Genomic DNA, 53,888 nt, shown 5'->3' on the forward strand with positions numbered 1-53,888 from the left:
TTTTAATAAGTGAGCGAAGGTAGGAGGAAAGGAAGAATTTAAACTTCGTTTATGAAAAGATATTTTACGATTTCTTCTAAGAATTATAATAAGTTTATACAGTGACAATAATTTATTAGCAAATGCATTTATTGTTTAAAAAAAAAAAAAAAGTGAATAGATTTTGACTTACAACCCAAATTTTGGGTGCAACTTGATAGATTTACAGTTTTATTTTGATTTAAGTGTAATTATTTGTTATATTGATTATAAATATTCTCTATTTTGTTCACTACTAATGTCAAAATGTGAAAATAAAAGACAAATTGTTCAAGTAATGAATGTTACGAAATGTGAAATAATCGGAGAACAAGAGATATTATATAGTTCCAGAAAGAAGACTCAAATTTCTCCATGTCAAGTTGTCAACCAAAGTTAACTACTATTTAATTGGGCAAAAATAATCAATTCGGGTAGGTGAAACCAAACAATATTTATTTCTAGGGACATCTATATATATATATATATATATAAAATCGAACTCATTTGTTAGGTTTTTTTGTAGTGTTTTTTTGACAAAATGACAAATATGACAATCCAGAATCCAAAATTTTGAATTTTAATTCTATTTTGATGATAAGATACCAAGTGGACAACAAACAATGCCAAAAAATAAGCACAAATACATGAATGCATATGGGATTGTTCTCATTCAAAGAATTTAGGTTTGGGTTTATTGTGGTAGTCACAATTTGTACACTGTTTTTAAACTTGAATGAGCCAAACATATGAAAATATTGTTTCTTTTTTACCAATTAAGACCACAGAAAATTTTAGGAAATTCTATTTAGTGAGAATCCTAGCCACAATTTTGTGGGCAACCCAAGTCTTTGTAATTGCCATCAAACAGAATGTCCGAAAGTTTACCTAATTTTTCTTTTTTCCTATTTTTATATAAAATGTTCCGGATTTATAAATATTCGAATGAAAAAATTATCAAAGATTACAGGGGTTCGTGAAGATTGTAGTTTTGAACTCAATTTTATAAAATGAGTAATAGTATATGTATTAACAAAATGCATATTAACAAGTATTATTAGATAATTTAATTGTTTATTTTATTTATAATTTAAAATTATTAAATTAAATAATGACATATGATTAGTACCCGATAGTATCAATTTTGTTAATACATAAAGTATTATTGTTATGAAATAAGTTTGAGAGAGGAAAAATAATAATGCAAATTTTGCATCTATCTTTATATATTGAGATCAAATATATGGACAAATCAATGTGAAGGGAAGGCAGATTAAAATTAGTAGGAAAATTGTAGAAATGCCAAATAAGTCATTTCATATTCACAAAATAAAAAATTACATTAAATTGTCATTAGGGACGCGTGGCAGCATCAACTGTTTTAGAAGAATTTAAACCGTCTCGGCAACCTTCTTCATCCGATGGCCAGGATACCATTACTCAGTCAGCGGTCGATTTCCGCCACGTAAGTCGAAAAGAAAGAATAGACAGTGCCGCCGTTGCTGCCGAAGGATTCACGACCAAACTAATCCACGTGGAGAGTTGTGACTGAATGAAATGAAAAGTAAAATACCGAACTTAAAAATCTTTCAAGTGGGCCCTGCTTCCTCTGTTCCGACACGATACCACCACAGGGAGAAACAACGTGACGAAAAACAATTGGCTGAAAACTAATACTAAATAATAATGTTTGAATTTGATTAGTATTAAAGAGTTACGCTACCCAATTATCAATTAATTGTTGGAATTTTGTAATTAATCCAATTTGATTGACTTGAAAATATTGCCTGATTAGAGGCAATTAAATGACTCTTAATCCTACTTTAGATGCACAATTAGCCAGGAATACTCCAATTTAACTCTCGCTATTAAGAACTAAAACATTCATGAGCTTATTCTCTAAATCATTGAAACAAAAATTAACAATAATTTTTAGTGCACATAGTTTTATTAAATAATGATATCAAGATTATAGGATTTTTTTCTTGTACTATAGTATTTTATGGTGATAATGCTTCAAATTGCCCTATCTTAACTCTTATCGTCCGGAGACAAAAATCTTTTTATCTGGATCGATATGTTATCGATTTTCTAATTTATAGAGTATTATATGAGAGAGATAAGCAAAGGGTATACTTGTAGTAGATGTATTAAAAAAAGGTTCTGATAAGCCTGAAAAAAATCTAAACTAAGAATATAAGAATATGAATCTTTGACGAATGGAATCAAAAACCATTATTATTTTGATTTCGACATCAGAAAGTGATGTGGAAAATTCCCTTTCTGGTATCAAGGGCTAGGACGACGAATAATAATAATACCGTTTAGAATCCCTTGTTACCCTCATTTCTCCTTCCTTTCTTTATCTTCTCCGCTTACTTTTTTACTTTTATCTTACTTTAGTGTCTTGTTCTAGTCGAATTTGATTCTATTAGAATAGAAAACTATTGAGACATTATAGGATATTTAAATCTGACATATCTATGTTTATCTTTCTTTTATTTTTTCAAATTAAAAAAGATTTTAGAAATAGAAATTAATCATATAGTCATTATAAAAAATTTTTAAAAAAAAATTATGACAAAATTATTCTATAAAACTATAATCTATTTCAACAAGGACTTGAATTAATAAAATAGAAAGTTCACAAAATTAGTCAATCTTAATCAATAATTCTTCAAAGATAATTAATTGGGTAATTAAGATTTCTTTTTAATTATTAAAAAGTTGGCCACCATTAAATAAGTGAACCTGAATCTAGAATTGGGGCCAAAGTTTGGATCAATAACTACTATTCAATTCATCTCTATCTACAAAAGCGTTGAGAATGAATTTGGCATATTGTGGATTTTAGGATTGAATTTGATTTAAGTTGTTTGAATTTGAGCTTTAGGGTTGAACTAAAAATTGAATGTTCATATTTTCATTGGTAATTACTAAAGTCTAAATTCTTTCAATAATAAGCACTTGTATCAAAATTTTTATAATCACATTGTGAATAACAAGAAATGGTAATTACAGCTATATATACAAACGGATAGGTATTACTGGATAATGTGTCATTATATTATTAGATAATTTACTTTTTAGTTTATTTCTAATTCAAAATCATCTAATTACATAATATTTGTATTTATTATTTGTGCAAAAAAAAGAATATATTAAACTTACAAATTATATAAGTGTTGAGTATAACGGTAATAATATCCATTTTAAGAATATTTTTGTTTGCAAGGGTAAAAAATTTAAGTCACAATATTCCATTTTAGAAGGAAAATGGAACTGAAGAAAAGAAAGAGTAGCAGAAAGAATGAATCCCCAGTGTTGGCCTCTTTGTTCTCATGTTTGGATTGCTTCTTCAAGAGGCTCTCATTTCCCCTTTTTGTAACATCATGATCCAATACCCCAATCCATTATCTATTGTGAATACAAAGTTGTTTGTTTTGAACACAAAATCCATCATTATTTTGAGCTTATTTTTAAATTGTACAACTCAAAATACATATTATTACTGTAAAAGTTGACATACTATTTAATCAATCATGTTATTATCCTTAAATGATGTAAAATATTCATACACACTCAACATCTTTTTTAGATTTTGTTAACGTAAGATTTGATTAAAAAAGAAACATTATTGATGAGTTTTGGCATTCTCTCTTTGTGGGTTTGGCTTGATTTTAATTTATGAAATTCACTTTATAATAATTTGAGTACAAATATGAGAACAAACCCAGATATATTATATGTAATTAAATTTTATTTTAGAGTAATATTATGTATATTTACTTTGGGTACATAATTTTATACACACTTATATGTCATCAACATTCAATCATATGATGACATATATAAATGTGTATATATTTATATACCTAAAATATGTATACATAGTTTTATTATTTACTTTATCTTAAATTTAAAATTACTTAATTATATAATGACATATCACTTCCTATACCCGTTTTTGTATTTATTGTTAGTATATGAAATATTATTTCAAACTCAAATCGGTTTTAAGCATAGTTTAGTTCGGATCAAATTTACCCCTAATGAAATCTTAACCTTATAGCCATGAAATCATTCAAAACTTTCTTCCTAAGAACAGGGCCTACGTATTTCATTTGATTTGAGGGAAATGAATAATATTATGTTCTAATTTTCCTGACCATTATGTTCTTGATTCTTCGGTGCTAGATGCATGAAACTGAGGTAGAACCAATCTTCAAAATTTCCAGAATCAAGTCTGCAAATAATTACCATAAACTGCAGGGAGCTTGCATATGCAGACCCTACAATGTAATTCTGTTAGAATTAACATGGCAACTCCGATTCAGTAGCTGAAAAATGAACCGCCATTAAATAGCTAGCAGCATAAACTAAGCCATGTTCATGTTTAAGCTAGTAAAAGAACAGAAATGCAAACCTGCAGAAAGTCTGTGGAGGATTCGGCAAAAAGAAACTGACCTGAAGACAGAAACCCTCATAGAAGTTAACAAATTTATCATCGTAAATCTAGCATGAAAGAATGAGACAGTCATATAGCCAACAATGACTCGCCGATGACACACATTATGTTTTAATTAGTGTCACAAATTTAAGCATGACATAATGTTATGCAAATCAAAACTCCTCTTTAATCAAACTTGCGGATACGATATCCACGGGTAACAATGAAAGTTTCATCGGCAAGTCATCCTTGGCTGCACCACATAGCCTCATTCCCACATGCAAGACCTTAGATGATGAAAAAAATCAGAAAAGTGGCAGATAATCAAGAAGTTGATTTCCCAATGGAGAACCCATCATTCTTCAGTTGCATGAACAAAGAAAGAACCTAACAAAAACTGCGGAAACAAGAAGAGAACAAGAAGGAGATTGGATGGAAAACCCACATGGCAGTGAAGCCCTAGCAGTAGTTGTTGCTTATAAATAATTTTTAAGTCTTTTTTTTTTTCAGTTTTTTCAGAGCTATTGAATTCAAGTATTAAATGGTGCAGGGTTTTGCTGAAAGAGGGCAGGTATAGAAGTGTCAATTTTGTGGGTGATTCAATGAGTGAAAGAAAGTTGAGTTGCTTGAGGGGTTCATTGGTGAAGGATGTGACTTTGCATGGGTACAGAAACCAAGATTTATATTAAGAAACAATATGGACAGACAAGTCTCCATCGTCTAAGTTGATGCGTTAACCCTAAAGATCTACTCGTCACCAAATTAAAGTTGGATGCCAAAAGCTTCTGCCTCATTTAAGTCTCTGTAACTGTTTTTTTGACTGGTTTCTGGCAGTACTACTTCTTGGGTCTTTGCTCCTGAGTGAGTTGAGTTAGGTGGGATCAAATTTACTCCATTTAATCATAAAACGACGTGAGGGTCTGTCTAGGGGTGTAAATTGAGTAGAGCTGCACATGACTAGTTTGCGGTTCGGCTCTTGAGTTGAATTTGACTTATTGGTGGTGGTAAGCCAAGTTAGCTCATGAGCTTATAACTCAATTTCTGAAAAATATCGATTAATAAAATTATATACACAAATAATAATATATTATTATATAATTAGATATTCTTTTATTTCTAATTTAAAACTATCCAACTGTATAATAATATATTATTATTATATACAAAATTATATATATTATTTTTACACATAACACTACTCAATATCAATATATGTTTAAAAGTTTCAAATATTAAATTATACCCATAAGATCTTACTTTATTAATGTACATAAACAATAACGTATCATTATATGATTTGATACTTTAAATAAAAGATAAAACAATACTTAGTTATATCGAAACATATTATTATTTATAAATAAAATTATACACGTTATTTATATAAATAATTTTATTATATTTTGAATAAGAGAAGATAATTTATAAATAATAAAATTATATACACAAATAAAATAATATCATGTAATTAAATTACATATATTTAAATACAAAAAATAAAATAACATCATAAAATTAAATAATTTAAAATAATATTCAATGACTTTAGGATCCGTCACCTTTTATGGTCAAATTTATTCACATAAGCACTGACTACGAAGTTGGAATGATTTTTCAAAATAGAGTACACCTGGATTATTGATTTTTCAAAATAATATCATGGTTACTGGAATTCACCAGCTACCATGCTCTTTGAATTTTTATGAAAACAATTATTGATTTGAAACCTGGATTAGACCCATCCATCAAGGTTTAAATGTACATCAACCTTTAGGATTGCAGAATCGTGCAGCTGTCCAAATCCCTCCAATTGCATGGATGGGCTTAGCCTCCATTTTCAACTTAGTCAAGTTGAGACTCAATCCGAGTCCATTGGCTAGAAAAATATACTACATATCATCAAATTATAATTTTGTTTTAATTAAATATTATTCTAATGTCACTTTAAACAGTTTATCGATGTGATCGTCAGTCAAACTGATAAGACCAACATAACCCAAATCAACCCTTGGACCAGTCAGGACCCGATAACCTTCATGCATAAGGTTGATGATGGTAAGTTGATGGTAATTTGATCTGCATCTATACATCATTCCAATCCACCCATATTATGCATAGTTCAGTACAATATGCCAATATGAAGTCAATCTTTTATACACTTTCTATTTTTGTACAATCATATAGAGATACAAGGTAGAAACAATATCAGGCAGGTGAACAATGGGAAACAATTGAATTTGCTTCCAATCACTAAATTACCTGCAAGATGATATGCCAAAACCCGAGAGAGATACATTGAAATAAATTAGCCAAAGTTGGAAACATTCTCAATCACAGAAAAATATTTATGATTGAAGAAGCCAACGTGCTGTTTAGTAGATAGTATTCCATGAAAAAATAACATGCAACGTACCATTCAGATGAGGGCTCTAGAACTGCAGACATTTCTTTCCTAAGACAAGCTTCAAACCTTTACCCATATGAAATTGCCCAGAAAGTATGACCTCCAAACCTTACCCAAATGAAATTGCCAAGAAACCATGACTATGCTTTTGAATTCTCTTTTTTTAGTATTAGTCTTGGAATTTGTACAATAACTAGGAAAAAGAGAGTTTGCTTTGTCTGTCAAAGTAACCGAAAGCAGAGACAAATAGGAGGATCATAATGAATTTTTTCTTCTTTGGGACATCAAGATGAGATGGTTATGGTTGAAGATGAAAGAAAGGGAAGACAATCTTGTGTACTCATATTACACACGAGGAAGATTTTTGGTAAAAAAGGAAAAAACTGAAAATAAAAGGTATTTATTCTCTGCTCTAATTATAAGCCACAAAACTAAGAGAAATTAATTGAATTTCAAGTTTGGTAAACCTTAAAACAAATGTTATCTTAATGAACCGGAAATTCTCTGGAAGCTGAAAGGATTATGACAATGTTTTTTTCTGGTTTGAGAGATCTACAACTTTAGATGAATATTGTTATAGGTTGAAGATGAGAAAGAAATGGAAAAGATTGAAGAGAAAAGGTAGTCAGTGACTGCTTTCTGTTATCATTTTCCTATTTTCTAAAAACTCAAATTGAAAACATAACAATGCATATATGATACAAATTCCACAGAAAACTGAATAACCAGAAATCGGAAGCATGACTGAACATACCCTAAATTTCAGATTCCAACAATGCATATGTAAGCTGCATAAACTAGCAATTATTACTTCAGAGAACATGAATTAGCTAAACAGATAAGAAGGCTAAAAAAATAAGCACAAAAGAATATGCAAAAAATTGAAATTGAAAGGGAATAACCTGATAGGCCAAATTAAAAAATACAAATGAGATTATCTGAAAAACCGTAAAGAAATACCACATCCAGACAATTTGGGCAGAAAAGACGGGATCATAACACACTTCTGTTAGTTTTCTAACCAAAGTCACTCTACTCCACTAATATTAAGAGTCATATAGCCAAGCTGTGCACAAATCAGTATAAAGGCTCCATTATTCACTCTGCTGTGTCATGCATGTTTTTTTCCTCTTTTTTCCAGCAGGCTAGAAATGAAAGGGCAATATTGTAGACAGCTGTACTTCACAACCAAGGAGCACTAGATTGTAAAGACAAAGTATCGATGCCTACCGTTGAATTGAAATAAAGAAAGCATAAAATATCAATGCAACCAAATTAACCATGTAAATTTCACAACTTGGCCATACTAGTTTAAGATTCCAGGGACTGATTTCATATAGATTAAAACAACCATAAAAATGGAACACTGGAGCTGACAAAAGCTAGGTAAACAAAAATTGACACACTTAATATAAACGGCAAAAGATGGAGGCAACATAGTTTTGTACTAAGAAAAAAACTTCAACTAGGGAAAGATAAAAGCAAATAACGCCACAATATAGGCATGCTAGATATACAGGTTCTTGGGAGCACAGTATGTAGAGCTTAGTGAATTTGGTGTCATGGACATGGCAAATCTCAATAGAGAACAAAAAAGTCTTCCACATTTTTTTAGTCTGTATTAAGTACATGCATGAGGGTGGGCCATGAGTATGTCAACCCTGGTTCATCTGGTCTTCCAATTTAGGCAGGCTTCATCAAAAGAGGCAGTGGGCTGGCTTCAGGCTTCATGGATCTCAGCTGTTCAATTGGGAAGGGAGAGGCAACAGTGGGAAAACAAGAACATCAGAATCCTACATATAGGGAGTTGGATAGGTATATATCAAACTGTCATATACTAGTAAGTGACTGGCCTAGACAAAAGGATTTTGTTAGTTATATCAATTAAGAGGGTAAAAGGTGAAACCACAAACTACCTGCATGGACATCACTGGATTCTAGTAATAGCTTTTGCGCCGAGAAACAGTGGTATGGCTGGATAACCTGGTAACAGAAGCTAATAATAAGGACTCTCAGGTTATAAAGCAGCAAAACGATAAAATAACCATACAAAACAAAACAAAAACTAGAAACTTAAAGCGCACAAATGAGGGAATCTAATTAGAGACACTAGGACAAAATCCAAGGCATGCAAAGAAAAACTCCTATAATTCATCCTCAACTCAAGGAGTTACACCATCTGTAACCAGAGAGCATAACTAGACTGTATTCCAGGATAAGAAAAAATTAACTGATAAAAAATACCCAAGACATAGGGCAGTAGTAAGAACGACCAAAAAAAAGTAATTCTTACCCAGAAACACCACTACGTTCCGAAGAATAACTTCCATAAGCTCCATAAGAACTGCCACTACCACCAATCTACATAAATTCATAAAATTATTACACAGCAAATAATTAATGGGTTTTGCAGAAAATGTTTTTTTTTTTTTTACATAGCAAGGAAAATGTAAAAAGCCCGTATAGCAGGGCAAATGTATGCAAAGATATAAATTTAATTCAGGAAGAGATTAATATAACATAGCAAAACTTTAAATACATACATACATACATGCATGCATGCATACACATACACACACATATATATTTGTGCTGAAGTAAATTTGAAATGAATGACAGAGCAAGTAAAATTCATAGTAGTCACTAAAATACCTGTGAACCACCATAACTTCCATATCTATCAGTAGCCCCCAAATCACTTGAGCTATAGCCACCAGAATAAGGATGCCCACGCACATGCCTCTTGCTTTCTCTACTTTCATAGTTAAAGCTGTCTGATCCATTTTCAGGCATAGGAAGATATGGCAGAACTGGCACAAATGCAGAAACTGCACCTTCCCTATCAAAAAGATTAGCTCTTAACCGCTTGGTTACTTGTATGAGAGCATCCTTGGCAAGATCAAGGTCTCCAGATATCTGATCAACAGTTAGCAATGAATGGTTACCATTAAATATTAGATACAGAGCAACTAAAAATAAAAAAGAAAAAAAAATAAGAATACATGTATAAGAAAAGGCCTTAATATCTACCTGCACCATCTCATCATCTTCAGATGCTATTTTTGGAAGGCTATCTTTAGGAAGAATGCGAATGTTAGCTTTAGTCAGTCTCCTCATCTCAGTTATAATAGCTCCTCCTTTACCAATAAGGCAGCCAATTCGTGAGGTTGGAACTAATAGGCGGGTAGTGAATGAGATTAGTCCAGAATCTCTCTCAATCTTCTCACTGCATCTGGGTTGCAGCCGCACAACTGCTTCTATGCTTGGAGAGTATGTGTCCTCAAAATACTGGAATGGTGTAAAATTACAATATGATCAGCAATACACAGAAAGATCCTTCCCATTTATTAATTCTAAATACAGTACAGAAAAATGTTAAAATTCAACCTCCTTAGATGAAATAGATATTAAGCAATCATCTCCTTCAGTTGCTGAACTATCAACTTTGATGGATGCCCCCGATTCCTGTCTAATCTGATTGATTATGGCTCCACCCTTGCCAATCACACCTCCAATATTAGCAGTAGGGCAAACCAACCTAAGGGAAAATTCTTTTGAAGACATCTCATCCCTTGGAGCAGAGTATAAGGAGCGTGACCAGTCACCAGAGGTGTCACCTTTATATCCTCCATAATGACCCATCAATGGAGCTATTCCCACAATTGGGCCAGCAGCAGTTGAACCCATAAGTGAAGTGCTAGAAGAATGCACATTGGAAATAGCAGAAGCAAGAAAGTGTTGAGTCCGTGATGGATTTTCATGCAAGCGAGAAGCAATTTGGTAAAGAGCTTTTTTCACAACTGCAGCTTCCCCAGATATCTGTGCACCAACAGAAAAGGCATTAAGTAAGATCAGTTGGAAGTCTAAGCCAAGAAGGTATGGAAAAAGTGATAGCTCCTTCATTTTTATTTGTTTTCGTGGATATGAGTAAATTTGCTACATAGATACAGGTAGTCAAAGACTTTAATTAGCAGAGGCCAAAATGTTAGAGTGTATAAAAACCACTTCATGAATACAGATCAAAATCCAAGACATGAAAGCTCGATAGATGGCAGAAACACAAGCAACTCTACCACGCCATGAAGTAATACTAACACAATATCAACAGGAAAATAATATTAAAACATGACCTATCTTTTCCCATTACTCTCTAGTGGTAGATAATAAGATAGCTTCTAGAAAGAAGCTACTCAGAAACCACATAATGCTTTTCATATTTTTTGAATAATAGAAGCAATATTATATTCTGCACGGTTGCATGAGATCATATAAAAAAGTCTCAAAAACCATGGACAAAAAGCACAGGCATCTGTTATACAGTTATGCTAGCAGAACAAGAAAAGCTATAATATTTTGTTAAGAATACCTGCACAAGCTCATCTGAGCTCAAGGCACAAGTAGGCAAATGATCATCCTTAAGAATGCGAATCTGAGCACCGGTTTCACTACGGATATTCTGAACTATCTGTCCACCTTTCCCAATAACACATCCAATCTGATCAGATGGAACAAGAAGCTTAGCAGTAACTTGGTGACCTCCTTCTGAGTCCTCATCACCATTCAATTCATCCGCAACAACTTTGTCATGCACTTTGAAGAGCGCATCTTGGGCGGGAGATACTAATTTGCCATCATCTTCAAGGGAATTAGTCTCCTCACTAGCACTATAAATAGTAACCACTCGTTCCTCAGACCCCGGAACTGTCTCCCCAATCCTGATCTTTGATTTAGTGTCTACTCTTAACTGCTTGACAATCTCCCCACCCCTTCCAATGATGCTCCCAATCTTTCTTACCGGGCACAAGTACCTGTACACAGTATCATCAGAACCGATCACGAATTGATCTCTATCATCGCCTGAATATCTCCTCTTATTAGAACCATTGTCTGGATGGTCAGAATGCGAATGTGACCGCTTCCCATAATTATTCCTCTGACCCGCCATTAGCTAAGCAAATATATATCTGATAAATCATAAAACAAATAAAAAACCAATACAATGAACCATCCAAATTAATGTGGACTGAACTAATTGAAGAAGAGATGATGAAGAAAGAAGGCAAAACCAGAAGGAAGAAATCCACAATCAAGAAAGAAGAGAGAAATTAGAGAGAACCAAGAATACGTTATTTTCTTTAACACTTCCCACCCGTATCACAAATACAATCAAATCATAACCTTACCCAAAAAATCATCGTCTAAATTCTTCATGAAACATATGAAAACAAAACCCCTCGACGAAATTTAACATAAAAATTAGAATTGAAAATAAAAATTCCAAAAATAAATAAAAACAAAGTCAATCCATAATTCACATTAACTAGATCCGAATCCCGAACGATAAAGGACAACTCAAACCCCAGTTCGAGAACAGATACGGTACCGTATTGATAGAGAACAACTTCGAGCTCGATGGAAGTCGATGTATGGAAGAGAGAGAGTGCAAGATTTGGGCAAAAAGTTGTTCTTGCTTCTGAGTTGTGTTTGTTTTTGTGCTTGCTTGATTTCTAGGGTTTTGATTTTGACCTAGACCTAGCCTTGTATTTGGTTTCCGCTCTTTTATTGGAACCTGTTACACGTGCAACACAGGCCGTTTGATTCTTGATAATTACATAATTCCCCAAAAGTTTTGAATATTAATGTTTTTATTGTTTTTGTCCTAACTTTACTTTTTCCCTCTTACAGGAGAGAAAACTTCTTTTACTGAAAATATAAAAAAGATGCTACATAAATATTTTCAAACTTGGATTAAGTATAACCCTAATCTGAAAAACGATCTGGATCTTGATCAGCATAATTGGTTATTAAATTTGTGACAGATTATAAACATTAGAACTATATTTAATCAAATAGAATGTGTTACATATTCTTTATACATTCGAATTCATTCGAGTTTTAATAAAAATGGATTTTGCACTTATGAATATAAAAAATAAAATAGACATTTAATACCAATAATGCCCTCATCAACTAGTGCCAGAGATTCTTTCATTAAAAGCCCAAAATAGGAATTTCGACAAATATATCTTCTAATTGCTACAAAATCCTCACAGCACACGCAACAGAAACTATCTCATCTTCCCGAAAACAAAAATTTTCCCCAGGAAATTTCTAGGCAACCAAACGTGGTTCAAACCCTAAAACTCGTTAAAATCTAGATGTCAACCTCCAGCCAGCCACAGTTCCGATACACTCAGACTCCGTCGAAGGTCCTCCATCTCCGTAACCTCCCCTGGGAGTGTATGGAAGAGGAGCTTGTCGAGCTAGGTAAACCCTTTGGTAAGATCGTTAACACCAAGATCAATGTTGGCCCTAATCGTAACCAGGCCTTCGTTGAATTCGTAAGTACTTAGATTACTTTGTTTCAAATTCGTTGAAGATTGATTTCTTTTTATTAGCTTTACTTGGGAAAAAAGAAAATTTAGATATTTACGATGTAATTTGAATGTGATGAATTGGTTTTTTCTGTTATAGTAAAATTAGTTTGAGTTAATTAATTTTGTATGGTTTGGTTTTTGATGCAATTTATTGATAATACTTGCATTATGGGGTGACAATTTTAAGATTGTAACTTCAAACCGAGGGCAGTCAAGAACGACCAGTTTCTAAAATGCACGTCATTGAAATGAGGAGATAAGTTGGAAGTATGAGGTGAATAGAATGACTAGATAAGAGTGAGAATGTAGAGGTGGGGGTGGTTGACTATGGGTAAATGGGAAATTGGCTGAGATGGTGGACTCATACCCGATTTAGACATTCAGTGCTCCATGAGGTTGACTGGGATGGTTGAGTCATATCCAATGTTGACATTTGGTGCTCCATTACAAATGTTTTGGTTGAAAAAGTAGTGATAAAGTGATCTGAATTTTAAACAACTTGTTGAAATTAGTGCCCAATATGAGACGCTATGGTATTTATGTAGTGGAACCAACGGTTTGGGATCAATGCTTAGTTGGGTTGAGTTCTACTTGCATGAGAGTGCAAATTAAACTGGACTAGTGCCAGTACATCTAGTTTTAGCAAAGCCTTAATCAAATGACTACTATTTCTTGAGTAGTCAATGTTGGCAAATTACAATTAATTTTATTTCTTTTCTATAAGTTGATTGAAGTATTGAATTTTTGCAGGCAGACTTAAATCAAGCCATTTCAATGGTGTCGTATTATGCTTCTTCTTCAGAACCTGCACAGATTCGAGGTAAAACTGTGTATATTCAGTATTCTAATAGACATGAAATTGTCAACAACAAGAGTCTAGGAGATGTTCCTGGAAATGTTCTACTGGTAACTATCGAAGGTGTAGAAGCTGGTGACGTGAGCATTGATGTCATTCACCTGGTAAGTGTTTTTTGTTTCAAAGTATCCCATTTGGGCTCAAAAATATCACATTCACATGTTCATTTATTGTTTCCATTATCTACGACTTATAGAGCATGAAAGTAGCTTGTTTCTTGTGTTTTGTCTGGAATGTAATGCAGTTTATGCTTTTTTCTATTGTAATTTTAACTTTTGGTTATCAAGATGTTTCATGAACCAACAACATAAGTTGGGGTCTTGGAAATAGCTTTCAAAGCTTGAATCTTGTGCAATCCTATGCAATGCTTATATTCTTAGTTTTTTCCCACTTAACAATATATTGTGCACTGCAGCAGGAAAGAAATCATACATACCGATTGTTCCACTTTCCCTTCTCTGTCTGTCAGTTCTTTTTATCTTTCTAATGCATCTTCGTATGGAACATTGGAAATGTTGGCATTGCTCTGATTGAATATACTGTGATTAAACTTGGCATGTCACATGTGGTGACTGATGGAGTGATGCCTGATGTGTAATATTATGTGACTCGTTTGAGAGCAGTGTTATGTTGCTTATATAAAAAATCTTATGTCCTTCATAGTTGGTATTCTTCATTCTTATTTTGCATTTTATTATTCCCAATTTTGATAGGAAATCTTTGTGTTAATAGCTTTCCCCCTTTAATCAGTAAATAATCTTTCTGCCTTCTCATAATTGTCACCTAAATTAAATTATATCAATTTTGATTAAGATCAATTGAATCACAGATGGTTATGTCTCTTATTTAGATTTTTTCGTTGGAGACAGTTTGGAAATTTTATCATGCCCTTCATACTCCTTTCTAAGGTCTATCTTGACGCATATATGTACAGGTGTCATTCTGCACCTATATCTTATCCATTTGGATTTTTCTCCTTCTCCTGAATCAATGTTTGGAGTGGTACCTTGTGGCCTATTCATTGTTATCTTTTCATATTTTTTACCATCTGATAATATCTATCTGAAACTTGTTTCAGGTTTTTTCTGCCTTTGGTTTTGTGCACAAGATAGCCACTTTTGAGAAGGCTGCTGGTTTCCAGGTGAGAAATCAGAATTGGATTTTGGTAGTTTTGAATTTTCATTTATTTTTTGTTTTCATTATCAAATTTGGATATCTTGGCAGGCATTGATTCAGTTCACTGATGCTGAAACTGCATCTGCAGCAAGGAATGCATTGGATGGAAGAAGTATTCCCAGGCATGCCCTGACTCTGCCTCTCCCCAAAGAATTTTTCCAAATTCACTTTTGAAATTTACTTAGTTGGAATAAGATATTTAAGTTGTGTCATGAATTTTCAATTCAGGTATCTGCTTCCACAACATGTTGGCTCCTGCCACTTGCGTATTTCATATTCTGCGCACACTGATTTGAATATAAAGTTTCAATCTCATCGGAGCAGGTAATGGAGGAACCAAGAGGTTGACAATCTGATGTTTTGTTATTCTTCAGTGTGATCATGTTCAGTCTTTTACACTACTCTTTATTGTCTGCTTTTCATATCTGTGGTCTTTCTGACTTATGTGTGTGTTTTTGTTCTCTCGTATCTTAGTGAAGCTTGATAAACGGATCACAGATCTGTTGTCATGTAAGAGTAGTAATTTCCTTAATCTTTTGAAAGTAGTTTAATGTTTTTTCAAACTTCTTTGTCAGTATGTTACTTGTATATTTGTTGTGAACCGTATTAAATGAGGCCTTTGTCATTAATCCGTTGAATCTTCTCTACCTTGCATAAATTTTCTGGATGCATAGTGACAACCTGGCTTTTCATGCGTGTATATATGTTGCATGGATGTATTTTACCAAATTTGTTTATACAGTGACTGGACATTTTATGTTTGTATTCATATTCATATTTTTGCATTTTATGATTTTGTTTGGTTGTATTTCTATTCCTATTACAGTTTCTGAAGCTCATGTATAAGCAGTGATGTATAATACGTGAATGATAGAGATTGATCTTGTTTGATAAATACTGCAGGGACTATACGAATCCCTACCTTCCTGTGAATCCTACAGCAATTGAGGGTCTTATGCAGGTACCTTTTTGATATATCTGTCATATTCTGTTGTAATGATTGTTCTGACAAGTGTCATCTCCAGCCTATTGTTGGTCCTGATGGAAAGAAGAAAGAACCTGAGAGTAATGTGCTTCTTGCTTCAATTGAGAATATGCAGTATGCTGTTACAGTAGATGTCCTCCATACAGTGAGTAATTGTATATATGTTTCATTCACATGTATTACTGATTTATTAGTTCGATTTTATCTTATACAATGTTGTTTATTTACCTGCTACAGGTATTTTCTGCATTTGGCACTGTCCAGAAAATTGCTATGTTTGAGAAAAATGGCGGAACACAGGCTCTTGTTCAATATCCTGGTTAGTTGCCTTCCTGAGTGTTATTTTCTTACTTATACCTATGTTAACTCCTTTTTTTAACACAAGCCTCATGTCTTGGAAGCATCTTCATTTTATAATTCTAGCATGTAAGTTGCTACTTCACTACAATTTCTTCATTTTTTTGTTGACTCTTCATTCAAGAATCTTTCTGGGATTTGGATCATATTTTTGGCATGTTAATATATAGTTTAAACCTAAAAGGTGAATGCGTCTTTGTGTTCTTTTCCTCTTTCCTCTTTTGACTTTTTTCTTCACTTCTCCTATATGCAAGAAATTGGAGAATGAAGATGTTTTTAACTGATGTATTTTTGTAGACTTTTTAGTTATGGTAACACGAAAGTCAATGCTCGGGCAAATATGATTTTAGTGGGGGACAAGATTTCAAGTGTCTTAAGCCTAGACTAAGTAATGTCTGACTGAAGTCTTAGTTTGAATCATTACTTTTAAGAGTCTTAAAGTAGTCTATGGTACATTTCATTGAACATAATTATTTTGTGGGATTGACTATTGGACCATGGTTTTAACTAAGAGGTCAAGTGTTCAAATGCTCGGGGGCACTAACGACCAAGTTTTAGGGTCAGGTTATACTTTGCAGTTTTAAGCTTGGTGGATTCATTAGAAAGATTAGGAATTTGAATAGCAAAGAAAAAAATTTGTCCAATGCAGTAAAAGGTAATTGCTGATCTGTTGCGATATTTCAATCTTAGTGTGACATTGTCAGCTGCTTACTCTAATAAGATAGGTATGGGAGTCTGTTATGGATTTTGGATATTGGAGCTTTTAAAACTCTCTTCATTTAAATCAAATCATCATATTTGTCTAAGAGAGCAATGTTATCATATCCTTTTCTTGAAGTTCAGGATTTATCAACCATTCCTTTTAGTTCAGCTTCCATCATCTCGCTTATGTTTTCTGTGTCCGTGCCTGTCCCCGAACATATTTGATAGTTGAACACTTTCTTTGTACAGACTGGAATTTATTTTGGGAACCGACAATCTTTTATCTTCATTTGGATGTTCTTCAATTTATGATACTTGGTTTTCTTATTTTAGTCTTTCAAGGCATTAATATGCTATATTATGTATTATTTTGTGTTCTTACCTTCTGTTTTGAGGCTTTTGTTAGGCTGTACTAATGTTAGATTTCTTATTTCCAGATGTCACGACAGCTGCACTTGCAAAAGAATCTTTAGAGGGACATTGCATATATGATGGTGGCTATTGTAAGCTTCATCTATCATACTCTCGTCATACTGATCTCAATGTTAAGGTATAAATATATGCTTTAAGTTAATGTTCATGAGAAAATAAAAGAGGAAAAAATATAGACATCCCTAGAAGAAAAAGTGGATTCATTCATGGTCGAAAAAACAATTGGCACCTAAAAAGTATGCTTCTTGACACTTGATTGCCCCTCTGCTTTGTTTCTTTTTTGTTCTGTCATTTCTAATTACATTATATAGTTCATGGGATTTGCCTAATAAACCATATTGACTTCTTCAAATTGCTACTTGTAGGCTTACAGTGATAAAAGTAGAGATTACACTGTCCAGGACCCCACTTTGCTTGCTGCACAGCAGATCCCTGCTGTCTCTGCTGCACAACCTGCATGGCAGAATCCTCAAGCCGTGTCCATGTATCCTGGCAGTGAGTATGCTGCCACAGCTGCCATGCAACCTCAGGTTCCTGGCGGACAAGTGCCATTATGGAATCCATCTGCGCAGGCGGGCGCACAATATGTATCGGTTGCTGGTGCTTATCCTGGTCAAACACACCCACCAACAGTTCCTGCCTTTGCCGGTGCACCAACACCTCCTGGTTCCTCACCCCTGTCACAACCTGGTATGGCGATGACACAGGCAGGTGTTCAGCCTAATGTACATCCTGGTGTTGTGTCAACACCGGGTCACCCTCATTATGTTCGATGATGTCGTATCTCTTCGTCCACCTAAAACTTGTGCCTTTATCAGCATTTCTTTATGTTGCTGTTGAGTCTGGAAAAAAAATTCTCATTTGATCTTATGTTGATGATTGGAAATCATTTTCTTCTTTCTTGTTATTTCCTTCGGGACACCATTAGAAGACTGCATCTAGATTCCAAACCATCTTACGATCATCTGATTGTATTGCAATTTTTAGCAAGAACTTTTTGTCGGCTTGCTTCAAAATTGATCCTACTGCCTATCCACCAAATTAATAGAAAGGGAGAAAGAAAAATAAATGAAGAATTTATGTGCGCTTTATGGCCATCAATGGCATTATAAGTGATTGTTCCTCAGCCAATGAAGCCACACTGCATGCTCCTCGATTGTTAAAGCATTTCAGCAATGGCAGATATATGAAATAATGAGTATTAATTTGTGTATCCTCCATAACATTTTATTATATGATTAAAAGATTTTGAGTTATAAATAACACTACGAAACATTGTTACTACTATACAAATTAATATTTATTGTTATTATATGTAGTTTTATTTATAAAAAGGTATTGGTGTATCCTATAATTTTTCAAAGATTTTCTCTTAATCGTTCTAATGTCTGAAAGTATATTGAAAACTCTAGATTTGATAAGTTTGACACGCATAGGGCCTTTTTTATGGTAACAATTTCTATGGTAGCTAATTTTCCTAGTAAGAGTAATATTCAATACACAAATACTAGATAGTGAATCGGTGATCTATTATCTTTAGTTTCAAAATTTAATCTCATTCACTGCTCTAGTATCGCCCTAGTAAAGTGCTTCCATCGGTGTTTATTTTCCTGTCTCTATGTATTTCACTGGTTCATCGGAAATTTCATTTACCTTTTGTTATACTCTAGCTTGGTTGTTTCTATTGTCCCAGGATTGACAGAGGACTTAAAAAGCCATATACAGATATTTATGCTTTATTTTTTTGATAACATGTGCATCATGTTTGTCTATATCCATTAGTATTCATTGTTTTAACATGAATTGGTTTCGGTCATGTTCCCCAACACCAGGACGTGAATTTGTTTTGGTCATGTAAAGACATTAAGAAAATTCCCAATTGGGTTTTATCTCTTGGACGCCTTGTTCCCCAACACCAGTATCCCTCAAACCTTTGAATTGATAACTCAGTTCCCCGGTAGGCCAAAGATGTTTGTCGAAGGGTCAATTTTCTCTGTAAGCCATGTGATTTCATGTGACTGTGGGTTCCTTTCAATCCTGAAATGTACTTGCCATTTTTACAGGAATTGTTATTCCCAGTAAAGTTTTGGCCTGTAAACATCAACCTGCTTCTTGCTGGTGAAAATATCCATTGACTACAATCTGATCGAGAGCAACTTATACTGGTTTTGGACAGAGACAGCTACTTCAATAATATACTCATTTGTTAATTGTTGATCAATTTTAATTATCGGGATTAAGAGATAATCATCAACCGTATTAGAGGTAAATTAAAATTTGATACAAGAAAGTAACAATGCTATAGATGAAATAGCACTGGTAACTTACCAACCCTTGTACATACTTTCAGATAGGGTGGATGTGATTTAATTTGAATTTAATAAAGTTTAGTTTGAGTTTAAGTTCACTCAAATTGGTGATGAGGCCATTGAAGAGCTGAAAAACTTTGGAGAAAAAAGGTTCTTAGAGGTGAAGAAAAAAAAATGTTCTAGCAGAAGCCGGAGAAAAAGAAAACTCACTAGAAAAAGGAAAAATCAACTAAGGCCAAAGGACTATTTTCCACCAAAGTTTTGATACATTCCCAAAATCATACTTGTAGGGTTTGAACAACCCAAAATCTCATCTATGGGTTAATTGCTATTAGAATTTTAAAATTCATTATAAAATTATTTATATTTTTCCCCCTAAGTTTTAAAATCTAATAACTTTACTCTTACTTAAATTTTATAACTTTAAGAAGTCACATTTTTCCTTTAAACCTTAGGTTTTTTACTTCATCCCTCCGACCACCATCTCCGATGCTGATAACCTTTCTTTTCTACCCTAAAAAGTTGACCGATACACAAGAAGAGATCTGGAGACTAGCAATTGGAGATCTTGTTAAAGGTGAAGAGATCGACAAAGAGATCTCTTCCAATCGCCAATGTCTTTAGATATCTTCTTGTGCACCGGTTAACTGTTTATGGTGGAGAGAGGAGGTCATCAACGCCAAACATGATGGTCGAAGAAAAAAACCCTAGGTTTGAGGAAAAAATGTGACTTTTCAAAGTTTGAAAACTTCAGACAAGGGTGAAGTTGTTAGTTTTTAAAATTTAGGAAAAAAATAATGAATTTAATATTTTTTAATATTATTAATAAAATAACAAGTTTACCCCTATTTCTAATAAAAAATTCTAATGACAATTGGCCCACAAGAGAGATTTTGAGTTTTTCAAATCCCGTGGCTGTGATTTTGGAAACTTGTCAGAACTTGGGTGGGAATAAGTCCTCTGGCCATCAACTAACAAGATAAATTAGTCATTTCACACATTAGGCCTAGCATTCACAGTGTCAAAGTCAGTCCAATTATGAGATAAAATCTTGATAGGATTGAAGTAACTCTACTAGGAGGTGTTAGCAATGGCATAAGGCATATTCTAATACATATCTTCATCCCTTTTAAATCACCATCAGGAGGAAACTGGCTGTAAAACTTACATCACAACCATTTGAAGGAGGAAGCTTCCTCTTTCCTGAAGCTTCATGATGTTGATAACCAAATGGCTGCATTCTGATTACCATGAAAGTTCACACTCATTTCCCCAAAGGAAGCCTGAATGCTGACATATTTAGCGGAGATGATTACTCCACATTTTTCGACAATCCAAGCTCATGCATGAACACATATATGTCTACAACCAGAATCCTAATTTGCCACTAAACTTCTTGTCAGTCAGCCCCTTCTAAATATTTCTACAAACATAAGTTAGTTGATTCCCTGTATCCTGAAAAAAGCTTAGTTTCACAAAGCACTAGAAGAACAGATAAATATTGGGTTTGAGCTCAGCTTGATTCAATAAATTGACTTAGTTTAAAAAGATACAATTAAAACTCATAACTTCCATATTTATTAAATATATTCAAAATGAAGGAGTAAAATTTTACTAATACAAAATTTTAAATTTTTAAGGGTATTATGCCCAATCCGAATAACAATTAACTTGACTTTAGCTTAATAATAACCAAATCAAACCCAATTTGATATTCACCAAACTGCAAGCAACTTGTGAGTGCCTCGGGTGGTTCAGAGCCCAAATTGAAGTTTGAAGGGTACTTGAAACTTTAATAGTTTATAGGGCTTAGCTCTTTCAAATCAATGAAATCTGTGAAGTTAGTTATCAGAGAAAACAAGTTAAAGGCCCACCTAATCTAGTGAAAAAGATTTGCCTCTTTTTTTTTTCCTGGCAAACTTTCCTTGGATTATGGAGTTCCAGCAATTATGCATTCCAGACTTTTCATTGCAGGTCCATTTTCTCTTGGTTAACTGAATTAGACTTTTTCCTTTCAAATCTGATCCGCTGTATGTACAAAAAGTCTTGGGGCCATGGCCAGTTTCATATCAGAAAAGAAAATTGAATTAGATGGTCCTTGAAAACTATAAATCCTGAAAGAGATCTTAATCTTGAGCATTCAAGCTCTTTTATATGTTAACTAATCTCCAATATTAAATTTAACAATAATATTTTATGTACAAACTATTAAATAATAATATACTCAAACAAACTGATATGTCATCATCTGATTAATGATTTTGAATTATAATAAAGTACTTAATTTAATTTTGCTTGTATTTATTAATATTTATTGTTTGTATATGTACTTAGAGTTAGATTCCAATTAAGTCTAACCTGAACATAAGCTAACTCAAATAAGTTTGAGTTAATTGAAGATGTCTTATTCGAGTTAGAGCACATCCCTATATGTAATATATCGTCTGCATTAGCCATGAAAGTGAAACCTTCTCTCCATGACAAAAAATGTACTTGCTTCCATGCAAAAAGCTGCTTTAGTTGATGCAGTGTCGAAGGAAAGTTAACTTTCATTCTGACTTGTATCAACGGTGAATCCTTACTAACAGTGACAAAAGACAACCCAAAATCAACTTTGTACTCGGGAAATCATCTGTAAAAATGAAGTAAAGAAGGAGGTCATATTTTGAGTTTTCAATCATAGTCTCTTCTTTCTCACCTCATAGCAAAGTACAGCAAGCCTTAGATTCTGACTGCCCTTTATCAACTTTTTGCTTCTTCTTATGATTTTATTCTTAATTCTTGTGTAACTTGAATCATAATACAATCATTAAAGATTTAGAGATGACTTGACTCAAGTTCTGAAGGAGGGTTATCCAAATTCAAGAAATAGGGATTCACGAAAGTGGATTTTTAAGGAGATTTATAGTGTTGGTGAAAAAATTAGACCGATAAATTTTACACTAAAGTAAATACAACGGATAATTGATGGAATAACAGTAATCTATGGTAAAGTGGGTATGATCTATAAACAGAACAGGTGTGATATATATTAGAGTATGAGTAAATGGGCCGTACAAACTAGAGAAAAAGCATAACAATCTCTTTTCTGTCTCGTATTTTCATCATTTATAGTGAAAATTTCTCTGGTTTCTACCGTAGTTTTTCTTGTATTGAAGTTCCATGTAAACCATGTATTCATGTTTCAGAAATGAATCAATTTATCCATTAAAGGAAAGCCACGTTGCAGGCAACCATTCACCATCCATGGCATGATAAATGAGACAGGTCAGTTGCACAATCTTGATCACGCAACTCACAAAACACAAGAACATTATACATGTGGTGATATCCCACCATCAAGTCCACTTCATTTAAAAGCATTTAATAGCAAAACCACTACACTGCATAGACGGTCTTTTGCAAACTCACTTCTCCATCATCTTTTGATTCATCAAAATATCTTCTTTCTAAAATTGCTACACTTAGAGTTAAGGGTGGATTCGATCAATTGTTCCACTTGAACAAGCTAAACTTGAGTTGGATTTATAGTCAGTAGCTCAAATCAAGTTTGGCATGTTTAACTCTCTAACCGTATTTTTTATCCATCTGATAATATTGATTATCTCATCAACAAGACTGTTTAATCTGTCGTTAAACTTCTGATGATTTTATACACCAATTCAAATAAGTTGAGGTTCAGCTGAGTATTCACTCTGCATCTGTAAATCTTTGAATAATGAAAAAAAATGTTGTTACTGTTTGAATGGACTTGTTCTCCTGGCATTTTCCTACCGGACAACTTCAGAATCACGCGGTTTGTGGCCCTAAACCGCTTGTAAAAGCTCTTAAAACCACGTTGTTTCTGTAAAAAACACAGTTCCAAAACCACTTAACAGTTGCATGCCACCAACACCTCAAAGATTGTCAGGTTTGATGTTGACTAACCTCTATTAATTCTCCTCAGCCTTGCCCTTCTTCTTCATTTCCTCAAACAACTACTTTCCAGGTTCATTTTCCTGCAACAATTTTCTCTTTCTTTCATAAAACTGCTTTCAAAATCATGAAAACTATATGCTTTGTAGTCATTATTTATAGTACTTACTACTATTTTGCACAATGCTGAACTGGGTACTCAAATTCTTGTGCAGGAAGGAAACAAAAATGGCTCTTCTGGGGACTCTTCTGGTGGGGTTTCTCTCAATGGTCTCTTCTGTTCAGGCTTATTATGGCGGTGGTTGGATTAATGCTCATGCCACTTTCTATGGAGGAGGTGATGCTTCTGGGACAATGGGTATGTGAAGTTACCAGAGCTATCAATCCGTAATAATATAACATATTTTTGACTTTTTTCTTTTTTTGGTGTTTTTTGAAGGAGGAGCTTGTGGATATGCGAATTTGTACAGTCAAGGCTATGGAACAAACACTGCAGCCCTCAGCACTGCACTGTTCAACAATGGTTTAAGCTGCGGAGCTTGCTATCAGCTCATGTGTGTTAATGACCCTCATTGGTGCCTTCCCGGCTCCATTACTGTCACTGCTACTAACTTCTGCCCTCCTGGTGGCTGGTGTGACCCTCCAAACCACCACTTTGATCTCTCTCAGCCCATCTTCCAACACATTGCTCAATATCAAGCTGGTATTGTTCCTGTACTCTACAGAAGGTAACAAAAACTTCATTTATTATTAAGGTATTGTGTATTTTAAACATAAAATCTATTTAACCATATAGGATATCTACCTATACCCAACATTACAGCAAGTAAGGCTAATTCTGGGGAATGGATTGGCAATTTTTGCAGGGTGAGATGCAAGAGAAGCGGAGGGATTAGGTTCACTATAAATGGTCATTCATATTTCAACTTGGTCCTTATAACAAATGTCGGAGGAGCTGGTGATGTGCATGCAGTGTCAATCAAAGGCTCAAAGACAAGATGGCAGCCAATGTCAAGAAATTGGGGCCAAAATTGGCAAAGCAACTCCTACCTTAATGGGCAAAGCCTCTCTTTTGTTGTAACCACCAGTGACGGTCGCAGTGTGGTGTCTTACAATGTTGCCCCTGCTGGCTGGTCCTTTGGCCAGACATATACAGGAGGGCAGTATCGGTATTAGTCATCAGATCGTAGATATTTTTGCATGGGGCCAAAAGACTGATTCAGAAATGGCCCTTTGTTGTTTTAATATGATTCTGAGATTCTGCCGTTCATGGCAGGCCTAGGGAGAGAAGCTGTAAGTGCTTTTACTGCCCTTTTGTTGCCAATTCATAAAAAAAGTGCTTTGGTAACGTAGCACTGTAATAAGCTATTGCAACTGCTGAATACCATCATGTTTGTATCTGAGTTTTTACCATTAAATGTAAAATTTAAAATTTTCCCTATTTCTTTTTTCAACTAACACATAAATTTATTTACTCATTGTTAATTCATATTATTATATCATTGTTGAGGCACTTAACTATTCATGTCTTTGTAACAATTGAATCATAGTCAATATTAAGGATAACATTACCCTTGATATTGTAACATAACCCTAATTTTAAACGCCATTTTCTAAGTTGTTATTATTGGTAATGATTAAGGATAAATTCAATTCGAATTAGTTTTGTTTTAATTCATCATTCAAATTAAACAAATTGATATTTAGTTAGAGTTTTAATTCAATAATGATTCATTTATCTATTTAATAATATTATTTATCTATCTAATAAATATTGTTAACTCTTACGACGATATTGTTTATCTTGATGACAAATTTTTAATAATATTATATATCAATTTAAATTAGGTATATAAAATCGATCTTAACACAAGTTTATCACAAACTTAAGCTCAGATTGAATTCACCCTTAACATGAATGTCATTATCCCAAGATTTCATTCATCAAATCAAAGCTGTTAACCACATGGGCACCAGAGATGCAAGATTTAAAATCATTTCAAACTCTTAACTTGATAATAAAACTGAAAATACACATGTGGTTGAACTTGCACCGTCAACAAGCTTTCCCTTTCTTCTGCAGGCATTGAGCCCCACCCCAACTCTCAAAACACCAGTGCAGGGTAAGTAGGTCCTTCTGCCTTAATGGTAATGGAGAAAATTTATAACGTGCCCGACAAATTTCTTGCTTCAAATTAATTTTTTCTGTGTGTGTGTGAGCCAGCTGGTACGCTAAGCGACATTAGGGGCCGGGGTGGATTCCAACGAAGTTAGTTCAATTTTATGTGAAACAAATTCGAATTAAGGTTTTCAGTTAAATATTTTAATTTGAGTTCAGTACAAATTTTCATCTAGTGAAATATTCATCCTGTAGGTTATAGTTATTGAATCCACTGATCATATTATTTATTTTATTAATATTTTTTTTTTATAATAATTTTGATTAATTTAAATTCAGATTAAATTCTTTTTAATTGGTCATAATAAATTTGAATTAAATTCAAATCAACTCATATTTGAGTTCGATTTGACTCAAATCTAACTTTAATTAAGATTGAATCTAAATCAATTCAATTCAATTTGATATTTAATTCAAATCGAATCAAATTCAAACTAGAACTTTAACTCTATAGCTCTATTCGAATTTGACTCAACTCTCTTTTTAATAATATTATTTATCTTATTAATAATACTATTTATTTTATCAGTAATACTATTTATTTTATACAAATATTTAAGAAAATATTTTTAATTAATTTAAATAAATTTAAATTTAAAATTCAAACCCGACCTTAAAGGACATTAGAATATCTAAGGTGTCTAATCAATATACCGACATGCGAGTGTTGATGGGTCCACATATTTATGTATCTTCATTAATTTTAGATGCCCCCAAGAAGAAAGAGTGTGAGATTGATAGATACAGATGGAGCGATGCACTGCCATGCATTACTAGTTAGAAAATGCTTCTTCTGTTGTATGCTGTTGTTGATGAGTGTTCGGATTTTTTTACTTGTTAGGCCTTCAAGATTTGATTTGATCAGCATTTTGTTGTTAGAAACTTACAATCTTGCATTGCATGAGTTATTTGAAGTTGTTTCTTTAGTCAAGTTTTTTAATTAATGGCCATGTATTGCCGTGATGCCACACAGACATAACTGTTGGAAAGTGTAGTTGCACAATTACGGTTAGGTTAAGTCTGAATTAAGTCAATTCAATATTTGGTTTGAATAAATCAAATTAAAGTATAAATAGTCTTAATTTGAGTTTGAATCAATTTAATTTAAATCCAATAAGTTTTCAATAGATTCTTTTTTCGGCAACTTCTCTATCAACCTTAAGGCTAAACTTAAATTGGATCAGTTTTGTTATAAAAACCAACTCAATTCAGATTAAATTCATTTAGGTTGAACCTGAATCAAACTCAAGTTGATAGGATCAACTTGTTTCTAAACCAAGCTAAACTTTAGTTAGAGGAAGTTTGACTCAGTTTAACTTTTGAGCTGAACGGATGGTTTGATTCAGTTCAATTTAACTTTCGATTCGATTTGAATCTTATCAAACAATTTATCAAACTAATATTATTTTTCTTACTATTGGGTAAAATGATATCATTTTATCAATGAACTGCAAATTCGAGTTATTCAAACTATAAATTTGAGTCATAAATCCGATCGGAGCTTCAAATTAGGGATTGAGTCGAACTTGAGCCATCCCATTTTTCATTCAAGGTAAACTCAATTTAAGAATGTTGAAACTTAACTCAATTCGTATCCACCCTAAACAAACATCATGGCCAACTTAATTGAGTATAACTTTTTGAATTCAAAGCAAGTTTGAGCTAAAACTTGTTCACACTTGGCTCGGATCCGCCGCACAATTCTTTTACCATGAACTTAGATTCAAATGGACATATGTTTGTCTTCACAAACTGAACCTCAGAACATACATTTGTTAACGACGTAAGATAAGACAGAAGTTACCAATTTTTAAGCCTCCTGCTCTCATATGAGTTTTTTTTTTTTTTTTTGGTTGAGCGTAGAGATTCATTCTACTGATGATGAAGAGACGCACTCTAATGTAAGCCCAAAACCTTAAGGCCTGGCCTCGGGCTTTGTTATCATTATTTTGAGTATTTTATGACATATATTTACTTGGCAAGATTTACATTGCTACAAACAAAGAGGCAAATCTGCAAGTGTGAATAATTAAGCCACAACCTAAAACAGAAATATAGATATATGATTTAATCCTGACTTTTACAGGAAACTAACAACAATTTATCTTCTAAAATTTCTCCCCGTAATTCCAATTAAGCTAATGTTGGAATTAATGACCAATTCGTCTATAATATGATATGCTGATATATATGGAGTCCCCAAGTTTGTAAATTCATTTAAAAATTAGAATTTTAGTTTGATTTTTCTTATGAATAACAATCATAATGTAAAAATATGGATATTATTCTCTTGAATGAGGACCGTCACGATTGTTTGGTGACCCTATTTTGATATGCTTTCTCTTTACAATTTTTTTTTGGTTAATTTCACACTCTCTAGAGTACTGTTTAACCTCAGTTTTCCAGAGTTGCAATGATATTTGACCCTGAAGTGAAACTAGACTTACCATGCAAGTTTGAAAGTAAGCTTGTATATATTTATCGTTCCCTTCTGATTAGTTTTTCGTTCCCTTACCCTGCAGTAATCTGGCCTGGCTGTCACTCACAGTAGCTGCTTATTTAAAAGCCATGCACTGTAATTAATATGATAGACACCTTGGATGGAAACAAGAGAGAGGTATATGTAACTTCCAAAGGTTGATTTGAGTAGCAAAAAAGGACATTTTATATATAAGAGAGTGTAAGTTCAAGATTTTTCTGACGATATATCAATATCAAATTTTTGATTTACCTGATTCAAGACCTAGAGTTTGTCCTATTTGATGTAGTTGGTTTCAATCTAATGTAATGGTTCAAGTGAGATTCCTCATTATAAAAAAAATAATAATAATAATAATTACAAAAATAATAATAATAATAGCATGTGTCAGTGATATTGAGATTTCAAACAATAGATACTGAACAAACTAATTGAAACAAATAATTGCATTGAATCTTGGAAATTTCAAGTTATCCAACACTTGTTAGGAGGGATTCAAATCCAACCAATTCAAGTTTTAAATTCATGTTTAGCTTGAGCAATCTAAAGATGAGTTGAAACTCCAGTTTGATAATTCAGTTTGAGTTTGAGAGTTCACTTGTGTCATCGCACTACGCCTCTTTTTATTTAGCCATTTTTCTTTTTCTTTTTTAACAACTTTTCTTCTTCTTCTTCCTAGTATCACTATTCACCATTCAAGTCCGCCTAACTTGAACTCAAACTGGTTATTCCGTATTTTAGCAAAACTCATGCTGATCTTGTTCTAGATTACTTTGGCTTTAATCCATCCAAAATTATTAGTCTTTACAATTTACTTTCCTTAAATCTTATAGCCTTTACTCGATTGAAAACTTGAGTAAATTTTATCGTCAATAACCACTGATATCACAACGATGACAATAGTGAAGGTTGATAACGATAAGATCATGGTAGTGGTAAAGGAATGATGCTAGCAGCTAGAGTATCCAAAGAATTACAAAGATTTATTTATAAGTTTTTAAGCTCTTTAGAAATGATTTGACAAAGAGTTTGAGTTAAATTATCATATTTAATACATTTGGGTCATAAAAACCTTAGTTTTTTTTTAATTTTATGGATAGTTATATAGTTTTACCCATACACATTTAATTTTTTTAATAGAATTTGATTTTGAATAGAAAAGTATTCATTGTTTCATCTAGAGGTGAAAAAGTGTTTTTAACACAAACCTTGGCTTGTAAAATGTAATTTACTTTAGGGAGAAGGACTATTTCACCCCCAACTTTTGATGTGTTCTTAAAGTGCTACCCATGGCAGATGAAAATCCACTTTTTTCACCTATGAGCAATTAATATGGATGATTTCTGTTTGTATAAGGGTAAAATGTCTATTTTACCCTTATTAGATAAAATGACAAAAATACCCTTTAATTTAATCTCTCAATATTGATGTGAGGGTCTTACCATTCACCCCCCTTAGGTTTTAGAAACTAACATTTTCACCTTACCTAAAGTTTTTAAACTTTGAAAACTAACATTTTCACCCCCAAACCTAGGGTTTCCATATTTTTCAAAATACAACCGCCCCTCATAACTTTCAAAACTAGCATTTCACTCCCATTCTTCAACTTCATCTCCCGACGTCGTCTCTGGCGTCGTCACCGGCCTCCTCCTTCTCCTAGTGCGACGGCGGTGGTGCGACGAAAAGATCTTCATCTCCTCATCGCACAGTGCGACGAAGAGGTCTCTCTTTGTCGCTCCACCCAGACGACGAAGGATGACGCTTCGCCTTCCTTCGTCGCTCATCGAGTCGTCCAAACACGACGACGAAGCATCATCCTTCGTCTGTTCTTCCAGATTTGGATGACGTTTCGCCATCCAGATCTAGGTGACGAAGGGTCGTCCTTCGTCATCCTTTGTAGTCAGAGATGGGAGATCGATCGAATGCGTCGACCGTTGGTGGTGGCCGGAGAAGAAAGCAAACCCCAGGGGTAAAATGTAAACTTTTCAAACTTTAAGGATAGGTTAGTCATTATTTTTTAAAACCTAGAAGGGGAAAACGGTAAAATTTTAAAGTTTTAAGGTTTTAAATAGTAAATGATGATTTTACCCCTGTCCCTAACTGAAAAATTGGACGGCAGTTTGCTCATGGGTGAAAAAAGTGGATTTTCATCTGCTGTGGATGGTATTTTGAAAACGCATCAAAAGTTGGGTGGGAAATAGTCCTTCTCCCTTTACTTTATATATAAAAAAAATAATGTTATTTATATAAACAGTAAGTATTAACGAATATAAATAAATTGACATATCATCTTTATTTTCAAATTATTTAATTGACACATCAATTTATTTATATTCATTAATATTCGATCAGCCATACATAAAACACTACGGTATATAAGACCTCCGGGAAAGCCACATGGTATTATTTGTCATTTAGTATTAAAAAATAAGAAAACATTTGATAAAATTTTATTTTGAATTTAAGTCCTTGTTTATTGATTTGTGAATGGTGAGCTTTTTGCAGGGGACCAAGGCTTGGACTCAGGCAAACAGTTAGCCTTTTTTGTGAATTGATAGTGAGACACCCCATCATATTTAAAGAGAGAGAGTTTGAGTGTTCTATCGAGAGTTTTCTTTTGTTTGAATCTCTTGGACATACTCTTCATGAATGACACTGCTTGCCCAGAGAAATGCAAGAAGAGAAGAACGCAAAGGGGTGATTCAACCCTAATAAAAGTTTATCATTGAAAAAAACAAACATTCAATGTCGAAAAGGCAGAAAAAAATGGGGCACCGGTTGTACTCCATAGTCTTGGAGTGTAAACCGCACACTTCACTCGTCCAGGTTTTGCAGAGTGATTTTAACTTGCAATAATTGAGGGTGAGTACGATCTCACCTAATTTAATTCAAATAAATTAATCTCAAATTAACGTTTTAATTTGATAGTTTGATTTAAAATAATTTCTTTATTTATTCGATAACATTAATTATTTTATTAGTGATATTGTTTACCTTTTATCGACATGTTTATCTTATCATCAATCCTCTATTGACATTGTATATTAACTCAATCAAACTTAAGTTGGACATTAATTTGAGCTAAAACTGATCCAAATTTAGCTCCACTTGGATCAATTCCCCCTAGTAATAATATTTTACGTATAAATAATAGATATTTATCAATGAGTATAAATAAATTAATATATCATCATATAATTAAATAATTTTAAAACATATATTAAAATAAATAATCAAATTATTTATCATATAAATTTATTACTATTATTACATGTAGTATTACTTCTCTATCATATATCTTATAAGTGAAAAATAAAAAAAAAATCAGTTAATTGAACGAGTTTGTTATCATATAAATCCTAACAACAGTTTAGTTAAAAAGATAAGAAATTCAGAGTGAATCATAATTCATTTGATAACAAAATTATCTAGATTAAATATATTGTTTACCAATTTAAACTCGTAGAAGAAGTTAGGCCACTTTTTTTGGTTTAATCCGGAATTATTTTTTTTAGTTGAATAAAAAAAGCTTTAGATTTAATTATCAAATTTATAATACTATATCAAATAAATAAAAAATTTGATTTTAATGGAGCTAACCTAAGTTTCTTTGTTTCCATTCGGATTGATTTTGTTTCTTGATCACACAAAGGATGTAGCGTGTGTGACAAGTGAAAGAGATGAGTCCACAGAAACAGTCAAAATCCAGGTGATGGTGAGTCGAAGTGTAGTCAGGAACTCAGAACTCTCAGCTCAGGTCCTTAAACAAAGAAGATGATGATGAGTGGCCGTGTGGATTTCTGTTACAACAAAGCCAACCACGTTTTTTCTGCCGTCTAATTAACCACTTTTAACTCTTTCTCTCTCTCTTATCGCTTTTTTCTGCCACCTGCTTTTACCATTTATGGCTTTTAGAACATGAGTTTGCAACAGTTCCACAACAGCTACATCTGTCACTAAGAAAGTGACAGCCAGCTCCGATATTTATTCCACTACTACTACTTGCCTCAATAACTCATCAATGGAGGTGTTTTCCCACATGGGTTCTCTCCATGCTGCTCCAACTACTACAAATTCTGAGAAAAATAGTCTTAGTTACCTAGAAGATTCTGATGGGTTTGAAGAAAACACTTATAACTTGAGTGAGGATCATCATGTTGTGAAAGAAATGCATAGTGGTGGGCAGTCAAAGAGTAGTTCCAGAGGGCATTGGAGACCTGCAGAGGACACTAAACTCAAGGAGCTTGTTGCATTTTATGGTCCTCAAAGCTGGAACCTTATAGCTAAGAAGTTGCAAGGGAGATCTGGTGATTAGATTTCTTGGCTTTTCTCTATAAAAGGTTAAACCTTTTTCACTTGAGATTAATGTTATGTGTTTCTTTTTAAGGTAAAAGTTGCAGATTGAGGTGGTTTAATCAGTTGGATCCGAAGATCGACAAAAGAGCTTTCAGTGAAGATGAGGAAGAGAGACTAATGGCGGCTCATAGAGTTTATGGCAACAAATGGGCTATGATTTCGAGGCTTTTCCCTGGTAGAACTGATAATGCAGTTAAAAATCACTGGCATGTTGTAATGGCGAGGAAGTTTAGAGAACAATCCAGCGCTTATAGGAGGAGAAAACTGAGCCAAGCTGCTGTTCATAATACTGACCAAAACTGTGCTCAAAATATGAGCAATGTCAGCTTCATAAATCCAGCAAAAAGTCTCGACTCATTTGCACCTCCCATTGCTGCTGGTGGTGGAGATTTGTTTCTTGGATCTACAAGCAGCTGCAATAACTTTAACTTTCTCCCTCTTCATGATGATCAAAATCAAAGACCTAATTTTGCCGCTTGTGGAAATCAGAAACCTCCTTTTGGTTTGTCTTTTCCTCTTGTCATTCTTTACCTTTTTGTTACTTAATTTGTTGATTCTCATCTGGGTTTTTGTGCTTCCTTTCATTGGCTTATCTGCCATGTCTGGTTTTCTCAGTGCAACACTTTTTTTTTCCTCTCTTAATATCACTTCATTTTTTTATTTTTATTTTTGCAGGTTACAATGGAGATTACATGAGTTTAGGCCTGGAACAAGACAGCTCAAGCTTCAATATTTTCAAGCCTTATACCGTAGACAATAATTTTCCAATGCAACAATCAAACTACCAGCACCATTCTGCAGCTTTCTCAGAGACTATGGCATCGGCATCGGCGGCATCTCCAGTCTCAATCACTGAGCCATCATCTTCATCACTGTCACTTGCAGATACCACAGCAACCAGCCATTTTGAGACTAACATTTCACCACCATTTATAGATTTTCTTGGCATTGGAGCCGCTTCATGAAGAGCACAATTTTTCACGAGCAGGGATTTGAACCAAATATTGAGGTGCAAACACTATATCATCACTCATCATGTCAAGTCAGCAAAACAGCTTTTCTTAAGAAGGGATCAGCATATTTAATGTTCTCACAGAATATATTTTCCAAATTTGAATCAATGAACTTGTTTGCTTGCTTACCCACTCTATACATTTAACACCTCATAATAATTCTATCTTCTAAATCCTTTATGTTTCTAGCTATAATTTCCTAACACTACATTAATTCTATTCATTTTCGATGCAGTTATAAGAATGCTCTTTGCAACTATGCTGTCCCTAGGGCTAGGGGTATATTTAATACAATCTGAGTAGGGTTTAGAATAGTCTTAAGCTTGGATCGAAACCATAATATTTAGCACGAGTTTGAGATCACTAAAGTTAATGCGCATTATTATCAGAGGGTTATCAATAGAATGAACAATATTATTAAAAAGATAAACACTATCAAATGAATAAATGAGTTGATCTCAAATTGAGTCAAGTCATGAATTCAATTTGAGTCAACTCTAATCAAATCCATCCCAACATAGGGCTTGATTCAATTTGAATTATGGAAATCCAGTTTGAATAAGTCAAACAAGTTGTGTTAAAGCCTATGTGGACATTGCAGTTTATATAGACTCAAATTGAATCCAAAATAAAATTATTTTTAAGTCTTAGTTTGTCAATCTTAAATCTATTTCAAACTTTGTTTAGAGTTTTTTTTTGAGTCAAAATGCAGATTTTTTCCAATCTACATATATAACATGATTGGACTCTTAATCTGAGATTTCAGGTGATCTCCCAAGTGGGAAAGAAGGTAAAGAATGTGTGTGTTTATGGAGAAGAGGAAGAAGAGAGAGATAGAGAGAGAGAGAGAGAGAGAGAGAGAGAGTGTTACTTGTGTGAGTGACAAAATAAAGGGACTATTCAAAACATACTTCTCAGTTCTCTCATGGACCTGCAGAATTTCAGGCTAAAGATTTTACTTGTGACCAACTACTTTTCTTCACTTCACCATGAGCTCAAATTTTCTGCAACTCACGTGCGCACACAGATTTACTTGGATTTTTCACATCCTTTTTCTTCTGTCACGAGGACTCTGTTTCTATTTCTATCTTGGCCGGCCTCATACTTTTTGTGCTTTTCTGTTTGTTTTGAGGCTAAAAGCCAACTTATTGTTTGGGCCCCCACAGTTTCCTGAAAATTCCCACTCAGGAAGAATCCAGGAAATATGTAGGGGTAGACCTGAGCTCAAACACCAAATGGGCTTGTATGGCTCAAGTTTGAGTCTCAATCCAAGGTTGTAGATATAATTAAGATTAAGTCGAATTCAAACTTAAGTATGTTTAGTTTGGTCTAACTTACAAATTAATTAAATAATTTAAATCAATTCAAACTTGACTCATAGTTTAAATCAAGTCAAATTGTTTGATTGATAAGATAACGTTATTTTAACTATTATAAAACGATGTTATTTTATAACAATTAAAATGGTGTCATTTTTTTCAATAGTTTTCCCATAAACTCAAGTGAAAAATTCAAGCTATAGATATAAGCTGATCTACAAGCTTTAAACTCCACTTCGAGCCAAGTTTGAGCTTCCCTCCATTCCAAGTTGGTGAATTCTAATCATCTTATTATTTATTTAACCAGAACTTGAGTCAATCTATGTTGAGGCTGAACTTGTAATTAAACCTAGAAAAATGTAAATAAAATTGTATTTGGTAGGTTGAAAATTTTACATCTTTTCTCAATGAATATTAAAAATCATTTTTCCATTCAATGGCACAACTAAGTAGATATCAAGAATTAAGCAAATACAATTATCTCAGAACAATGACAAATCAAGTGTGAAGACATCCTGGTTCAATCCCAACTAAAAATTTCTTCCTTTCATTCATGGACATTTACACAGATGTTCTCTGGCTGAGTTTCACAAGCTACCTCAAGTTCTTCCTTGGTGAGAAGTCTGGTGGAATGAACAAGTAGTTTGCTTTGGAAGATGTACCGAATGCTTCCGAGTTTACTGGTTGCACTGAGAAATGGGTTCCGATTGCCTGAATAGTTTTCTCGATGAAAAGTGATCTAGACATGTAATCCTTCAGTGCCTGCAGTGCAGTTGGGAAGTAGAGAGTTGATAACTAATCAATGTTTGATCAATATACTATAAACACTTATAACAAATATCAATAATGTTATGTCAACGTTTGATTGAGTGATTTAAAATTATAAATAAAGTAACACATAATCACATATTAACACACCATAATTAGTATTTAAATTGATACTCATTATAAGTATATATAACATTATCCACACTTAAAACGGTTCATTTTCCATCCAAATTAAATGATAGTGAAAAGAAAGCAAATACAATTTCCTATTATTGCAATACACCCCATCACACAGTGAGCAAAACTAATGCACTTCACAAAACAAGCATACCAACAAATAGATATGCACAGAAAAGTGGAGCAGTATTTTAAGGGTCACATGTCAAAGGTTTTTTCACTTAGTTCTGACCATTTCAAGCCATCAGATCAGCAATAAAGCAGGATTAAAAACTTCTTCAAGGCAGTAACCAACTAATTGAAGCAGTATTTTCGGGGTTTCATGATATTGCAGGCAATTTAGGTGAACTCACAAAAATATTGCAAACAAGAAATTTACCAAATCTGTAGTCGGGAGCCCTGGCAGGTTTTTTCAGGTAAGCCATGTTCCCCACTTTATAATCCCACAGAAAAGAGGTGCTGTGTATCCATCATTTTTTGGTATAGACTGAGCATCTCCACAAAACTTGTGATCACCAAAGACGTAATATAAAAGCATATTTGGACAAATTATAAAGAAGGCAGAATCTTTTAACCACAAAGTATTAAAAGAAAATTACTACTATTTAATGCAGAGTAGATTTTGTCTAGAATTTTGCAAAACAATCTGCTCCAAGGCAAAACTAAACGAGGCCTGCAAACCTAGAAAGGAAATGACAATGCATTAAAACTAAGGCCAAAGGACTTATTCCCACCCAAGGTATAGTGAAATCCCCCACTTCCACCCTCTAACTTTCAAAAACCCAAACACCTATCCACAACCAAATTTTGGTTAAAAATTTCAATTAAGGTTATGGGTAAAACCATCATTTATCAAAAAAATTAAAGTTTTGTCACATTTTCCTCCCCCATATTTAAAAACTTACATTTTTCCCCCAACCCAAGGTCTGAAAAATGACAACAAACCCTTAGGGTTTGTTTCTCATCCTTTAACGCTAATTTCTCCTTCCTCAGCCTTCGGTCTAAGAAACCAGAGGAGAGATGAGGAGGGACGGGAGAATGGTCGACAACCGAGGAAGGAGAAGTAAGCGTCGGAGGAAGAGGAACAAACCCTAAAGGGGTTTTTGTCACTTTTTAAACTTTGGGTTGGGGGAAAATATAAGTTTTTAAAAATGAGAGAGAAAAATGTGATGAAATTTTAATTTTTTACTAAATATCAGTTTTACCCTTAATCTTAACTGAAACTTTTAACGAAAATTTAGTTGTAGTTAAGTTCGAGTTTTTAAAAATTGCAGGGTAGGAGTTTGGATTGGGTGGGAATAAGTCCTTTGGCCTAAAACTAAAGCACTTTTGTGATTGGACCACAGCAACAATTCTTAATAAAGAGTACCCAGGAATATGGATACGACAACAGAGTATATGATCTGCAGACTAGCATACATGTTTCCAAATCTGCTTCTTGCACTTCCAGATTTTGCAGGGAGAAAGAATAAAATTTCACATAGGATAGGATTTATTCATCTTTTCCTTCAAATTTTAAGAACAAATTAAGTAAATACTTAATTGTCCAAATAAGTTTGGGTATCAAAGTGTCATTTTTCAAGCATGAAACACATAAAATTTTAATAACAGATGAAGATTCGTACGTTGAATGAAAATCTTCTATCAGATTACAAGTAAATTAAAAAAAGAAAGAAAGAAAAAAGAATCTTTTACCATTCTCACATGGTTGAAAATCACTAGTCCCTCCAAGACATCACGGAACGGGGACACGGTTGCACACCAGGAACAGCATCCTTGTCGCATATTAAGGTGACAAAAATAGCCCCATTGTCAACAACAGTACCTCCCCCCAGTAAACCTTCTAATCACCAGAACCCAACTTCAAGAAGGAAAGGCTTCCTACTCAAATTAAATCTGTTTCAAAAAGCGTACATTAGCCAAAAAGGAACAGGATTTTTAGTCAATAGATTAGTGCACTGTTAAGGAAAACTAAATGAATCAACGTACCCAGAGAACCCCATGACGATGGCAGGCATATCTGCTCCATCATTTATGATACACCAGTAGCCAGATGATGTACGAAGCAGCTTTTCCCCCAAATATAGTTTATTTTAAATGGGAGTTCCATTTAATCTCACAAGATTCATCAATGGAAGCCCCAGCTTTCTTGCACATTGTTGTATTGTCATTCAACCCCTCTATAATTTACCAAGAAAGAATATGAATTATCAATCATTCCTAAAAGAACCAAGATGTTAAAAAATATAAAAGCACATGTAAAGAAAGAGATTGAAATGGAACTTATCGATAACTTATATTAAACAGATGTTGGGTTCACTACAGTTTTTCAGGAAATTGAGTGTTATTGAGTACTTTTACATCACTCAAAACTTAATTTATCTAACGACTCCTTTACCTTCTTAAGTCTGCCTACACTCTTAAGTGGTTATTATACTCAGAATCAAGAACAGAGATTACATTATCTCTCTGAATCCAGCTATCCTATGATTTTATAGGTGTACTAACAATATGTCATTAGCACTTTGCACAAGTGTTTAGCTAACTTGAACAGCAATGGTAGAGGTATTCAAGTACAAGAGCATAGGTTTGAAACTCATTGATAATATACCATGATCATAATAGTTGTAGTCAGTTTAATACGGAGTGATAGTCAAACTCAATCAAAAACGTCTTGTTAACATATAAAAATTTGCCTTTGCTTGCGAGAGTTCGTTTAATCATGAAGTATCATAGTAACATCCAATACTATTGATCCAAACTACTGAAGTTTGAATTGAGTTCAATATTTGAGTTTTAGTCAGTTAAATTAAATCCAAAATTAAATTATTTTCACTGAAATCAAGCAAAAATTTATTTATTTTGAATTAAATCTTTTTTATTCGAATTAATTCGAAATAGGATTTTATTTAGACACAATCTCAAGTCGAATGATATCCTGATTAAAATATAATTAATTTTACTTTGGAAAAATGTAAGAGATTGACAGAGCAACCCAAATACTATTTTCTCAAAATTCTCGAATGATATGGTAAAAAATTATGGACCAAAAACTTGACCAGGAAAAAGCTGAAAACTCAAAACACGGAATTTTTTAATGCCAAGTTTTGATTGTAATTAATTTCTGAGCAAAAAAAATTACAATTCAACAAAGCTTTTCTCCATAAACTTTACAAATTCTTTGAAATCAATCATTCCATCTCCATTTTCATCAAATTTTCCAATCATTTTTCTGCAATTTTCCAGCTCAAATCCTTCTTTCATTCCCAACAATCGAAAAACTCTCAGCAATTCCCTCTCATCAATGAACCCATCTTTGTTTTGATCATAAACATCAAACGCCTCCTTAACTTCCTCGAAGCTCGGTTCCTTCTCCTCAAACAAGCCGGAAAACTCCCTGGAACCCATTTTTCCTGGCAGCTCCTCCCCTCCAGGGCCGCAAAAAAGTGTCAGGTTTTTCATCACCATCTCAACTTCTTCTCTTAACAGGCTTCCATCATCATCACCTTCACCGTCATCTTGCTTCTCCTGGAAGCAATAACTACGGGAATCGGCAGAATCTCGGCTCTTGAGATCGTTGCAAGTTTCTGCATGGCAAGAATGAAGCTTGAACAAAGAAAACAAGAATCCTGACAATAAATTATGGACCCCGTGGACCAAAGTGAAAAATCTTTCAAATAATGAAACAATAACGCAAGGAACAAAGACAAAGGAAAAGAAAGACTGGTGGGTATTTTTGTCAGCTGAAGATGATGATGATGATTTCTCCATTGGAATAAGATATTATAAATGGTTCAATTCCATCAACAGATTGCTAGAGCTAGAGGAATATTTCACATTGATTTGATTGTGGAGGAAAGAGAGGGAAAGGCTATAAATATTTATACGGAGTATTGTTTGGTGAGAGGAAATTGCCATGAGTCTACGGAAAAAAAACCTGGAAAGTACAAGAAAGAAACGGCCAGGTTGGAAGTTTCTGTGGTGCTGCGTATTAGGTGGTTCAATGGTTAAAAAAGGTGTTTCAGGCTGGCCTGCCTCTTTCTTGGATTTTCCAAGAGTCTGCCGCTTCTGCCTTTCACGTTATCCTTAAGTTGACCTTTACGAGATGAGGCACGATTTCTTTTAGGTCCTAATATTTTGTTCAAGTATCATTTTGACCCTCTAAAATAAAAAGTAAAAAAAGTCTTAAATCTCTATTTTAGTAAGAGTGATTATATATTTAATGATTAATTATAAAATTCTCTTGAATTTTTTTAATATCTTTATAAATTATTTATCATTTGGATTATCAGTTAGATCAAACCACTTTCTCTTGTCAAATCTATGTTTGGTCTGACTCTGAAAATATTAGTTAAGACAAAATTAAATGAGATGAATATAAGAATATGATTTATTTTTTAAACAACAAATCAAATATGTTTGTTTCATTTAGTAATCTTGTTTATCCATTATATTATATTCATTCCAATTTATTCAAACTCATAATGAACAAATCGAGTTCAAATTAAAAATTGAAAATGAACCAAAATTAAGTTAATCTGACCATTTGAATTTGAGTTTGATTCAGATCTAATATAAAGTTAAAGAAATCATTTACGAGCCAAGTTTAAGCTTTAATTAGTTAATCTCGAATCGATCTTAAACAATATCTTTTGGATTCAAGTTAATCTCAAACTAACTCTTACTTAAGTTTGATACAGATAGAATTCAACCCTGCAATCCTTATCCAAGGGACCTAAGTAAATATTTTCTGATTTTATATGGACCAATTGTTACTTTCTTATTTTAGTGAACCAAATGGATGTACACATCAGGGCCTACATGTAAGAATCCCTACAATTGGAGTTTAAAAAAAAAAAAAAACCATTGAAATTTCTTGGAAATAAATCGAGGGCTGCCGTTTTTCGAATCTCACTTAAAGCCTTCAGCCAAGAGTCAATTGTGGCATAGTTGTTATAATTTCTTATGTTTACTTCTGTAAATGCTCGGAAACTTTGGACAAGCAGGGTGGAATTTTTAGTGCTTGGAAATCTTTGCATTCTTTATTTCTTTTCCCACACGTTGTCTCAATTTCGGACGTGAATGAAGGGAGGTTGGTAAAATGCATGTTTTAAAACCTGGACCAAACCATTTGGTTGAATTGGTTCGACCAGGCTCAACACAGTGGCATGCTTATGTCAACCATTATATTGTTTTTATAAAATTTTGGCCAGTCTCAACAATTATATTAGCAAAAAATAAATTTTGTTTAATTATATATTATTCTAATTTTTATTTAAATTAAACCTGGAAAATGAGTTTGTATTGATGCTTTGATCAAGTCAATATTTAATCCAAATCTGAAGACTTCAGATAAAATGAGTGACACTCCAATGGAAATTACAGTGAAAAATACTCATTTTTAGTCATTTTCCCCGTAATATTTTGCATTATTAGTGGAAAAGTTTGAAGTAATTGATGTAAACTAAATTCAATTTTAAATGAAAAATGACATAATGATGAATACGTCATTGAGGGAGGGAGGGATAGTCATATTGTGGAAGATTTTGGTCAGTGCAAAGTCATGGTGGAAGATGATCAAAGTGTGTGATTCATCACAACGGAGAAATTTCTTGGAAACCTAAAATAATTTTCATTTTTTTAAAGCAAGGATGTGATCATGAAAAACATGGAAAGGCTCTGTGGATTCTTAGGCCCAATCACTCTAAGCCCGGTCCATGATACTCAATCGTTTAACCAATTTACAAAAATACCGGTTTGACCAATATTTTAATTGGTAACCAAACTAGATTTTTTGTTACCTTGTTTTTCGATCCAATTTTCAGTTAAGATATCAATTTGGTTTAGTTTACGGATTTTTTTTGACCCCAACAGTTTTCAACAGGCATGCAGTGAGAGTCTTGGTCTCCTCCTATTACTTGGGAGCTTGCTGATTAAATTCTGTTTTCAATTTATGATGGAATCACCTTTCCCTTGCAAAGTAAAGACTTGAACTAACAAGTACACTTGATGAATGTCATAATCAAAAATTTATTGGGAGATCAATTTTAGTGGCTGAAATTTAATAGGGCCTACCTTGAACAAAATTGACTCGATATTTAAATCGTAGGACTAAAATTGTGTGAGAATTCAAGTGTAAGGTAATAGACGTAGATACTATATAAAAAAATATGGTTTTTAATATGAAATTTATATTATTTTAAACTATTCAATATCAATAATTAACTTTTGGAGTGTGTTTCTTTAAAATTTGTATAATTTAATGTCGGAATCATCATTATATTTTTCAATTGCAATTACGTCAGTGTTGGAGATAAAGTAAGCATTGTAATGTTTACTTGAGATTAACAAGGAGCTAAAGTACAATCAATCTAAGATTATGGAATATGATGGCATGTTAGGATTCTTATTACAAGGTGTGAGACTTTAATCCTATATCAAAAAGCATAGCATTCTTGTGTGGGTTTATTTGGCCCCAAATATGATGAAAAAAGAAGGAAAGAAAGAAAAAGAGTTTGCCCTTCCATGAAGAGCAAAATGACACCAGGAGAGTAGGGTAAGCCAGTGAGCAGTCCAAGCAAAGAGACTTAATAGCATCACATGCTTTGGCCTTTGGGTCCCCTAACCAGTTCATGGCTCACAAAAATGCCCACCAAACATTCATCAACAATATCACAAAATATCTAGACCATTTTTGAGAGTCCAAATATCACATTATCTATGTATTTATCTACCAGAATTTTATTATATATTTGATTTATACAGTTCTACATTACATAGAAGTTTACAACTTCTGTACGGAAAATTCAACGCATTATAGTATGTGGTTATGCTATATTCCTCCTGATATGATCGGTTTTGCTTTCATTAAATATTTGCTTGGTTAGAGGAAAACATAAAGGAAAACAAAAAGGAAAAACCAAGAAAAGAAAGCCAAAAAAGATGAAAAGTATAACCTTTTATGATCAGCTTTTTACCTTTTGGTGCTAGTTGTTTTGCTGTATGGGGTGCAAAAGAAAGGCACTTGGCCTTTTGTGATGAGAATTCATGTCTATCTACAACGTGTAGGGTCTGATAATTTTTTTTTTTTGGTCTTGTCAACTGGCACTTACCATATCCTCTTCTCTCCACCTTCAGTTGCCCCAATATTCACTGTTTTGGCTCCATTGAACCCGATTTAATTGCTCGCTTGAATTTTTTTCCTTTTATATACATGAACAAAGAACAATCTTCAATCCAAGCTTCTGATATGCATATTCTGCAGAAAGATTCAATTTTGTTACAGCTGCTGGGTAACACATCAGGAAACTTGACATGATGGAGTTAAAATTCTTTCAGAAGACTGAAATACCAATAAGAAGTTAATTTTCATTCCCAAATTTATTTGAGTACACCTGGGATTTATGGTACACAAACTCACGCTGATCTAGTTCTCACTAGTTCATATATAAATATGTACATAAACTCACAAACCATCTACTGGGAAACAAAAAGCATCCGGTTGTACTGCCATCAAACAGAAACAAGAAAAAAATCAGTTGCCACCTCAGCTAAGCTCTCATTTTCTATTGGAGATATGACAGGTTGAGAGAACACATAACAGTGTTCCTCTCCGTGCAATTGCTTTGACAGTTGATTTTTTATAAGAGGATAGTGAATGTGTATGACCTCAGTTGTGTGTAAATTTGAGTGGATTTGTAGGGATCAGTTAAACACCACCAAGATGCTTGCACCACTTCAAACAATTACAAGTTGATCACCTACCTAATTATGAGAGCTCTTGGAAATTTAGTGACCTAGATAATGCAGCTGGATTGGCTTTTAAGACCAGAGAGGTTTCTGCTACATGATTCTTTTCTTTGCCCTTTGGTTGGAATGCCTTAAAGAGTCCTCCCCCACCAATGGAATCAGTCTTATCATTCTTAATCCCCAGCGTTCTCCAAATAGAGCTCTTTGCAGCTTCTCCCGGATCATCAATCCTCAATGTTTTTGGAATCCAAAGACATTTCTCAGCATTATTTTCTTTATGTGGTTCCTCTTCTCCAGAGTTGCTTTGTTTTACCATGTTCTCATCCCTTGAATGCTTCCCCAAAGTTGGAGAGTTAGGACCTGAACTGGGAGTTTTGGGAGAAGATGGTTGAGGAATCCAACAAGGACCAGGTATGGTACCCCAGTAAGCTGCTGCAGGGTAGAATGGCATTGGAAAACCTGGAGGACAGAATGCAGGCGGGGGAGCTGGAGAGGTCCACTGAGCTGAAGTCCATGGGTAAGGCCATGGAGGCACAGGATAACATAGCAATTGAGGTGGGAAGCCTTGACCATTCAGCATAGCCGCCTCTTGTGGTGCAATTTTGCTTGCCTCATCCTTTGAATTTGAAACTGTCATTGAAGATCCATTTGAATGAGCATCTCCAGTCTCTCCACCTCCATAAGTAAGTTGAATTTGTGACTCCTCCGGTTTATGAAAGCCATTTGGAGAGCAATTTCTCATTGTTTTATCAGCAATGTTTAAAACAGAAGCCACTGATTCACAAAGAGGTGTGTCTGAGCCAAAGGTGAGTACAGTACCATTAGTTTTTAATGCAGGATGGTGGACTCCATTAGGAACATCAGTTCGACCATTTTGCAGTGCTTCAGACACAGTTATGTGACGGTAGTGTGTAGCTGAGTTCTTGCTCTTTCTACGTCCAGCACCTACAGGTACATTTCTCATTGTCCCACCTGCTGTCCAGTATCTCTGGCAGTTCTTGCAGAAGTGTCGTGGTTGATTAACATTGTAATTGTTGTAGTAGCAGAACTTAGTGTCCATACTATTACAACGTGGGCATGGAACAATCTTGTCAGGTTTCTTCAAAGTCTTCTCTTGTGAAGTACTAGGCTCACTATGGTCTTCTTCTATCTTTGAAGTTTCTGAAGTAGTGTTCTCCTTCTCATCAGATGGTGTTTTATGGTTCTCAATCATCTCCGCAGTTGCATCTGGATTTGAAGACTCTTCAGAATACACTGGCGGGGATCCATCCTCCTGTTTAGTCTCAGTAGGCTTTTCCCCCGGTAGATCCTGAAATTATTAGAAATTCCATAGTCACAATAACCATCAAAACCAAAAACAACAAATATCAGAAATTTTTGGACTGACTCCATTGGGCTTACAACTTTCATGTGGCAGAGAGTGGATTAGTTCAACCCAAACCTCTAACGCGTACAAAAAAACTGACATACAATATTGAAACCACGAAACCGTGTTGTCATTCTAATTCATCCCAAGAAAAGGCTTACATCAACTCTTTGGAGTTAACAAGCAGTCCCCATGACAAATTTCAAAATGATGTCAGAGCACTAACAGCTTAGCTAAAAGCATATAATAGAAATCGGATAGGACGCGAAGAGGATGAAATAGCAATAAATCAGATGGAAATTTCAGTGAGGATCTATAAAATACTGATCATCTTATCAATAACTAACACTCAAACCAAATATAAAGTAGCTATAACACCAAATTCTCATCAGCGACCACTCAATAGTACTTATGGACTAAGAAAATTCCATGTTTTGCATATAATCATTGAGCCAAAAATAAAGAAAGCAATCAGTCAGAAATTACCAAACTTTCTGATGAAAAATTAAATTATTTGCCCTACAAACCAGAAAAGTAAAAGCAGAAAAAATATCAAATGGCCAAAATCAACCATGATAGAGCAGAAAATTAGCAAGTTCCTAACTTGAATTATAACCTAAACGAACCAAAAAAAATCCAAACCAAAACAAGTAAATCTCTAATTTCAGTCCAACTCAAAAAACCAAACCAAAAAAAGACCGGCCCACTTCCTATTTTCACCTCACCAACAAAGGGTCACTTTCAAAACCGACAATTTCACAGTTCAAATCTCGTACCTTTTCACACACTCTTTCTTCTTCATCCATATAATCTCTGTTCTTATCCTCCTCCAGCGAAGAACCCACCGAACAGGACGGATCCCGTTCGATACTCTCGTCAAAAGAACCACCGGCAGGAGCAGCCGAGGACACCTCAGGCAGAGGAATCGTCCTCCCAAAGAGCTTGATCCCCTGGTCTTTCGGCTCCACCATTCTCTTTCTCCCCAGAAGATAAACTAAAAGCCCAAAAAAAAGGAAAAACAAAAACCAAAAACGAAAACAGATAAAACGGTGAGTTTTGGATAGTGTTGGAAGAAGAGAAAGTGATTTTATTGCTTTGTTTGTTGGTTGTTGCTGTAAGAAAGCAGAAGAGAGACGAAGAGATCTGAGACACGGTATGTTGTATTGCGTTGCATTGTGTTGTGTTGTGTTTTTATGACTTGTTTTTGTGTTGGGGTGTTGTTGGTCACGTGACTGACACGTCATCGCTTTTCAAGCGTTCTCAGCCACAAGTTTGCTTTGTGGCCTTAAAAGATATCTTTCTCTACTTCCCTCTTTTTGATTCTCTTCCCTTTCTTTTCTTCGTTTCCACGTCATAATTTTTTTTTAATTTTACTTTTCTTTTCCAATTTTCAATTCAACTCCTCGCCTGGAATAATCACTTAATTCATCGCCAGCCTTTTTTTTGCTCGCGTCCCTCCACAATTTTTTAATTTAAAAAATCTTTTAGTGTTGGTAAATCGTTAGCAGGAATATCTACACTTTGCCTTATATTACACCACAACAAATCAGATAACTTTGTTTTGAGGATTTAATTAAATATTAAAATAATATATTATTATATAATTTAATCAAATATTTAAAATTAAATATATATAATATTGTTTATTATACAAAGCATACACTTCAATCATGTGTAGATTACAAAAAATAATAATAATAAAGACTTATATTTAAAGGTGGATTCTATCGTAATTCGAATTATAGTTTAGATTTAATAAGTGGAGTTCAAGTTCAAGGATTAGATTATTTTTCATAAACTAATTAATTCAAATCAATATGAATATTTAAGTTCAAGTCAACTTAACTTGAATACAAAGTTAAATTATTTTTAAATCAAATTCAATTTTTAATTTACCGATCTTGAATTAATCGTAAACAAACTCTTTTAAATTTAATATTTTATTAAATAATATTATATGTATTTATTTCAAATATATAATAAGTACACATTTATTATGTCATTACATAATTAAATGTTACTTTATTTTTAATTAAAAATCGTTCAATTACATAATAACATATATAAGTATATACTTATTTGTATATTCAAATAAGGTACACATAATTTTATTGTATTTTGTTATCAATAAGCCATTAGAATTTATTTTATTATCAATTAATAAACATTAAATTTTATTTTATTTTCATTTTTGTTTATGAAGATTGTTTTTATTTTTGTTTTTGCTATTGTCGGAAAATTCTCTTCTTGTATAATGCAAGGTAGGGTGAAGACTTGACATTTAAGATCAAGTTGTCGTCTCTAATCATTATTTTTTAATTTTTATTATAACACTTCAAACTTAATTTTATCTATTTGTGACTTTATTTTTGTTGGTTTTTTTTTTTGGGAAAATCAGAATTGGCCCATTGCTTGACTCTTCTTGTCTTGTCAATTTTTTATATCTCTATCTATGAATGTTGTTGAAATGACTCTTTTCCAAAAGTCCAATTTGCAATTTGTATGTCAATTTTAGTCCATAAATGCTTGTTTCTTTTTAAATTGATTTGGTATAAGGGATAAGAGCAATACAATAGGTGTGTTCGTCCGATGATAGCATCATTTTAACAATTACAATTAGATTTTGTCTATATTTGATAATCAAACAATCGATAATCATGAAAATGATCAAATAATTATTGGTTATATAGTTATGCATTAAAAACACGTCTTATAAATTATACAAGTAAATAATTCACTTATCACTATGATTATATTTGATTCGAGGTGAGCACGAACAAAATCCAATTTAGGATATATTCAAATATGAAAAAACTAGTTTGAAATCAATTAATTGGGATTTGAATTCAATTTAAAAATAATTTAACTTTATATTTAACCGATTTAACTCAAAATATATTTTATTTTTAAACGATTTAAACTTTATTTTATTTATGAAAATAATTCAATCATTAATTTAAACTTGACTTAGTGTTTAAATAGCTCGAATCAAATGTAACTCTATTTATCATATATATAGATCTCTATTATATTATATTTAAAAAATTCAATTTAAATACTAAACTTAAAAAAATTGTACCATAAAGAAAAAAAATTCACATGCATGGAGATGGAGCTACATTATATCTAATTTTTCATTTCAATCATTTTCTTTTTTGTCATCATTTTGAAAAAAATAAACATTTTTTACGAATTAATATAGAAAAAAAAAATGTCACCCATTTTGCCGATGCTTTGCCGAGTTTTTTTAGGGTTCACATTTCCACGGCGGAGATACCGATTTCATTACAATAAAGTAAAATTGAGCCAACTTGATGTCCACATCAGCATCTAATGTCAAGGGTAACACGTGAGGTGGAGCCCACGCAACTTCCACGTCATAGAAAATTCTAGGTAGGCCCCACCACCAAAAAGTAAAGTGAAAAAGAGCCAACAACCCTAATCTTAATCCGAAACCAATGGCGTTGTCCCGCGTGTCCCTTTAAGTACACGTGTTAAGCATCTTCCCGCTAAACCCGAGAATCTGCTTCTAGTGGCTGAGTTTTTTCCTCTGTAGATGGATATTCGCTCTGGTGTCAACACGTGGCCCGACAAAAAAGCTGGTATGTACGCTTGTAGAATTCTCATTGGGTGACATTAAATGAAATGATTAGAGATTAACACGTAATCAAATAAAAATCTATATTTTAATCAAGGGTGATGATCACTGACACGTGTAAAATGCCACTTTTTTCTTTTTCAATATTTAAATATTTTCCTTTTTGGACTTTTGCACAAGCGAAAAGGTTGTGACTTGTCACTTGTGATGGAACATTATTATTATTTTAATTATTAATTATTATGATTAATAGTTGACAAACTTTTAATTATCTTGAATCGACGTTACAATTAGGCCTTAGGTCCAATAAATAGATACTAACATGAAAGAACTTGTGGGCCTATAAAGCCCATAGAAAAGCCCCACCACCAAATCATTTTCAAATCAAATGATTACATCATCAACATAATCAAAAGCCCATGAATTAGCCCATACAAAATTCTACATGCGGTTCAACTCAAGCGTCTTCTTCATTTCTTGGCGTGTATTATTTGACTCTCTCTTATAAGTTATATGTTTAAAGGTGTTTTCGTTGTCGTTACTGTTTATTCATCTTCTCTGAAGCTGGTGCCTAATATTAGGCTAAAAAGTTTTTATTTTGATTTAGTTTGAATTTTCTTGATCCGTTTGTGGCCCAGATTGATACCGTTTGTGATAATCCGATTTGAATTGATTTTTATATGTTTTCGGGATTTAATCAACTGGGTTGTTCTTTATTCTGGGGGATTGTATTGGGTTTTGATTAAAACAGGATCTTGACTTGCGATGGTCTATATGCAGAACTCAATCTCGGTCTGCAACTCCATTGACCAAATCTTAAAGATGGCGAATTGTGTGAATTCAAGTGATTTTAATCCAAAATCAGGGCAAAAAAAGATACCCAGTTCGCCAAATTGTTCAAAAATTCCTTGTGAAGGATCAAGGTTTAGATCAGCTGTCATTGATTTGGTAATTTTGCTAGCTGTTATGACTGCCTGTGGCTTCTTGTTGTTTCCTTATGTTAAGGTCGTAATATTTACATCAATCGAAATATTTGTCCCCGTGTTTTATCTTGTTAAAGAGGAGTTGATTAGGAACCCAATCATTTATGCATCAATAGGGCTTAGCTTTTGTTGTATTGCTATGGTTGTTTGGATTATAATTTTGTGTACAACAAGGAAATGCGGGAACCCCAATTGTAAGGGCTTGAGGAATGCTGCTGAATTTGATATTCAGTTGGAGACCGAGGAGTTGGTTAAGGAAAGTGGTGCTGGCAGTGGTGTTAAAAAATGGTTGTTTGAATTGCATCGCGATCATCATAGAGAATTAGAGGCCGAGCTTAAGAAGATGGCGCCACCTAATGGTAGAGCTGTGCTTATTTTTCGTGCTAGGTGTGGATGTCCTGTTGGGAGATTTGAGGTTCCGGGATCGAAGAAGCACAAAAAGATCAAGAAGTAGGAATTATATAAGGAATTGGAATTGGATAGGGAGGGTAATCCAATGCTACAGGAGTAGTAATAAGGATGAGAGGTGTGGCTTTTGCTTCTCTGTTGTTAAATAAGCTCTCATGCAATAAGTTCTAAGGGATTATGTACACTTGGTTAGTATAAATATCTTTACCTGGCATTTATTTTATCTGGTATTTTATGATAATGTACTTCTTTTTAGTTTCTGATTTGAATTGGATACTGAATTTCTGGTTTTATTGTTTGTAGTTTTGGTCCATCATATTCATTTATAGGATATGGTTAAACTTTTTTGCATAATTTATTCTTGATCTTCTTGATTGGTGTTAAGTACATTTAAAAATAGGTTAAATACATAGACAATAATCCGGAGTAGGAGAAAAGTGAGAAGTTTTGTCTATTCTTTTTCAGTGGAATATATGTGATGAAAAAATTGGCGCTTATATATATAATTATCTTTTTGCATGGTATAATAGTTATATAGTTGGTAGATCTCAGAGCTAGATAATGATTTTATAACTGTAATATATGGAACTCTGGGCACTCTTTAGTGTCATCGTATGACATGAAAAGTTTGGAGCTCTTGTTGACTGCTTGAAATTAGTGTTGTTTCTTGACTTTATGCTGTTAATGAAAGAGAATAAAGTTAGTCCTATTAATTGAATGATGGAGAACAATATGTAATCAAGTGTTAAACAAAACTGAACTGCTGATGTGATGAGTGTTTACAATGTATATGCTTTAATGTGATGCTGTAGAATTAATTTTTCCTGCTAAATGATTGTTACTACATCATTCTTCGTTGTTAGAATGCAAAACTGATTTATTTGAGTGATTCCCTTAACCTGTTGCAATAATCTTCTCTCTGTAAACGTTGAGGTTTTTGCATCATCTACAGCCCTCTTTCCTCACACTAGCATTTTAAAGTACATTCATATACGAAGATATCATAAACTAAATCTGGTAATGAGGGCAGATTTGTTGTTTGTTACTGGCTTTTGGGAAAGAACTCTGACGTTCATCACTTTACTTATTAAATGTTGCTACACATGCTAGATCTAATTCACATCCTTTCTATTCAGCTTTCTGCATCTACATCCTTCATGTTCAGGTTAGTACATATACCCTTCTGACCCTCTTCTTAATCCACTGTGAGCCATAATTTTAGGATGAATAAAAAAAACTGTAGCAGATCGGCAAAAAAAAATTGTATGCCTAATCTTTCTTTGACTGTCTCATATTTCAATCAAAACTAGAGCAGATTTACGATCTAGGATTATGCTTGAAACCGTGCTGGATTTAATATTTGCACTGTTTTTTTGGATTTGGATGGTGGTTAGTGATTAGCTTATAAATTTTTCTGATTTAATGGGATGCTGTTTGTATTTAGAGTATATTCCTGTTGTATGCATAGATTCACATTTTCATGAGACATACATATGAAAGAATATTCCCTTTACCTTAGTATTTATATATGAATGTGTATAATGTTTATTCTCAATTCATGGCCTCTCTTAGTGGTGGCCGCAAAATTTGCAAAGACAATGGACCATCTTCATCATCATGCTTCCTTTTTAAGTAAAAACAGAAAGAGACTGATTTGGGGTTATTGAATCAACCATAATTATGCCACTTAGGCCCTCCATTTATTTCTCAGTGGTGGCAGGTTGGCCTTGCCGTGCCAACTTTTCTCAACGCACTGACGCCACGACACAACCCACAGGCCCTTAGTCTGTGCCTCCATAGGTTTTTTTATGGGTCTATCTATCAAAAATTAAATTTCTATGTATTTTAAATTTATTTTAAAAATTCTCTGAGATATGTCAGGGCGGCCTGCAGGCCTTCCCCCAAAGCCCTAGCACAATCTGACTTTAAAAGTGGGCTTTGGCATGACCCTTACAAAGTCTATATATAGGGATAACAATATCTACGGCACCAAATATCCCTTTTTTTTTTTTTTTTGTATTAAAGTGGGTAACTTTTCAAATTTTCTTATTGAAATAACCAAATTTATATTTTATTTAAGGAATTAAAATTTTTACTATTTTCTTTTAAAAGTATCAAATTAATCATTGTATCTTCAAAACAAAACTATCGTTATTATATTTGTTGGGTATCTTCAATTGGTAAATAGTGAAAGTTTGTTCTATTCTATATGAAAATATAAAAATTTGATTTATCTAATAAGAAAATCTAAGAGTTCTTTCTCTTCAATTTAAAAAAAAAAAAGTCTAATCTCTTTAATAAAAAAAAGTAATAGTTTGATATATTCAAGTATTGTTATTTCTCCTTTTTAACATCAAATTTGAAGGAGCTAAAATAACGCTATAATACATTATGAAATTGTAACGAGTAAAAATTATGTACATTATTAATAATATATATTAATGATAATGTCTTATTCTATAATTAAATGTTATTTTATTTTTAATTTAAACTCATTTAATATATTTATACATTATTGTTATTAACAAATTAATACTTATGATCAATAGTGTACATAATTTTTTTCATTGCTATTAATTTGAATTTATGAAGTTGAAAAGTGCCATTGTAGGGAAGTACTTTTCTAGTAAATGGAACACAAGATTTGATTAGTGTTGGACTAATTATAATGCAAAGTCGTATATCTTTGGTTAATAAGATCCAAAAAGCTTATCGATCTCAAAGGGTGCAGATTCATAGTAAGCATATAAAAATTATTGTATATCAAATAACATCAAAAGTGTCGGTATGCAAAATTGTAATGCAAATTAAAGTTTTTAAAATTTTGAGTTATTTTTAAAACAGAATTTTTAAAAAAAGTAAATGTATTGACAAATATAAATTTTCAAAAAGTAAATGTATTATTTAAATTATTTTATTTTTTAAGTTAAAAATCTTTATTTAAGTTAGATCATCTTTTTGAATATGTATTAATTATACTAAGTAGATGAAAAATTTTAAATTTAGTGATTAATTCTATAATCACTAGCTAAATAAAAAATTTGTTCTCTTACTTGTTGTCTAGGCAATTGTATTTTTTTATTTTTAATTCAAAGTCACAAACATATCAACCTCCTAGTATCCATTAATACATAAGTATTACTTAAACACAAATAGTTTACAATTGTTTTTTTATAATAGTCATCAATATTTTATAATATACAATATGTATTATATAATGTTATATGATATTGATAAAAAAATGATATGTATAATAAGATGTATCGATTTAATACAATATAATAGATATATCATATAATACAATACGTATTTTATATTTATATAATAATGTTATTATACAGATCGATATATTATTTTAAAGAAAAATAATGATATAATATGATTGTATACGAGGAATTTAAAATATTAATGATGTTTGTGATATTTTTTAATAAAAATATATTAATTAAAATTTTTTTATTATTTTATTTGAAAAAAAAATCATACAAAATGATATTACGGTAAGTAGATTG

The 53,888-nt window shown here is 33.1% G+C and overlaps 7 protein-coding genes across 14 annotated transcripts; 4 read left to right on the forward strand and 3 right to left on the reverse strand.

Moving 5' to 3' along the window:
* Window positions 1-6,598: 6,598 nt before the first annotated feature.
* Window positions 6,599-12,417, reverse strand: LOC123206923 (RNA-binding KH domain-containing protein RCF3-like). Of its 4 annotated transcripts, XR_006500154.1 has the most exons (9): window positions 12,256-12,417; window positions 11,239-11,836; window positions 10,260-10,691; window positions 9,903-10,160; window positions 9,525-9,788; window positions 9,166-9,233; window positions 8,789-8,855; window positions 7,627-8,047; window positions 6,599-6,980 (listed from the first exon to the last, which is right to left on the reverse strand). XR_006500154.1 is itself a non-coding variant. In XM_044624210.1 (8 exons), exons 2-7 carry the CDS (start codon window positions 11,815-11,817, stop codon window positions 8,810-8,812), a joined length of 1,647 nt encoding a protein of 548 aa, XP_044480145.1. In that variant the 5' UTR covers window positions 11,818-11,836; window positions 12,256-12,417; the 3' UTR covers window positions 6,599-8,047; window positions 8,789-8,809. The 4 variants fall into 4 exon arrangements, 3 of the variants coding, with proteins under 3 accessions (XP_044480145.1, XP_044480143.1, XP_044480144.1); XM_044624210.1 differs by having other exon boundaries at window positions 6,599-8,047; XM_044624208.1 differs by lacking the exons at window positions 6,599-6,980; window positions 7,627-8,047 and adding an exon at window positions 8,260-8,612.
* Window positions 12,418-12,914: 497 nt separating this feature from the next.
* On the forward strand, window positions 12,915-18,654 carry LOC123206925 (polypyrimidine tract-binding protein homolog 1-like). Of its 3 annotated transcripts, none has more exons than XM_044624213.1 (10): window positions 12,915-13,213; window positions 14,000-14,209; window positions 15,184-15,246; window positions 15,330-15,403; window positions 15,510-15,605; window positions 16,185-16,242; window positions 16,307-16,411; window positions 16,504-16,585; window positions 17,763-17,828; window positions 18,123-18,265. In XM_044624213.1, exons 1-10 carry the CDS (start codon window positions 13,031-13,033, stop codon window positions 18,131-18,133), a joined length of 948 nt encoding a protein of 315 aa, XP_044480148.1. In that variant the 5' UTR covers window positions 12,915-13,030; the 3' UTR covers window positions 18,134-18,265. The 3 variants fall into 3 exon arrangements, with proteins under 3 accessions (XP_044480148.1, XP_044480146.1, XP_044480147.1); XM_044624211.1 differs by having other exon boundaries at window positions 12,916-13,213; window positions 17,763-17,875; window positions 18,123-18,654; XM_044624212.1 differs by lacking the exon at window positions 12,915-13,213 and having other exon boundaries at window positions 14,057-14,211; window positions 15,185-15,246; window positions 17,763-17,875; window positions 18,123-18,654.
* Window positions 18,655-23,922: 5,268 nt separating this feature from the next.
* On the forward strand, window positions 23,923-25,422 carry LOC123206926 (expansin-A5-like). 2 transcript variants are annotated; one of them, XM_044624214.1, is made up of 4 exons: window positions 23,923-24,054; window positions 24,197-24,339; window positions 24,421-24,709; window positions 24,848-25,422. In XM_044624214.1, exons 2-4 carry the CDS (start codon window positions 24,210-24,212, stop codon window positions 25,155-25,157), a joined length of 729 nt encoding a protein of 242 aa, XP_044480149.1. In that variant the 5' UTR covers window positions 23,923-24,054; window positions 24,197-24,209; the 3' UTR covers window positions 25,158-25,422. The 2 variants fall into 2 exon arrangements, with proteins under 2 accessions (XP_044480149.1, XP_044480151.1); XM_044624216.1 differs by having other exon boundaries at window positions 23,956-23,976.
* A 7,218-nt stretch (window positions 25,423-32,640) lies between these two features.
* Window positions 32,641-34,196, forward strand: LOC123206918 (transcription factor MYB56-like). The gene is made up of 3 exons (XM_044624201.1): window positions 32,641-32,946; window positions 33,027-33,497; window positions 33,671-34,196. Exons 1-3 carry the CDS (start codon window positions 32,661-32,663, stop codon window positions 33,958-33,960), a joined length of 1,047 nt encoding a protein of 348 aa, XP_044480136.1. The 5' UTR covers window positions 32,641-32,660; the 3' UTR covers window positions 33,961-34,196.
* Window positions 34,197-39,342: 5,146 nt separating this feature from the next.
* On the reverse strand, window positions 39,343-40,136 carry LOC123206920 (probable calcium-binding protein CML45). Its single transcript, XM_044624205.1, has one exon. The coding sequence runs from the start codon at window positions 40,041-40,043 to the stop codon at window positions 39,411-39,413; it is 633 nt and encodes a 210-aa protein (XP_044480140.1). The 5' UTR covers window positions 40,044-40,136; the 3' UTR covers window positions 39,343-39,410.
* A 3,479-nt stretch (window positions 40,137-43,615) lies between these two features.
* On the reverse strand, window positions 43,616-46,565 carry LOC123206898 (cyclic dof factor 2-like). 2 transcript variants are annotated; one of them, XM_044624171.1, is made up of 2 exons: window positions 46,164-46,565; window positions 43,616-45,330 (listed from the first exon to the last, which is right to left on the reverse strand). In XM_044624171.1, the coding sequence occupies exons 1-2, from the start codon at window positions 46,356-46,358 to the stop codon at window positions 44,041-44,043; spliced, it is 1,485 nt and encodes a 494-aa protein (XP_044480106.1). In that variant the 5' UTR covers window positions 46,359-46,565; the 3' UTR covers window positions 43,616-44,040. The 2 variants fall into 2 exon arrangements, with proteins under 2 accessions (XP_044480106.1, XP_044480107.1); XM_044624172.1 differs by lacking the exon at window positions 46,164-46,565 and adding an exon at window positions 45,423-45,447.
* A 2,915-nt stretch (window positions 46,566-49,480) lies between these two features.
* LOC123206903 (uncharacterized protein At5g19025-like) lies at window positions 49,481-50,667 on the forward strand. Its single transcript, XM_044624179.1, has one exon. It carries the CDS (start codon window positions 49,751-49,753, stop codon window positions 50,420-50,422), a length of 672 nt encoding a protein of 223 aa, XP_044480114.1. The 5' UTR covers window positions 49,481-49,750; the 3' UTR covers window positions 50,423-50,667.
* Window positions 50,668-53,888: the final 3,221 nt, after the last annotated feature.

Source organism: Mangifera indica, unplaced genomic scaffold, assembly GCF_011075055.1.
Source record: "Mangifera indica cultivar Alphonso unplaced genomic scaffold, CATAS_Mindica_2.1 Un_0053, whole genome shotgun sequence".
In the NCBI taxonomy this organism is placed as follows: Eukaryota; Viridiplantae; Streptophyta; class Magnoliopsida; order Sapindales; family Anacardiaceae; genus Mangifera; species Mangifera indica.

What these genes read in the sequence shown, in the direction of transcription:
- LOC123206923 (XM_044624210.1), bottom strand. Translation starts at nt 11,817, where the DNA reads ATGGCGGGTCAGAGGAATAATTATGGGAAGCGGTCACATTCGCATTCT. An exon ending in AAGATGATGAGATGGTGCAG is followed by an intron (nt 9,789 to 9,902) that starts GTAGATATTAAG and finishes ACTGTTGATCAG; the next exon opens with ATATCTGGAGACCTTGATCT. An exon ending in GAACGTAGTGGTGTTTCTGG is followed by an intron (nt 8,856 to 9,165) that starts GTAAGAATTACT and finishes TTCTGTTACCAG; the next exon opens with GTTATCCAGCCATACCACTG.
- LOC123206918 (XM_044624201.1), top strand. Translation starts at nt 32,661, where the DNA reads ATGGAGGTGTTTTCCCACATGGGTTCTCTCCATGCTGCTCCAACTACT. An exon ending in GAAGTTGCAAGGGAGATCTG is followed by an intron (nt 32,947 to 33,026) that starts GTGATTAGATTT and finishes TTTCTTTTTAAG; the next exon opens with GTAAAAGTTGCAGATTGAGG. An exon ending in AAATCAGAAACCTCCTTTTG is followed by an intron (nt 33,498 to 33,670) that starts GTTTGTCTTTTC and finishes TTATTTTTGCAG; the next exon opens with GTTACAATGGAGATTACATG.
- LOC123206898 (XM_044624171.1), bottom strand. Translation starts at nt 46,358, where the DNA reads ATGGTGGAGCCGAAAGACCAGGGGATCAAGCTCTTTGGGAGGACGATT. An exon ending in AAGAAAGAGTGTGTGAAAAG is followed by an intron (nt 45,331 to 46,163) that starts GTACGAGATTTG and finishes TAATAATTTCAG; the next exon opens with GATCTACCGGGGGAAAAGCC.
- LOC123206903 (XM_044624179.1), top strand. Translation starts at nt 49,751, where the DNA reads ATGGTCTATATGCAGAACTCAATCTCGGTCTGCAACTCCATTGACCAA.
- LOC123206925 (XM_044624211.1), top strand. Translation starts at nt 13,031, where the DNA reads ATGTCAACCTCCAGCCAGCCACAGTTCCGATACACTCAGACTCCGTCG. An exon ending in ACCAGGCCTTCGTTGAATTC is followed by an intron (nt 13,214 to 13,999) that starts GTAAGTACTTAG and finishes GAATTTTTGCAG; the next exon opens with GCAGACTTAAATCAAGCCAT. An exon ending in GGCTCTTGTTCAATATCCTG is followed by an intron (nt 16,586 to 17,762) that starts GTTAGTTGCCTT and finishes TCTTATTTCCAG; the next exon opens with ATGTCACGACAGCTGCACTT.
- LOC123206920 (XM_044624205.1), bottom strand. Translation starts at nt 40,043, where the DNA reads ATGGAGAAATCATCATCATCATCTTCAGCTGACAAAAATACCCACCAG.
- LOC123206926 (XM_044624214.1), top strand. Translation starts at nt 24,210, where the DNA reads ATGGCTCTTCTGGGGACTCTTCTGGTGGGGTTTCTCTCAATGGTCTCT. An exon ending in TGATGCTTCTGGGACAATGG is followed by an intron (nt 24,340 to 24,420) that starts GTATGTGAAGTT and finishes TGTTTTTTGAAG; the next exon opens with GAGGAGCTTGTGGATATGCG. An exon ending in GTTCCTGTACTCTACAGAAG is followed by an intron (nt 24,710 to 24,847) that starts GTAACAAAAACT and finishes CAATTTTTGCAG; the next exon opens with GGTGAGATGCAAGAGAAGCG.